This window comes from Pinus tabuliformis, chromosome Q (genome assembly GCF_031772625.1).
Source record: "Pinus tabuliformis cultivar Carrire ecotype Pingquan chromosome Q, CPIR1, whole genome shotgun sequence".
Classification (NCBI taxonomy): domain Eukaryota; kingdom Viridiplantae; phylum Streptophyta; class Pinopsida; order Pinales; family Pinaceae; genus Pinus; species Pinus tabuliformis.
In genome coordinates, this window is record NC_142296.1 from 443,051,642 (window position 1) to 443,123,730 (window position 72,089).

Consider the following 72,089-nt stretch of genomic DNA (forward strand, 5'->3'; position numbering starts at 1 on the left):
CATGCCATGTTTAAATTGTTGTTGTAGAATAGAGAAAGAGTATCTGTCCAAACAGTTTAAGCTTGGCAGATCAGTAGCTAGGTAGAGAACTTAAGGAGCCCAACTGTTTAATCTGGGCCCTTGGAAGAAATAAGGGTAGATTTAGGTAGGAGGGCAGTCAAAAGAAAAGAGAACAATCAGGGTTTGCAAGTCTAAGCGCACCCATTCAAGAGGAAGAAAAAATGCTAGGTCTGATAGGCTGGGTAGGTAATTTGAGGTTGCAGAAGCAAAAATATGATCACTTATGGTACTATCAAGGAGAGCTCATCTCATCAATGATGAAAGTATCAAAGCAGTTGTTTAATGACAGAACTTTGGAAGCATGTCTAACCCCCGTTCACTCCCCTTCAAAACTTTCTTACTAACTCCCCTTGAGGACCTTGGGATCTGCCCAACAAGTCCTGTTTTCATTTCATTTTTGTAAAACATTGAGTCAAGTTTGGCTTTCTCAATGAAAAGAAGCCACATTTCTTGTGTAAAATCATTTCTCCATATCCCATTCAAATCCCATGTCTAAGTTTCAGATCATAAACTTGGCATCATTCCCCTTACATTTCCATTTCACAAAATCATATTAACTTCTAATCCTATTATATAGCTCCCTAACTAAATTTTCCCATCCCTATTGTTACAAAAACTATATAAAATCCCAAAAATATTACATATCCCACCCTATAGCACTATAGCTATGTAAATATTGTTCTGGGAAATAATAGTCCACCTGGGACCATTATCAACCCATCCGCGTCCTAACTCTGGAATTGATCTAACCTCTGGTTAGGTTAATAACCTATGTTTGCCCTTCTTCCCTTGAAAATTCTTCTGTTTTGCCCCTCCCCTCTCATTCTACATGGTTTAATATCTAAAGTTTTATTTAAATGTTAAACTATGGTTCTTCCCCCGCACATAAAACCCCCAAACCCGCATTAACCTAAGGTTTTCAAACCCCATGGCGCATTTTTTGTTTTAATAATACAGGTGGGTCCCGTCCCTAACCCCCTGTCACCTTACCTGTGCCGTCGACCGTCCGATTTCGCGCACCCCAGATCAACGGTGGGTGGTCATTCCTGCTCCCCGATCTGTTGAAGGTTAACGTCCGGGGGATGGGCGGTTTCCCTGCCATACCCTCACCACGTGTCGCCTTCCCGGCGTGTTCGGAGCCCCCTCGGCCGATACCGCCTGTGCTAAAAAGCGGTGCGATAGAAAACCGGATACCGCTCCCCCGCCTGTGACGTCACCACCACGTCCTCGTGACGTCACTTTCGTATCCCCGCCGTTGCTCCACGTCACCGCCACCTCACCCGTTTGCCTCCGCACCTTGCCACCGTGTCCTGTGCCACCTCACCGCCCAGTCAGCTGCCACGTCACCCGTCCGTACCTGGGACCCGCCGATGATGTCATGCTGACGTCATCCCAAAAAAGCACCAAAAGCACCAATATGCCAAAATTTTCATAAAAACACACCATTTCGACCGTTTTGTTTCATTTTCATTGGTTGTGTGCGGGAGCTGTTTGTGCCGTTTTTTCACCCATTGGTGTCAAAATTCGAAATTCGACCAGTTGCGCTGTTGCTGCCTGCAAATTCGCTGACATTGTTCACCATTGTACCGGTCCACTTGTCCTCAGCGCCATTCTTACCAGGTATTTGCCCAATTTCACCAGTTTCACCCTGTTCTTACCATTTTTCTCCATTTTCATGCTGAAACCTGCAAATTGCTGAATTGAAATCACTCATACGCCTAACAAACCTACCCAGATTCACTCACCACTCCCCACTATTAAAAGAAAACCCGGCCAATCCCCGACAATTCGCGAATTCACCGTAGGAAGCTGTTTTTAAGCTCGGGTTTCCATCAAAATTCTGCAATAGCTCAGCATTATCCTTTTCTGCCGCATTCCACTCATAAACCTCTGTAATTTCACTGTAATACTCCCCGTTCCCTTGTAAAAATTTTCCCTCACAGTCTTCTATCCAAAAAATTTGCCAAAAAGACTAAAGCCTTATCCGAACTTTGCGAGGTTTTCCTTTTCCATCATAATTGCAGATATTGAAGGCCATTCCCTCAGTTGAACTCATTCTGCAATCCCTTTTCAAATCCTCAGAGTCAGTTATCATCAATCTGTTACTGCTGCAAAACTTCATTCCAAATATAGCATCAAAGGTTCTACCATGGCTACTCAAACAGCTCTGAACATCACTCCTATGAATCCACCTAACAAGGAGCTTGAAACAATGCCCCCGTGTTATAGATATTTTTGTGCCTTACAGCATGAAGCATGAAATGTCCATAATCTAAGGGATCCAAAGTCCCTAAACATGTTGTTCCTACCCCTAGAGGAACAAGGCCAGCAAACCACAGCACTGAACAAAAGTTCTCCACCTGAAAACACTCAAAAACAAGGCAATTCTGGATCATGTCAACTGCTCCACTGAGCATCTGCACTGAATGTCAACTGCTCCACTGTCTACCTGCGTTGAATGTCAACTGCAAAGAAGGCTACCTGCGTTGGGCGAGTTTGGACATGTGGCAGAATCATTCCTCAAGGTGTCAATGCCCAGGAAGCTTCCAAAATGACACTTGGATCAAGGAATTCGACTGGTGATGAGTAAGAGGTTCTAGATCTCCAAGTGGAAGCAAGAACCTCCAAGTGGACTCAAGAACTGAAGAAGAACTGGAGTGGGAGAGGACACTAGTCACATCTCAGGCTGACTCATCCTCTCTCCAAACTCCTATATATGGATCTCTCTCCCATGAGATCCAGAGGCTAGAATCTTGTGAATGTAAAGAATTGCTGTTGGTTTGAGTTTAGAACTATTGGGTGATTTGCTTTGAAGGAGGTGAAGAGGAGATTTCTTTCTGCTGGGAAGGTGATGCTGGATTGGGCCTCTTATGGTTGTATCACTTCCTGAACCTTACTTCTTCCATTAATAAAGCATTTGAGGTTCTTCTATATGCATGTGTCTCAATGGTGTATTGTTATACTTGTGTATTTGATTTATTCTAATCCTTGAATCAATTATGAATGTATGCTTCTTGTAGTTTCCCTCTCTTGCTATTTTGCAGGATCTTGGTGTAGCTGGGCCAGTGAAAGAGCAAGGAGCTGGGGGCAAGCAGCAAGGAGAGAAGATTGGATCAACCATTAGCGAAAGACATCGGTTAGTGGATCTCTTTCTCCCCTCTTTTACATCTCATAAAGAAGTAATCTTAGATAGCTTTGCTTTGATTGTTGCTAAGGAACTATCACCCTTAGAGTGGGATAGGGTCATTCCGTATTGGATACTTTTCCCAACAACAAATTGGCGACTCCAGTGGGGATCGTATCTTGTTGGTTGTTTGTGTTTTTGCTATTCATTTCCTAAACACAGGGAGTACTGAATCGAACTGTATTTGGATCTTTCAAATGCAAAGTAGAGGGCAGCTACTCTAGCTCAGTTTCTGGGCATGTTTATGATTTGAAGAGCTGATCCACAAGGACTCTGAACAGCTCTTAGTGATAGCTTTTCATCCTCCTTTGAATCATCCTTTAGTGTGTACTTGATTGGTAGCTTTGATTTGGCCAAAAACTGTTGATTTTTGAGGAATCTGTGACCCAGAACCCAAGAGAAACGAGAGTTTCTCTCTTCATTGCAGGCACTGTGAAGGTAGTCTGCATTTCAACGCAGGTCCCGAAGGGGCTACCTGCCCTGAACCAGTGTGGCCTTGTGCAACTGGGGTTCTCTGCTTTCTGTTGCCCTGTTTTCATCCCTGTTTTTGCAGCCTGTTATCAGTCAATGTACCTATCTGAAACCACCTTTCTTTGCCACTATTCTGCCTCCGTTGTATAGAGAAACTGTAGTTCTTCTTTGTGTATTTCTTACATCATTTGCAGTTTCCCATAACGAAAGTGAACTAGTCTTGCTGTGACCTCTTAGATCTAGACCTGTGATAAGTGTCGTTCTGATCTTAAGAGTTAGTTTGTTTGCTGGTCATAGCTGATTGAGCTTTTTCTTTCGTCATATGGTTTGAATTTATGTATTTCTAGTGTTGAAACAAGTAAATCTTAAGGTGTCTTTTGATTTTGGACAAAAGCTTGTTTGCTTTCACTTGAAATTGAATTCAAAGTTATACAATAGCTTTCTTTTTGTAGTACATCAACATTAAGAAAGAGAAAAGAAATACCTGCATTGTGCATGAGCATTTTGACAGCTTGCATGTTGATTTAGGAAAAAGTGCATTAGTGTGTGCTCTATGATCTGTGTGAAAATATGATGTCTTTCTTTTCCCTCAGTAGTTAAGATTTTCATAAGTTGAAAAGATTGAAAAAGCTTGCTTCTCATCTTTAGACTGCATTTAGGAGTTGTACCATACATCTCGTGGTGATCCATAAAGGCAAACTACTAAACAAGATCAACCTAAAATAAATTGAATTTACATAACAACGCTTTGAAACATAACGCAAACACATAGAGGTCTAAGCTAGAGACGTGTTCCGGCGTCGTTAAACGTGATATCTTAGCGTTGAGTGGTTGGGTGATTCCTCCACGGTGAAGCGATAAGTATCAATACGGACTTGTGCTCCCGCGTACCGTCGCGTATATATTGGGAGACCCCTATAGGAATAAAGCCTTTATCCATAGGAAGCCGTGTCGGCCGCCCTACTGATCGCAATGCAGTGAACACAGCATTCACGAAGATCGACCACCCGTACCGTAAAACGTATTCTGTGGTTTTGCGAAAAGTTTGGCACACCCTCTGCCTAGAACTCCAGAGTAGTTTCTTTTGGCCTTTTTCAAACTCTATAACTGAAAAAGTCCATCCGAGCATTTGTCACTTCGGGCTCGTTAAAACATCGAAGGAGACTAGAGTCATCTTTAGCTTTTTCTCGACTCTTAAAAAGTGAAAAAGCAAGTTGTGTCTAAAGCGTCGTTATAAAATTTATTTTAAAACGGAACATAATCACCTCCTATTCCTGCATTGATCTGTAAGTTGAGAACATGGAACGCACCAACCAAGGAATTCCCCATGATGGAAATCCTAGTCCTTTCTCCTTTTGGGGAGAAATTGGTGCACCCCACATGGCCACATTGTCGCTTCTAGGACTGACAATTGGCCTGCCAATCTGGCTATTCTCAACCAATGTAGTTCAGAACACCATGGTTCCTGAACAGTCGAGTCAACAGTTAGATCAGTCTAGAGCTGCCCACCAGCCTTCTACTTCCTATAACTCTTCCTCCAATCCTTCATCTTCGCAAGGTAGAGCTGGCAAAAGCCAAGCTCCCATGGAGAAGAAGGAGAAGAAGAAGAAGGAGCCTAAGGCGACTGGGGGCAAGCAAAAGACATCTGACAAAAATCCACACACAGCACAGACCGGGCCTAAATCGCCATGTGTCATATGTAGAGGAGACCACTTCCATAGAGATTGTCCCTGTATTCCCCGGATACTAAGGGACTGGTCCCCTCGTTTGCACAATTCGGGAGCATCAACCTCTGATAGCCATGTTGAATGCTTACCGTCAACCAGCGAAAGTGAAGGTTCAAGACAAAGAGGGGGAGCAAGATCCCCCTGCAGACTGTGTGAAGGCAATCACGCCATCCACCGTTGTCCCTTCTTAGACGAAGCAAAGAGAGTTTTGGAAGATCGTCCGGTTTCACCATTGAGACTTCCTCCTGGATACAAAAACTCGTGCCAAGTCCTTCATTGGTTGAGAATACAGCTGGCCCGCTCAAGTGGTCAGCTGAAGCGTCAGTCATTGAAAATGAACCTACTGAATCCAGACCGGACGAAAGTCCAAAGGTCGAAACGGCAGTTGACCCGGTTCTCCCTTCAGAAGTTTCATCTTCAAATGACACCGTCACTGAAGATTCATCTTCAAATGACACCCTCACTGAAGAGAATAAGGATGACACCATCCAGATTCTTTTCATCAACACAGACTCTGACGAGCATCAGGGCAATGCGCCCATTCCTTTATCGCAGGAAGGAACATCGTCACGGTCATATCCGGCCGTGTATTCGGTCCCACCACCAAGCAACTTGGTTGTGTCCTTTGATTAGAACCAACTAGGTAGACCTCGGTTGCCAGCCAGTATACCATTCAAAATCATAGTCCAAATATACAGAATAGTAATGGCTGGCACTATCATTGATGAAGGGGCGTCTGTGAGTATCCTTTCCTCTGTTGCTTGGAAAGCACTAGGTTCCCCGGCGCTTTTGCCTGAGATAAGAAGTCTCTCGGGTTTCGATAAAGGAACCAGTCGACCATTAGGGATCCTCCCCAATGTGCCCATTACATTGAAAGGGAAGGCCGTTCAAATGAACGTGATGGTCGTTCAAGGACCCTTGGATTATAACCTACTCCTTAGACGAGACTATATATATTGCATGGGAGCAATAGTCTCCTCACTCTTTAGAGTGATGTGTTTTCCACACGAAGGAAGAATGGTCAAGCTCGTAGACCAACTTTCATTTCCGGGATCACGCATCGCAAATAGTCACATACCAACCCTGAATGGTCTATTCAATCGAGAAATGTCTCCACCCCCGGTCCTTCTTCCCGATGAGTGCGAGTGATTCGGAAAGATGGGACTGGAACCCAGGGGGCATGCGTCCTGGTCTGCTTCGGGCAAAGAAAACCTCAGGTATAGGGTAAGTTTCCGCGGGAGAATATGACTAGTCTGTACCCCGTCCGTCTAGGAAGAGGGGTTGTTCTGGAACAAGATTCTTTTTTCAAAGTTATGTGTTTGATGGAACAGGGTCATTCACCGTTGTCTATTTAGGTAGACATCGCCGAAGAAATGTTTTATTCGTAGCCGCGAACGAGACAATCTTTGGGTAACCAGAAAGAGGTAAGCCTCCCTCAGTAACACAAATGTTTTGTCTTTGAGTAGTGTTCTTCTCTTGTCGCAAGTAGCTGCTCTCTTGTCGCAAGTAGCTGTTCTCTTGCGATCTTGCGAAAAATCTGTTGAAAGTTGGGCTGACGAGAAGACAAGTATCGTATAGACCCGTTAAAATTAACGAGAAGACAAGTATCGTTAAAATTGGACTAGCAAGACGACAAGTAGCTGTGAACACCCAAAGAAAAGCAGAGGTGAGAAGGAGGAGGGGCAACCTTGAAATCTTATTTTATACCTGGGGGCATGCAACCCTTTTGGAGTGCAAGCAAAGAGCGGTTATTTATCTATTTTTTGGATTAGCCGTTTCCGAACTTGCATAAAGAAAGGAGCGGAGCAAAGCTTAGTGAGATGAAGCTCCATAAAAAATAGAATCTCGAGGGGAAATTTCTTATCTTATGACTGGTATTACGAGCAGTTTTAGCAAGGTTCATGCTCGTTAAAAAATAAATGCACAATCGAGCAGTTTTAGCATAAAGTTCATGCTCGTTAAAAAATAAACGCAAGATCCGAGCAGTTTTAACGTGGTCTTCATGCTCGTTAAAAAATAAATATAAGCAGTGAGCAATGTTTCCTCCAGAGTTTAAGCTCATTTTTAACTAAAAAATGAACTTATCCCGGTAAATAACCACTGTGATTGTAAATTTATCAGCCATAAAAGCCTTGGTCGTGTTTGCACCTGCCACCTCCACTTTCATTTGGCCGATCGTTCACCTCCATATGATTGTTTACCCATTTTGAGGAACAGCTGCGAAGGGTGATTTCACCTAGCCATCCTTGTGACACTGCCGTGATTGGAAAATTCCAACCTGTACCTGGAATCAGTTGCTATCCCTGTTTATCACTCGTTCCTCAAAAGACGAGTCTTCTTTAAGCTCTTTTCATCTGACTCGTAAAATATGAAAATATTGCCGAGTTTTGGCCTTCCAGCTCGTTAAAATAACCGGAAGAGTTATCCCTCCTCTAGATTTTAATCTTTTTGGACCTGAGGGATTATTGCACAAAAAGGTCGAGCGCTTGTTTTATTCGGCTCGTTAAAGTTATCGAAAACTCATCCCTTTTGTATTGTTTTATACTTTTTCGGACTTAAGGGATTAGATGACGAAAAAGGACCTTTGGAGTTAACTTTACGTACCTTTTCAGACTCTCTAAAAATGAAAAGGACCGAGTTGTCTTTGTCGCCAGACTCGTTAAAATACATTAAATAGCGACAAACTTGTCTTTAGACGAGAACGAGTTTCCCTATCGCTAGGCTCGTTAAAACATAGCGATGGGCTTGCCCGAAGGGCAGGTTATAGAACAAGCATATGTTATCCTCCTCAAGCTTGACAAAAATAAAGAGGTACTGGTCAGAAATGACTGGGGAAAAATTGGGAGAACCTCAAAGCTTTAATGGTAGCAAGTCGCTCTTGAACATGACACTTTTCCTCCGTACCACATCGGGTTGGGTTGTTTCATTCACCGGTCTCATCACCATGGTCTCGCCAAACCATCCACATTTGGGGTAATGCTACCGATCCATCGCATCAGTGTCGTTATATGTTCAAGAGATGTTGTTCAGAAAGAGTCAACCGTGTCCCATCCACTACCATACATCATCTTTCATCCTTTCATGACTGCCACCCTGAATCATATTTCACAGATCGTTTTCACCTTCATCACAATCATTAGCTCCGTTCCATGTCACTGATGTGGGATTCATTAAGGCCCTCCTTTGACGGATCGCTTCTTGTTGACTTCAGCTCATTATCCAAGAAGTTGATCTAGGAACAACCCCCTCAGTACTTTGAAGCTTGCATGCCTCAATGGCAAGTTTCTCACTTCCGGCGACAGGTATACATCAATGACCTTCGACCGAAAGATTTTGTGTGGTGTTCGATGCCAAGTCCTTTATTCACACCACGTGGATTGTACTGCCGTACCTTGAGGGTCATCATCATTATCGGTGATTCCTCTCGCGCTTGTTAACAGTTTACATCATTGACTGGTAATCAAGCGATGTCTTTCCATGTTCGACTCCAAGAAATTCTCACATGGATCGACTTGTACTCAGAGTGAAGATCGGACGAGTTTGAAGACCCCAGATCTAGTTTCATCCATCTGGGCTGCGATATATATTCAGGAAATAAAGACATTGACATGTACAGCAGATGATCATCCTACTCAAAGGATGATAATTTTAGCAGAGAATTATCAGTCTACCATCAGACGATTGTCTGTTCTATGTACAGAAAAATGTATTTATAAAGCTGAGCATGGGAATGCCCGCCTCAGCTAGATCATGAAAGCAGTATGAAAAATAATGTATTGTATTGTATCTTATTACAGGTCACCTCTCAGCGATTGAATGAACTTCGGATCCTCCTGATAAAGCATTTCACCTGATAAACGACCTCATACTTTAGGGGGCAACTGTTATAGACATTTTTGTGCCTTACAGCATGAAGCATGAAATGTCCATAATCTAAGGGATCCAAAGTCCCTAAACATGTTGTTCCTACCCCTAGAGGAACAAGGCCAGCAAACCACAGCACTAAACAAAAGTTCTCCACCTGAAAACACTCAAAAACAAGGCAATTCTGGATCATGTCAACTGCTCCACTGAGCATCTGTGCTGAATGTCAACTGCTCCACTGTCTACCTGCGCTGGGCGAGTTTGGACATGTGGCAGAATCATTCCTCAAGGTGTCAATGCCCAGGAAGCTTCCAAAATGACACTTGGATCAAGGAATTCGACTAGTGATGAGTAAGAGGTTCTAGATCTCCAAGTGGAAGCAAGAACCTCCAAGTGGACTCAAGAACTGAAGAAGAACTGGAGTGGGAGAGGACACTAGTCACATCTCAGGCTGACTCATCCTCTCTCCAAACTCCTATATATGGATCTCTCTCCCATGAGATCCAAAGGCTGGAATCTTGTGAATGTAAAGAATTGTTGTTGGTTTGAGTTTAGAACTATTGGGTGATTTGCTTTGAAGGAGGTGAAGAGGATATTTCTTTCTGCTGGGAAGGTGATGCTGGATTGGGTCTCTTATGGTTGTATCACTTCCTGAACCTTACTTCTTCCATTAATAAAGCATTTGAGGTTCTTCTATATGCATGTGTCTCAATGGTGTATTGTTATACTTGTGTATTTGATTTATTCTAATCCTTGAATCAATTATGAATGTATGCTTCTTGTAGTTTCCCTCTCTTGCTATTTTGCAGGATCTTGGTGTAGCTGGGCCAGTGAAAGAGCAAGGAGCTGGGGGCAAGCAGCAAGGAGAGAATATTGGATAAACCATTAGCGAAATACATCGGTTAGTGGATCTCTTTCTCCCCTCTTTTACATCTCATAAAGAAGTAATCTTAGATAGCTTTGCTTTGATTGTTGCTAAGGAACTATCACCCTTAGAGTGGGATAGGGTCATTCCGTATTGGATACTTTTCCCAACAACACCCTGGCTGACAGAGATTACCTCATTCAAGACTTAGTTGGGGATAGAAATCACTTGCATACCTTCTGCCAATTAAGAAATAGTTTCTTAAACAACTGTGACATGTATGGCATATGGGAGTCCAATTTTCCTTATTATTTCCTTCCCTCTGTTAACATTTTTCCTGAGATCATCCATTTGTGTGTTGAGAACTATGAACCAAATCAGAGAGCTGTCAAGTCTCCATCTGGGAGCATACTTTTTCATATTACTCCTGACTCCATCAACCAGATGCTTAACTTCAAACAGACTCAGCTATTGTTCCCTTTCTCTATGAACTACTTGCTTGATGAAGGCTCCAAGCTCTCTAGCTCTGAAATTGCAAGAATTGCCAAGACATTCATGAGGGCAGACCGCCAACCTACAGGACCACCTCCATTCCTCTATGTTCATTTCAATGAGGTGGGCAAACTGCTAGTTGACATGATCTCCTATGTGCTGGGCTTCAAAACAAGTGAGCACATTGATGAAACAGCTGGTTCTGCTGTCTGCATACAACCCAGGACAGCCCCCTGCTGTCAAGTATAATTATGCCAAGTTCATAGCCAACAAAATACATGACCAGCTAGTAAAACTAGATAGGGAGGAAGTCTTTAAATATTCAACATATATCTATCATTTGTTCATGTATTACCAGTCTAAAAGCTTCCAATGTCCCATCAAGAAGTTGGATTCAAAGGGTGAAAGACGGTCTGTTATCTTTTGGTCATCAGTTTTTCATGAGGTTCAAAACTCTCCATTTTCCTACTGTGAGTTCATTGACCAATTTGTATACCCAGTCTCTTGTCTCCTAATGAGATCCCCTCCTCCTAGATTATCATATGACATACAGAAGATCTTGCAGCTGTCCAAGAGTTATAAAATAGGTGATTGGTATCTCTATCAAAATCACACTGTCATTAGAATCTATGGCTGTGAGCTCTGTCCTTACAGGCTCCCAAGATATGTACCAATGAGACTGTTTGCCTTGGAGTACTATAGGCAACTCATTAATTCTGATCTCACTCATTTTCATAGTGCCAAGAAGAAAGCTCACCTGAAATTCAAAGACCATCTAGGCCCCTTCATTATGAACAAGAAAGAAGGTTGGCAAGATGCTGATCAAATATTGAGGGACAAATATAAGTTAAAGAGGAGCTTCTGGTGGGTCCCTTATGACCCGGAGGGTTTTATCAGTGCCAGAAGAGTTAAATACAGGCTGCTGGCCTATGACCATTGTAAATTTCCACAAATTGAACAATATGCCAACCAAGATGAGTGGCTGCAAGACACATTAGTTGAGGAATTGACCCAAGAGGAAATAATGGAGAAAAATGTCAAGGATTTAGAAAAAACTCTTGACTTGGATTCTTTGCAGCAGGTAACATTCAAGTTGCCACATCAAATTGGAGAAGGCACATTTGCTGCTGCAGCCACACAAGTTGCCCAGGGACCATCTACATCAGCAACAAGTACAGCAAAAAGGGAAAGAGGTAATGGATGCAGAGCAAGAAGTGATCGCAGAGCAGCCTGCTACTTCAATGGAATAATCTCAAGGACAGGCTCCTCCATAGCAAACAGAGGCACCACAAGTGCCAGCTTTACAGACTCCTGCCCATGAGGAAAGAGGCAGAAAACGAGACCGAGAAGACTCCACACCTGCTAGTGGGTCTACATAGCAGCCTGAAGCTAAAAGGAAAAGAGTTGATCCTCCATTTGAGGAGGAAGTCAGTGAGGAAATCCTTGGAAGTCCAAGGAGAGATAGAGAAGGGAGTCAACAAACACCTACAAGCTCTTTCCAATAAGAGCAAGACAAATAGCATGGCATGGAGGTGTCTTCCTCTACACAGCAAAGTAAGAGGCCAGCTAGCATCAAAGCCACCTTTAAAGAAATTAAGGCTCAAAATGAGCTATTAAGAGTACAATTGTATGACCAATTTCTTAAGGCAACACCTGCCAAGCAGGAAAGGTTGATGGCAGCATATGACATCAAAGAAGAAAAGATGATTCTTAGCCACTTCAAGCCCAAGGTTCAGCAGCCACAGTCAGCTGCAGATTATGTCAAGACAAGCTTAGAGGTCCTCTCTAAGGATATACACCCGATGGATCAGATAGAGCTGCACAAGCAGACAGGGGAAATGGTCTATGCCACACTGGCAGACAAGGCCACACTGGCCCATGAATTGAAGGAATCTTTGAAGAACACAAATACTCAGCTGGATTTGGAAAGAATGTCCTCCTCAGCCAAAGACAACAGAATAAAAACATTGGAGGACATTATTGTGGACCTAGGACATGATCCTAAGAATCCCAAAGCCATCAAGGCCCTAATGAAGAAAAAGGAGGATGATATTGTTGCACTGAAAAAGCAAATGAGGTTGTCCTCAACTATGCACCCACAAACAGCAGAACTTGTGCAAGAGAAAGAAGTTGAGGATACAATGGACCTGCTGATGCAAATGAACCAGAGAATAATTCAGATGGAGGGAGAGTTGGAGAGAGCACTGCAAGGCAAGCAGGGAGAGTCGACCTCCCAGCCACCTCAAACCGCTCCAACTGTTGCTACTATTCCACCTACACAAGCAGCGGTGACCCCTCCTATTATTCCAGCAACTACAACAGCTACAGATGCTACAGCAGCAACAACAACAACTCCTGAATCAAGCATGAGCATGGATGAAATGATGAAAGCTGTCAAGGAGCTAGAGCTTCAGGCAACAGAGATAAAAGAGGCCAAAGAAAAGTTGGCCAATCTAGAAGGAAAATATGATAAGTCCAAAATGACAGTAGCTGAAAAAACAAGGGAAATTAAGGCCTTGAGTGACAGAATAAAAGCCTTGGAAAAAGAGCTGACATTAGACAAAACTCTTGCTGAAATAAAAAAGATTCTGTGGGCCAAGATCAATCAATCAATAACTGGCCAATGGCGGTCAATTCAGGCCATATATGAACAGATAGAGTTAATTGGCCTAGCTCAGTTTGAAAATCAGAGAGCCAGAGCAGCATTGGGAACCATGCCTGAACAGGCCAATAGAATGATTAATTTTTTGAACCATCAAACTAAGGAAGAGCTGGCAGCAATGCAAATTATGAATAGGACAGATGCCATACTCACAGCAAAGAAGGTGCTGACTTTGAGAGGTTTTGTACAGACTCTGGAAAGAAAATGTCAAGAAATGCAGAAGGACATAGATAATTTTGAGTTAAAGCTTGCAGCACTACAGAGCAAAGGATTGCCCAGCTTATTGACCAGTGTTGGGAGACTATTAACACGTGAGAAATATGCCACCAGATTGAACAACTATGTCACAAATCAACTTACTGCATCCTCAAGTTCTCCAGCAGAGGCAGGACCACCTTCTGGGAAGAATCTTTATGATAAGTTGGAAAACTTATTTTTTATTGAACATGAAATTAATCATTTGTTTGAGATGCCACCCAACTATTATAGGTATACAGAGGCTGATGAAACACTCATCAAAATACAAAGGCATCAGTTACCTCCCGAGGATTGGTGGCAGGCAATGCTGGCCATTTTACCCAGGTAATTTCAGTTTTTGCCCCTTTTGTTATTTCAAATTTCGGTCAGCTATGAGTCAGCAAAATGAGGCACAAAAGCACCGGACAGAGCGGTTAAGCAACAGGTGGAGCAGGTCAAATCAATGACAAAGCAAAGAGCTGGGACAGCAAGCCCAAAAGACCGCAGTTTTTAAAAGCGCAGCCCCAGCCGACTCAATTGGACTCAAAAGTCAAATTTCTCTGACAGAATGAACAACTGTTATATTCATCTTTACTACAGCATTTACTTTTTCATCAGCCACTCCTTAGGAGTTGGTAAAAGAAGTTATGAGCTAGTAACTCGTCATCCAGATATTTTATATCTCCTTTTTGTATATATACCTCCCCATAGAATGTAATTGGGGTTGGTTGGCGATTTTCTCTCTGAAGAGCTGTGTTGTAAACTTTCAGACTTTAATGCAAAGAGCTGGTGGAGTTCCTGATTTTTGATTGCCTGGATGTAAAATTGATGAATTGCTTGCTGCTACAGAATTCCTGTGTCGTTTCATGCAACAATAAGTTTTCTTAAACCATGTTTTTCTTTTCTTCGTTTACAGAACTCGCATATGTTACATGATCTTAGTAGTAGAGAAAATGAATAGCTCAGGATTTGTTTAAGTACACCCTAAGCTCAATCTCTGGTACTAATTATGTTTTCTTCAGAATTAGTCATGAATATGAATTTCTTCATTGCTCATGTTTGCACTGATTCTTCCATTGTGAATGATGTTTAGGAATTCTTAAATTGCTCCTAGATAATATTCTCATATTTTCCCTCTGTCAGCATAGTGGAAGATCCTTAACTTCCTTCCACTGCTTGGTTTCATTCCATCACCTTTCATATTTGAAGAATTGTTTCATGGATGCCTATTTGGCTCTATAGTATCTCTATTCTCAACAAACACTTTTAGCAGTGTTATAGACATTTTTGGGCCCTACAACCCCAAGCGTGAAATGTCCATAAACCAAGGGCTCCTAAGTCCCTAAAAGTGTTGTTCTAACCCCTAAAGGAATAAGGTCAACTAATTACAGCTTCTCCCAGAAGTTCTCCATGAAAAACTGCTCAGAATTGGTCAAAACATGATCATTTCCGCTGCTCCACAGGCCAGGTGCATTGCATCTCACCTAAGTACACTGTGAGGGTGTGTTACATTTCAAAAATCCCTTCTATGGGGTGCGATGGGCGAGAAATGACAAATGGTAGTGTCATTCCGCGAGGTGGAGAGGCAATGGAAGCTTCCAGAAACTTCTCCTATGACACTTGCCTCTCTGAATTCGACCAAGGATGAGTAAGAGATCATCAATCTCCAAGTGGAAGCAAGAACTATCATAGAGAAGACACTAATCAAATCATAAGCTGACTCATCTCCATTACAGATATCTATATATGGATCCCTCATCCCAGAGATACAGGGGCTGGAATTTTTCATATTGTAAGGAATTGTTGTTGGTTTCTTGAGACAAACATCAGATTGTTGGGTGATCTAAGCTTTGTATGAGGTGAAGAGGGCTTCCTTGCTGAGAGGTTGATGCTGGGTTAGAACAACTGGTTGTAACTCCTCTTGGTTTTTTCTTGTTTATCAATAAAAGCTATTCAAGTTTTCCTCCATACCCTTGTGTCATTTATGTTTGTTGCATTTGTATGGTCAATTTACATCTGATCCTAGATTGTTTATGATTATAGATCCATGTCTTTGTATAGTGCTATGCTACTGTGATCTTACAGGTACTCTGTGAAGTTGGGCGTGCAAGGGAACAAGTAGCGAAAGACTATGAAAGAAGAGAGGAATCAAACCAGGAGATTAGCGCAAGACAGAGGTTGGTCTTCTTTGTTCCTCTCTATCTATACTTTATAAAGGAAAAAGAAAGTAGCTTTACTGTGTTTGTTTCTAAGGTACTATCACACCTTAGTGGGATAAGCAGTTCTGAGTAGACACTTTTCCCTGTAACAAAATGGTGACTCCGCTGGGGACGAATTAGTTTGTTTGTTTATCTTACTTGTTGTCTATTTCATAAACTTACAGGTAGCATTCCAACTGCATTTTCCATAGCAAATGCAAAGTAGATAAATGCTACTTCAGTCCATCTACGGGATTTGTTTATGATTTAAACAACTGATTCACAAACTCTCTGATTGCCCTTGTGATAGCTCTTAAATCCTCCTTAGATCTACCCCTGATTGTTGAATTACTGATTACCTTTTGCTCGGCCAAAACCCATGAACTGAACTGCAAACTATGACCTGGAACCCAAGCAAAGTCTCGTTTCTGGCACAACGCAGGTATTGTTCTGAGAATTTGAAATTCAGTGCACCTCCCGAGTGTAGAAGGTGCGCTGCATTTCAAATTCCGTGTGTTACAGGTGCACTGATCAGGCTAGGCTTTGTGTAGAGTTGGTTTCTGTGATTCATTCTTTCTAGTTCTATTCCTGAATTTTGCTACCCGTGATCAGTATATGTCTATTTGAAACCCCTTTTCCTTGCTGTTATTCCGCCTCCTTTGTACAAAAGAACTGTAAATGTTTTTGTGTGTTTGTTGAGTCATTTTCAGTTCTCCTTTGCAAAAGTAGCGTAATCGTACTGTCGTCCTTTCATTTGAAACTGTCGCAAGTGTCGATTTCAATCATAGGAAAGAGTTTGATTGCTGTTGATAGTCGATTATCCTATTACTATTGTTTTTGGTCTGAATTTGTAATTTTCTAGTGTGAAAACAAGTATTCATTTCAAAATCGTAAGGTGTTGTGATCGTCTCCATTTTTTATTTCGAAAAGAAACTTGTTGATATTTGTCGCTTGAAATGAAATTCATATTTGTGCATCAACTTTCTTCTTATCATTCATATACTAAGAAAGTCGAAAAACAAATACATGCATGTGCATTTGCATTTAGAGAGTCTGATTGGTTTGATTTAGGAAAGTGAATTTAGAGTGTGATCTTTGCTCTTTGTGAAAGAATTCTGTCTTTCTTTCCTTAGTAGCTAGGATTTTCATTGCACAAAGAAGATAAAAAGATTGTTTATCATCTTAGATTGCATTTTAGGAATTACATCTACATCTCACGGTGAACCTGAAAGGCAAACTTCATAAACAAGATCAACTATAAAATAAATTCAATGAATCTAACAACGCTTTGGAACATAACACACAACATTTAGAAGTCTAGGCTAGAGACGTATTCCGGCGTCGTAAAGCCTGGTAACTCTTGTTCTCACTGATGGTTGGGTGATTCCTCCACTTTGAGATGATAAGTGCCAGTAGGGACTTATGCTCCCACGTACTGTCGAGTATATTTTGGGAGACCCCAATAGGCTTAATCCTTTATCCATAGGAAGTCGTGTCTACCGCCCTATCGATCGCAATGCACTGAACACAGCATTCGGGAAGATTGACTGTCGTACCGTAAAAAGTATTCTGCAGTTTTGCGATTGGTTTGGTAATCCCTCTACCTAGATTTCCAGAGCAGTCCCTTTCGTTCCTTTTCAGACTCTTTAACAGAAAAGGTCCATCTGAGCACTTGTCACTTCAGGCTCATTAAAAATCGAAGGAGACTAGAGTCATCTTTTGTTTTTTCTCGACTCTTAAAAATTGAAAAAACAAGTTGTGTCAAAGCGTCTAAAATTCATTTAATTCGGAAACATACTTCCCCTTTATTTTTAGTTGATCGAGTAATCCGCAATCGTGGAATAAAGTCAATTGAAACCCCATTGTTCACGGAGGCTTACGAGTCAATCGTCTTTGTCTCCAGAATCGAAGCTAGTACAGACAAAGAGAAATCGTTTAATTGGTTCCAAATCTCCTGTTAAAGTTAGAACAAGTGTTCCAACAACATCAGAGACTCCGGTTACTCCAAACATTTCTGGAATCCCTGCCTCTACAGAAGAAGTTCAGCAGCCACAGAAGGACAGTAGTACTGATCCTAGTCTGAGGGTAAACACTTGTGTTACCGAACCAGTTCCATTTACAACCGGTTCGGAGAGTCTTTCTCCTCAAACATCTGTCGCTGCCGATTCCATACCTTCTTCGGCACCAGAAATATTCTACGGACCTGACGGTCTACCCCTTCCACCTGGTTTGATTGCCATAGAAGAGATTGTGGAAGATCCTCCAACTAGTACTCCATCGCAATTTGGAGTCAGGATCACTCTGTATCCTTCTTCGTCAGAAGTTAGTCTACCGCCAGCGGAAGCTCCTGTAGAATCGCTAGGTAATCTTTTGGATAGACTAGAAATGTCTGAACAACCGTCAACATCTAGGACTGTGTCGTCTAACACAACGATGGCAGAACCCCTGCTATCACTCCAACAATGTTCGCCGGTATACCATCTGTCCCAACTAGCTCTCAATCGCTAGAAGGAGCCCACTCAGGGGCCATTTCGACGGTATGGTATGTTCCTGTTTTTTCATCTGGAATAATATCCGGAAACTCTTATGTTGAGTCTCAACAAATTGATCCATTTGGAGGTCAATTTGGGCAGTCCGCCCTCAAGGGAAAACCATTCCCTTTAGTTTTGGATTACCACCGTATGGGGGGCAGTATGCCCTTTCATTATCCCCTCCGGGAGGACAACCATACGGGAGTTCACAACAAAATTTGGGTTATGTTGGAATTACTTCGACCGGTTGGGTACCGATACTACCTCAACAGCCAAGAGTTGTATATTCGATGCAACAATGCTTACCTATGTCAAATATACCAACTACGCCAGCTATTGTGATGGTGTCACAAGTTCAAGCACTGCCTGTTGTATGCCAACCTCAGGTTTCTCAGGTTGTAATGCAACAGCCACTTGATCCTGCGACTCAACCACAATCACCGACTGGTGGAATGACACAGGTTCGGATGGGTACAATTACCCTCATCTTGGTCAAATAGTTAGTATCGGACAACAGCACATGGCTTCATAGCCATGTCTAGTACAATACCAACAACCACAATTCCAACAAGTATACCAAGGTTCTGAGCAACAAATCTTTGCAAATAGTGGGCAGCCGTACATTCAAAATGGTCAAAATCAACCATTTTACAATGATCATGCCCACCAACCTTACCAAAGTTACCAGCATCAAATGCATTATGCCGGTATGCAAAGACCAACTGCTCAGGCAATCCCATCTTATCCTGGGTATGCTTCACCTAACCTGAATCAACAGTTACCCTTCGTGGCAACTTTAGAGTTACCTGATTTAAATCGGTTAACAAACGATCCAATTGCTTACACCCCTTGGTGGCCAGTGATTCCGCATAAACTTCCATCAGATATTCCTAAATTTAATGGAAATCTGGGTGAAGATCCGTCGAATCATGTGATGGCCTTTCATCTGTGGTGTTCATCAAACACCCTAAATGATGATTCGATTAGGCTTCGCCTTTTTCAGAGGACGTTGACTGGTCTGGCAGCAAAATGGTACATCGAATTGCCTAGAGCTTCATTCGACAACTTCAGTACCTTAGCCACAACCTTTTTAGCCCATTTTCAATTACCGATAAGGTACGAAATGGGAACGGAACTCCTTACCAACTTCAAACAGACGACGGCCACTCACATATCTGATCATATACATGAGTGGCGACGTCGTCGTAGAATGGTAAAAACATATGTTCCCGATCAGCTCTTAGCTGAATGGTTTATCAAGTCATTACTACCTTCCATCATGGAAGATGTGGCAAAGGGGGGAGTCGTAACAGAAGAGAAAGTTATCGCTCGTGCGCAATATTTGGACTTGATTTACACTCAGTCCGGCATGCTCTACGATAAAATACCTGACGCCCCTAGATCGGAATTCTCAGTTCCTCCTCCTCCTAAATCAAACAATTACTCTCATGCCGACGATGGCGTGATTGGCGCAACAGACACGAAATCGACAAAGGCTACATCCAAAAAGGCCCGTAAGATTTCAGGTCAAAATGCAAAAGATGAACTTCTTGCCTCGGAAGTAAATGCCGTATCGACAGATAAAGGAAAAGAAACCAAGCAACCATGGGGCAAGAAGAAAGGAAAAGGGAAGAAGAAGAAACAGGAAGAATCGTCTCCTGAAAAATCATCTGCAAACCCTCCTGGAAATAGGAAACAAAAATTTCCATGCATGATATGCAATGAGGATCATCGGACACTAGATTGTCCACACAGAGATGAGCTTAAAAAATTCTTCAAGAATTCAAAAACCTCAGCAGTATTAATTGATCCGTTTCCTAATCCAGGAACAAATTTGGTTGACAGTGGAAATGCTTCACCGTCTCAACTGCTAATGTTGTCGGTTTCAAAACAGCAAAATGATGCTTTGATATCGACGAGGAACAAAGATTATGGGAATCCACAGCTGTCGAACAACAAGGATAAAGATCAACCTAGTAGTTCGACAACAACTTCGACAGAAGTTGCACCGCCCATCATTCCTGAACTGACAATAAAACCGCCAAAGGGATTAGTACACAAATCGACATTTAATCCTCGTGCTAGAGCAGCACAACATTATAATATAGTGGAAGATTTGGCCCAATCGCCATCCGCTATGTCGACTCTTGAAGTACTACAAAATTGCCCATCCCAAAAGCAGGCTTTATTATCGGCCATTGGTGGGATAGACCCAAAGGATTCCAATCTTGTATCCTTCAATCATAAAGGATACGATCCTCAATTACCAACTCAACTAGCTTTCCTTGTTCAAGTGAAATCCCTCAACAAAACTGTTCATCGAACAATTATTAATGAGGGGGCATCTACATGTATTATGTCGATGAGTTGCTGTAAAACTTTAGGATCTCCAACCTTGTCGTGATCTTCGACGACATTAAAAGCATTTGACGGAAGAACATATATCTCATATGGTATTCTAAGTAACTTGAAGGTTGAACTAGGAGGAAAAACAGTAGAAATAGATGTTGAGGTAATCAACAGAAATCTCGATTACAACATCCTACTAGGAAGGCCATGGATATATGCTATGGCTGCCATTGTTTCGACCTATTTTAGGAAGATTGCATTTCCCTCTCAAGGAGGGATTACAATCATCGATCAACAAAACTTCCTCCCCAATGGTTCTCAAGTTACGGGAAGCATTCCTATGATCCATGGAAGCCCCCATTCACTTCAAAATATCGGAGTAGGCCTACTAAAAGACCCTGTATTAATGGGGACTTTTGCCCTTCCACCTCCAATCAATTTGGCGGAAGTAGCGTCAGTAGGAACCTGCAACATGATATCTTCTAAAAAGATCTCAGAAAACGATATCGACATGGATCATGCGATGGTTTTGCCTCCAAGCCCAACGGAAATATTGTAGCAATCAATGTTCCTAGCTTGGGTGGAAAGCTCGAATCAACGCTCATCGAGTGTTTGGATAGATAGGTCTAAGGAATATGGCACCCCTTCAGATCCTTGGTCGAGATTGCATGACACCGATGAAGGAATTGTTCAATCAATGGTAATTGAAGGGGCACCATGGGATGATTACCACCATCGTTCTCTTCTTCCGGATTATGGAGAAGATACTCCTGGTGACCTTTATCATCCTTCAGTTTTTGATTTTCTATCAAATACTATAAATACGGTGGATTCCGAGCGAAACTTGTACAACATTGAAGAGACTATCGCCATAAATATCTCGACCAAAACAGATGTTGTAGAGAATATTTATGTTGGCAAATATTTTTCTCCTTCAGAACTGGAAATATATAACGCTCTTTTTTGTGAATTCAGAGATGTCTTTGCTTGGTCATATAGTGAAATGCCAGGCATTGAATCGAGTATCATTGAACACGAAATTAAGATGTATCCAGATGTCAAACCAGTACGACAACGGCTATGGCAGGTGCACCCCAAGAAAGCCGCTGCAATTAAGGCAGAAGTTGAGAAACTTCTCCATGCTAGTTTCATTTACCCGGTTCCTCTAACCAATTGGGTATCGAATATTGTCCCTGTTATGAAAAAACAAGGAACAATTAGAGTGTGCGTCGATTATAGGGATGTAAATCAAGCTTGTCCAAAAGACAACTACCCTACACCCTTCATCGACCAGATAATTGATGGATGCGCTGGATGCGAAATCTTTTCATTCATGGATGGATTCTCCAGGTATTATCAAATAAATATCCGCCCACAGGACCAGTCAAAGACTGCATTTATTTGTCCATGAGGCACATTCGCATATTGAAAATTACCCTTTGGTTTAAAAAACGCAGGGGCCACATTTCAGAGGGCAATGAATTATTCCTTCCATGACATCTAAAACATCGTTCAACCATACCTTGGCGACCTTCCGGCTCATTCGCGAAAGCGGACTGATCACCCGCAGCATTTAAGAGTGATATTTCTACGTTGCCGACACTACAAGATACGAATCAATCCACACAAATGTGTATTTTGCGTCAGTTCTGGTCGTTTACTTGGCTTTGTAGTCTCAAAGGACGGGATTCGTCTCGACCCATGTAAGGTTCAGGCAATCATAAATTTGCCTCCACCTTCGAATTTGCTTCAGATTCAGAAACTCCAAGGGAAAGCAAACTTTCTGAGGAGGTTCATTCCAAATTACGCCGAACTTGCTAAAGGTTATACGCATCTTTTGAAAAAGGAAGTACCCTTTGTCTAGGATCAGGTTGCGCAAGCTTCCTTTGATGCTTTAAAAGAATCCCTAATGAAAGCATCATTAATGTACGCTCGTGATTATCAAAAAGACTTTAACCTATATCTGGCTGTAGCAGATACAACCATCGCAATGGTTTTAGTTCAAGAAGACAACGGAATTGAACATCCTATATATTATTTAAGTAAGAACTTAAATGATACAGAAAGAAAATATTCTTATGTTGAAAAGCTAGCGCTCGCAGCTATTCAAGCGATACTATGTCCTCTTTCGACACTATGTCCTCTTTCGAAAAACTACCATTCTGTCAGATTGCAACCCCGTGACTTATATATTGTCGCGACAGTTGCTGGGGGGCAAATATTCAAAATGGATAGCAATCCTACAAGAGTTTGATTTGGAATTTGTAAAATCCAAGTCAAAGAAAGCTCTGGTTTTCGCAGAATTATTATGCGATCTCCCATCGTCGTCCAACAATGAAACATCCGAAGAAACGATCGTGGACGAAAGTTTGTTTCTGATATCTTCAAGCAATGAATGGTATGGGGATATAATAATTTATCTCCAAACCCAAAAATATAGGCCAAATACCTCTCGCTTCGAACAAAAACATATTCGATACCAAGCAAAAGACTACATGATCATCGATGATACACTTCACCGTCGCGGTATCGATACAGTTCTGAGAAGGTGCCTCACTCATGAGGAGGCCCAAAAAGTCCTAAATGATTGCCATTCAGGCGCGTGTGGGGGGCATCAATCCGGTTATGCTACAGCGCAAAAAATCTTACGAGCAGGATACTTCTGGCCAACAATGTTTAAAGATTGCATAAACGCAGTCAGAAGTTGCCATGCTTGTCAAATTTTTGATAGAAAAACCAGAAGACCACCCGCACCTCTGCAGCCAATAGTTGCTGTCAAGCCATTCACCAAATCGGGCATCGATTTCATGACATGTAACCCCACCTCGACCGGGGGGCATGGGTATATCATAGTCGCAGTTGACTATTTTACCAAATGGGCCGAGGCGATGCCTACATTAGATAATACTGGTGAAACCACTGCCCTATTCTTTTTCAATCATGTAGTCGCCAGATTCGGCGTACCACAAGCTATAGTCACAGATCATGGATCGCATTTTCACAATCACATGATGGTCAAATTAGTTGCCAAACTAGGGTTGTCTCACGACAGCTCTACTCCATACTATCCTCAAGCCAACGAACAAGTTGAAGCAATCGACAAGGTCCTGAAGCGCATGCTGCAAAGGATGATTGGAGTTCACAAAAGAAGATGGCACCTAATCCTATACTCAGTTTTGTGGGCTTACCGAACATTGGTAAGGAATGCAACCGGGTTTACACCTTTCCAACTGGTATATGGCCTGGAAGCAGTCTTACCAATCCAGTGCGGAATATCGTCCCTCAAACTCGCAATTGATCTCCTCCCCGGAACTTCAGAAGAAGAAGCTCGTTTCTTGGAACTAATCCAATTGGAAGAAACCCGTCGTGATGCCACTTTGGCTAACGAAGCCCATAAGAAATAAGTCAAAGCGCAGTTCGACAAAAATGTCAAACCCCCTGTCTACTCAGAAGGTGACTTGGTCTTGCTTTATGACCAAGAATCCGATAAATTGGGAGCAGGTAAATTTAAGTCTTTATGGATGGGCCCCTATATTGTTAAGCGAGTGTTAGCAAAAGGAGCCTACAAGTTAATGGATTATGACGGAATTCCACTGGCGCAACCTCGTAACAGGTTGTACCTCAAGCGTTACTATGCGTAATTCAGTATGGTAACCTGTATGCTTTTGTTATGTTTTTGTTTTTGCTAAAGTGTTTATTTTGGTCAAGTAATCCACTTTTTATATTTATTGCAGATGTCAAACCTATTAGAGTCATGCGTTGGATATGTTGACGGAGCGAGTCATAGTTCGCGGAACCTATCTTCCGCGGCCTGGGCCATTTTTGATCTAAGTGGCGAGTTAGTAAGTTTCAGAGGGGTATGTATTGGTCGATCAACGAATAACATCGTTGAATATAGCGCGTTGATAGAACTTCTCTCTGATGCCATCACACATGGTATACGTCGACTGATTGTCAGGCTAGACTCACAACTCGTCATACTACAACTCACTGATATCTACTCTGTCTGAAATCTAGCTATTTATCGCATGTTCCTAAGGGTTAAGATTTTGGAAAGGCAATTTGATTTTATTCAATATCAGCATATTTCTAGAAACTTAAACACATTAACTGACTCATTGGCAAATTATGTGTTAGATATACATTTGCAACATTTATAAAAAGAAGCATACCATCAATATTTGCATTTGGATCATGTAACTTAACCAAAATAAGACTTCGAAAATAAAAAATATATATAACTGTTTATGGTTTACACTTAATTTTCTGTAACCAAGACAAAGTTGGTCAAATGACCAAAAAACTCAAAACGCTAGGGGGCACCCTAGTCTAATGATGCTCGTTATAGCAAGTCACAGCCTGTGCGATCATGCGTAAGAGCCGAGTCCATCGTCTTGGCACACCAATAGTATGTCGCTGCAACCTCAAGGGCAGCTCGTCAGTCCTCACATCTAGAATACCAAGAGTGAGGCCCTCAACCTGCTCCTGTAATGCTGTAAGAGTCTCGGCCACATCAAGGTCATGAAGGATAGCCCTTCCAACAGCCTCTCCTGCTGGGGCGGCAGCTGGCACTCTCAGGCGTACTACTGGCCGAACGAGACCAACATCTGCATGAACACATGAGTTTGATTAAGTCTTGATAGAATAAAGCACAAGGACATTATAAGAGAAAAACGATAAACAGGGATATGGTCAAAGAATTTACCAATGGCACCCCACTGTTCGTCGACTGGCAGTACTAAATCTGGGTCACCCCAGAAGTCCATACCAGTGTATGGATACTCGGAATAAACCATCTCCTAACGATCAAACCACCCGAAGAAGGTATCAGAAAATGAAATCTGAGACTGACCAGCATGCCTAGACATATGGTCAACCCATCTCTGCGTACGTGGTTGAGTAGGTGAAGGTAAATCGAGTGCAATATACTGCGGCTGCATCAGTGGTATCTTTTCCAAGGCAAAGGCGGTCAAAATAGAACCATACCCAAAGTTCTTCAACCTCCCACTCTTTACCTTGGTGAACTGTTCTTTCATCACAAGAAGTACTGCGTCGCACCAGTTGAACACCTTCGGTTGGAGGCATTCCAAGGCATACTGCATATAAGATTGGTTGGCTACATGAAAAGCCGCACCACTAGCCATCCTACCAAAAGTAAATAGAATAGTCCTGAGGGACCTGTCAGTGACATCGCGGATGATGATCTTACCGTCTTTACTCGGCTAAGATCCCTCTCTGCAATACCGGCGAACATAATCTCTCACAGATTCACCTCCTCGGGCCGAACCTGATAAAGAGATGGGGGCACCCCGCCTCGACAAGCCAGTCAAGAAATAGATGTCTACGACAGTTAAGGGGATGGATTTGCCCCTGATCTAGAACACCTGGTTGGTAGGATCCCAAGCATCAAGCAAATACTACATTAAGTTGATCTGTTGTCTCATGCTAGAAATGCGGAAAAACTTCAGCAAGCCACAGTTCCGCAATGCGTTTATTGTAACCGGATCATGTAGGGCAAGCATGTCCTCTTCTTCATGCTCATTTTCTCGCCATGTAATAGTCATATTACTCCAAAGATCTCTGAAAAACAAACAAGAGAAGAGTTAGATCCTGATTTTGGTAAGAAACAAGCAAAATTTCCATCAAAAAACTGTGCATAAAATTCCTTCTTTGCGCCCATCGCACCTACAATAGTGCTCTGGGTGCGTTGCATGTCAGATGGCCAGTGGAAAGGCCAACATCTAACGCACTTTTCGATACACAGAGGGTGCGCTGGAAGCAGAACGAGTTTTTCAAACCCCATAGGCTCAGAAAAACCAGGAATCAAGCTCAGAATGCAAAATGGAAAGCATGAAATGAAAGAGATCAAGTTTAGCTCCTACCTGGTCCAGACGGTGCCGAGAATCGTCCACAGAATCTCCCGAAATCAGCTGATGAAAATCAAAGGGGGAAAGCACCTCCAAAGCTCCAACAAACCAAAGTTCAAATGAAATGGTAAAACTAGAGGTAAAAACACTTTTTCATTACTTTTTACATAGTTCAAAGTAAAATATTAGTGTTCTAACTCATTTTTCAAGCATATATTGTTCATTTCTGACTAATTTGATGAAGCAACTGAAAATATAGTACAATATTTGAAAGAACAAAGCTATTTATGGTAAAGTAAAAAAGAGACCATTTAATCGAGCAGTTTTAGCGTGGACTTCATGCTCATAAAAAAATAAACATAAGCAATGAGCACATGTTCCCCCAGAGTTTAAGCTCATTAAAAAATGAACCAATTTCCGGTAAATAACCATCGTGAATGTAATACTTCAGCCGTTAAAGCCTTGGTCGTGTTTGCACCATCACCTCCACTTTTGCATTGGCCGATCATTCACCTCCATTTGATTGTTTACCCATTTTGAGGAACAGTTGCGAAGAGTGATCTCACTAGCCATCCTTGTAACACTGTCGTGATTGGAAAATTCCAAACCTTACCTGGAATCAGTTGCTACCCATTTTATCACTCGTTCCTCAAAAGACGAGTCTCCTTTAAGCTCTTTTCAATTGACTCGTAAAATATGAAAAGATTGCCGAGCCATTGGCCTCTCCAGCTCGTTAAAGGGACTGGAAGTGCTATCCCTCCTCTAAATTTTAATCTTTTTGGACCTGAGGGATTATTACACAAAAAGATCGAGCGCTTGTTTTGTTCGGCTCGTTAAAATTATCGAAAATTCATCCCTTCTGTATTGTTTTATACTTTTTCGGACTTAAGGGATTAGATGACGAAAAAGGAATTTTGGAGTTTCCTTTACATTCCTTTTCAGGCTCTCTAAAATTGAAAAGGACTGAGTTATCTTTGTCGTTAAACTCGTTAAAATTTTAATAGCGAAAAACTTGTCTATAGACGAGAACAAGTTTCACTATCGCTAGGCTCGTTAAAACATAGCGATGGGTTTGCCCAAAGGGAAAATTATAGAACAAGCATATGTTATCCTCCTCAAGCTTGATAAAAATAAAGAGGTACTGGTCAGCAATGACTGGGGAAAAATTGGGAAGAAAACTTGAAGAAACTTTGTTGGTAGCAAGTCGCTCTTGAACATGACACTTTCATTCCGCATCCAAGTCGAGTTGGGTTGTTTCATTCACCGGTCACATCACCATGGTCCCATCATACCATCCACATTCGAGGTTAATGCTACCACTCCATCACATCAGTGTCACCGATATGTTCAACAGAAGTCATTTAGAGAACTCACCTATGTCTCACCCACTACAATACATTTATACTCCATTCTTTCATGACCGCCACCCTGAACCTTATATCACCAGATCGTTTTCACCTCCATTAAAATCATTTGCTCCGTTCTGTGTCATTGATGTGGGATTCATTAAGGCCCTCCTGTGACGGATCACTTCTTGTCGACATCAGCCCATTATCCAAGAAGTTGATCTAGGAACACCCCATTTAGTACTTTGAAGCTTGCATGCCTCAATGGCAAGTTTCTCACTTCCGGCGACAGGTTTACATCAATGACCTTCGAATGAAATATTTTGCATGGTGTTCGACACCAAGTCCTTTATTCACACCACGTGAATTGTACTGCAGTACCTTGAGGGTCATTATCATTATCGGTGATTCCTCTCGCGCTTGTTAACAACTTATATTATTGGCTGGTAATCAAGCGATGTCTTTCCATGTTCGACTTCAGAACATCCCTCACATGGATAGACTTGTACTTCGAGTGAAGATCGAACGAGATTGAAGACCCCGGATCTAGTTTCATCCATTCGGGTTGCGATATATATTCAGGAAAATAAAGACATCAAATGTACATCATTGCTGCACAGATAATCATCCAATCAAAGGGATGATGGCTCTATCAGAATCATCAGTTTACACTCAGACGATTGTCTGTCTTATGTACATGAAAATGAATTTATAAAGCTGAGCATGGGAATGCCCGACTCAGCTAGATCATGAAAATATTATGAAGATAATGTATTGTATTGTATCTTATTACAGGTCTCCTCCCAGCTTGAAAGAACTTCGGATCCTCATAATAAAGCATTTCACCCGACATCAAAAGATTAACGACCTCATGCTTTAGGGGGCAACTGTTATAGACATTTTTGGGCCCTACAACCCCAAGCATGAAATGTCCATAAACCAAGGGCTCCTAAGTCCCTAAAAGTGTTGTTCTAACCCCTAAAGGAACAAGGTCAACTGATTACAGCTTCTCCCAGAAGTTCTCCATGAAAAATTGCTCAGAATTGGTCAAAACAGGATCATTTCAGCTGCTCCACAGGCCAGGTGCGTTGCATCTCACCTAAGTACACTGTGAGGATGCGTTTCATTTCAAAAAGCCCTTATATGGGGTGTGATGGGCGAGAAATGACAAATGGCAATCTCATTCCGCGAGGTGGAGAGGCAATGGAAGCTTCCAGAAACTTCTCCTATGACACTTGCCTCTCTGAATTCGACCAAGGATGAGTAAGAGATCATCAATCTCCAAGTGGAAGCAAGAACTATCAGAGAGAAGACACTAATCAAATCATAAGCTGACTCATCTCCATTACAAACATCTATATATGGATCCCTCATCCCAGAGATCCAGGGGCTGGAATTTTGCATATTGTAAGGAATTGTTGTTGGTTTCTTGAGACAAACATCAAATTGTTGGGTGATCTAAGCTTTGTATGAGGTGAAGAGGGCTTCCTTGCTGAGAGGTTGATGCTGGGTCAGAACAACTGGTTGTAACTCCTCTTGGCTTTTCCTTGTTTATCAATAAAAGCTATTCAAGTTTTCCTGCATACTCTTGTGTCATTTATGTTTGCTGCATTTGTATGGTCAATTTACATCTGATCCTAGATTGTTTATGATTATAGATCCATGTCTTTGTATAATGCTATGCTACTGTGATCTTACAGGTACTCTGTGAAGCTGGGTGTGCAAGGGAACAAGTATCGAAAGACTATCAAAGAAGAGAGGAATCAAACCAGGAGATTAGTGCAAGACAGAGGTTGGTCTTCTTTGTTCCTCTCTATCTATACTTTATAAAGGAAAAACGAAAGTAGCTTTACTGTGTTTGTTTCTAAGGTACTATCACACCTTAGTGGGATAAGCAGTTCTGAGTAGACACTTTTCCTTGTAACAAGTAGCATATAATCATTGACTCCACTACCCAATGGACTAAGACATTCTGAAGATTACGTACCACCTATGCTAGACGACATCACCCAACCAAACCAAAACTCAAAAAAAAAATTTGTACATCATAACTAGCCTAAAAAGTCACAAAACAAAGCTAAATCATAAAGAGAGAGCCCTCTCCAATTGCAGGTAGGCTAGGACCTGCAGTCCAAAGATTGGTTTGTGGTTACCTTGGCCGTATTCCCTTAGGAGTCAAAGGGAACAACCTGAGTGATAACAGCGTGAAAAGATGGTTGGCGCGTTCTTCAAGCCAAACGACATAACAATGTATTGAAAGCATCCCCATTCTATCGCAAAGATCATCTTGCTCCTATCTTCTAGCGTGATTTTGATCTGGTGGTACCCTGAGAACCCATCCATGAAAGAGTAGGCTTCTTGTCCTCCAACATTTTCCTATACTTCATTTGTGAATGGTGTCGAGAATGGGTCATGTACATAGGCATCATTCAACTTCCTAAAGTCCACGCATATTCTTATATCACCCTTCTATTTTTTCTCCTATGCTACCATAGGGCTCACCTAGTCAGATTCTTCCACCGACTCAATAATTTCGGCTGCGATCATCTTGTCTAGTTCTATGTGGACCCTTTCCTTATACTTTGGATTCAAGAAGTAAGGCCTTTGCTTAACCGGCTTTGTGTCGGGTTTTAGGGTGACCTTAATCATCCCTAAGTCACCAATGATCCCTTTTAAGTCCGTAATCTTGGTCGAGAATAAGTCTTGGTACTCGTGGAGTAACTCAATGACCTTATCCATCGTGGCATCATCCCAATAGTCATCGAGCATTGCATACTTTGGTTCCACCTCCATCCCAATTTTTACTTGCTTCGTTTTTAGCGGTGCGATGATGTCAGGATCTTCAATCAAGGGTCCTCGAACCTCGTGGCAGTGTTCAGTTTTTGGAATTTTAATATTCTGTTGATTCTCATCATCCTCCTCAAGATTTACGTTGTAACACTCCAACGCAGCTCAGTTGGGTCTCCCATTCTGGCTAAAGCACTTCTATTGGTTCCTGGGGTGTTTTGAAGATCACTGCTTTTACTGCTTGTAGCGCATCATCAACAGTATCCCACCAATTATATTCAAATGTGAAGGTTAACAAGAATCCTTCACACAAGATATCCCATTCGCTCGTGCCATGGCGGAGCTCCGTCTTAGTATACCAATTCATGGGTATGACATCCAGAGTATGACAGAATAAATGCACCCATTCATGTTGTGGCTCTTCCCCATAGACCTTGGTCCATTTTGCGAGGTGTGCACATGGATCATCCCGTCCGTCATACTTGTCTGTTATCCACATCTGTGGTTTCCCAAAGCATAGGCGCATCATCCTTCTGCATCCCCGCCAGTCCTTAAAATTTTGCTGGTGTGTACCCCACCACCTTGCGGGCGTAGCGCACAATACCCATTTCAAAGCATCGAAATGTTGTTGTTCCGACACCTCTCTTTCAAATTTGGTCAGGAAATCATCCACTTCGCTCAACCCATCATACATAGGTAGATCTCTTACCTCTGTTGTCACATAGTGCAGTGATCTTACCATCACGTTGCAATTGAGTGTGGTTACCTCGTGTAACCGGTTCTGCCATCATTCTATTCCCTCGTCTAAATCTTATGTGCAGGAGCTTTCGCGCTCCCATGAAATCCTGCCATCCACTGTTGGTTCACCTAGTCCTGCTCCCTAGATGTTATCTTGTAGATATAATCTAGATCATCGTCATTCTCATCATCGCACACTGGTTCTATGTAGTGTGATCCTTCCACAGGGTCGAAAGGTACCACTATGCATAGTAACTTTTTCTCAAAAATAATCTTGCGCTTCTTTAGATTTATTACTCCATTCATATCAGTGGCCCAATCTATTCCTAGTAGTGCAGGAAAGGGATTGTTGTCATCGACAATCTCTATCACTTCAAAATCTGCAAGCGCGCTCACACCTTTGATATCTACCGTTATTCCCTACAATCTTCCTATCGGTAGGATCTTTTGCGGGTTCGCCATTCACAATTGAATAAGAGACCATTGCAACGCAGGCCTGCCCATACAATCCCATGTCTGCTTTGGCAGGACATTCGCGTCCGATCCTAAATCCAAAATCACTTGATCCATTTCATATTCCCTGATTTGTGCAGTCAATCTCATCTCCCTTCCCATTTGCATTGTGTGTTTCCCGAGCTTTCGGAATACGCGCAGTTCTCTTGACCCATCGCACCTAGTGATGATTTCTCGCAGTCCCTTCACAACCTTGCTGTCGCGCAACAATTTAATGCATGTCTCTAGAAAGGTAGTGAGCATTGATGGGTCCATCTTTGATTCTAGTGTGTCTTTACTACCTAAAGTGGAGGCCTCTGTGAAGTTCTTCTTAGCTTCCATGAATGTCTCCTTTGTGCACTCCAAATCAAACTCTGGTTCCTTTGTTGGAGCCTTGCGAACCCAGACACTTTCTTCGGGCTACTTTCCCTCGTCATCTCCCATTGTGATATCACTTCGGAGCATAATTTTTACATTTGGGTCCGCTTCGTGCAGCTCATACCTCATCATTTGCAATTTTGGAGTCGGGGGAGGCTGTAGTGTTCCTTTATCATGCAACCTCTATTAGTGTGGAGCAGTCCTCCATCTCATTATCGAACTGGGTACAATATAAACATGATTCTCACGTTAGATTAGTAAAATCACAGGCATAATGCCCCAGACCTCCACAATCGTAACAAATCAACTGTCCACAACCCCTTCCTAGTCCCATTACACCTCGACCTTGTCCGTGCCCCTAAAATCCAATGCGTGCCATTCATGCATTTTGATCGAGGGCTCGCGTTTCGACTTGAACTCTGTAGGTAGGAGTCTGATCCATCATCAGTTCATAACTCCTATAGTTGTGCTCATCATGGCCTACTGATCTACAGAAGTTACAAAACCACTGCTGGGACATCTACTTATACTTATGTAATAGGTGGCAGTTATCTGTAGCATGCTTCCCTCCTATTTGACAAATCATGCACCGTAATGCAAGGGTTGCGCTCGGTCCTACTTGTGCCTCTGGTCTCAATGGCATTGATCCTCCTCCTGCTATATAGTTCACGAAAACTAGACAATGGTCCTTGTCATGTCCCTGGCCTTTGCACTTAATGCACCATACCTCCTCATGCACTTCTGGGCAAGTTTTCCTGTCTTGCTTCAAACTCTACATGTCCAAACATAGATTTTTCAGCTGCACGTGGATCTGTTGCACTCCCAGACTAGGATCTTATATCAAGGTATCGTGTAGTCTCATTGCGATCTCCAAAGCTTCAGCTTGAGTGGATAGCTTCTGTTGTGACAGCGCAGTCCTTAGATGCGGCATTAGTGACGCTACAAACCATGTGCAGTGCTGCCCATCCGTCAAGGTCATGTTGGCTTCATGAATCATACCCTTTAGCCTCTGATCTAGCTCCCAGGGGGTCTCACTTGGAAGCATCGTGATTTCCTTAAACCCGATAATCAATTGTGTCTCCGATTTTGGGCTCTAAATTCCCTGTTTAGCGTAGCTTGGATATCTACGATCCCTGTGTTTGGATTGTCATTGGAATGCTTAATGTACCACGTTAGTGTGCAATCCTGCAACACGCTTACCAGCGTTGCCTTCTTTATGTTGCCATATGTGACTCCTTGCGCTTCCCATACAGCCTTTACCATGAACATCGAAAACTTTATTGCACTCGCCATATTGAACTGTGGTGGTGGCAGAGGTGGTGTGGGTAGAGATGGGGTTGAAGAGGGTGAAATTGGTGGTGGTGTAGGTGGAGGTAGTATGCGCAGAATTCCGTGCATTATCAGATTGATTGCACTTCTTGGTGAAACCTTCACGAGCTCTTCCTCACTTTCTCACTGAGGCGAAATTAGGGGGCTAGTTTCTATCTTTGTGCTACCTTCGTTTCTATAGATCCTCCCACTTTGCATAGCCCCAAACATCAATTTATTCGCATAACCCACTTTTCACACAGTAGAATTTTAATCCAAGTGTTCAAAGATTTAACGTACTTACCTTGAGGTCCTTTGAGGAACCTTCGTTCCACCTCGCTGTAGCTAACTGAAGTATCTACCACGAACTCGGTGATAAACCCTCCTATAATTCGATTGAACCAATGGTCCACAATGCACATGATCTTATCTTCCGATGCTTCTAGTCTGCGCACCAACTCTAGAGTCCACACAATAGGTTTGTCGAGCCTACACCTTCCTTGACTGTCTACTAGCTTCGTGATCCACTTGTACAACTCAGATGGGAAGGATGAAAAGATAATTTCATGGATTTTCGTATATAAGTAGCGCTCTAACCACTGTTCCTTCGATACTCATGGATTCCTATTTTCCTGCGCCATGAACTCGTGAATCTTTCTGTCTAGCCACTCTTCAATTTCTTTCTTTGTCATATTCTAGTGACATGACATCAAACATCTCTTATGCAGATCTCGGTCCCGACAACAGAACCATTTTTTGGCTTGTTGGGTCCTGACCCAGGTTCAGAGGTCATTTAGCCAAACAAATCCCAGTACTACTGGCCCTTTCGGCAACAGTCCGCAGAGTGCGAGCTAAGGTCTCACCCAAAGTAGTATGGGAGGGTGCTAGAACCAAGTTTCCACACCCTGGAGATGTCTGATGAGTTCAAGTGGTCTGCAGTTCGACCCCGCATGCACATTACTACGCGCAACTACTGTACCTCGCAGCCTGAGATGCTGCCTTCGCGCAACCTTACTCAAGGGCCAAACATTGTTATTACCCATGCCTTTACTATTGTTAGTTTGATTAACTTAGCTTACTTGCATGCTTTAAGTTATACATAGAAATAATAATCATTCATACTAGTGCACGCAGTAAATAAACAATATACTTGAAATTTATATCAAACATGTAATAACCCAAGAACAAATACACAAAATTAAGATAAAACTTCTCTTTATTATTTTCTTCCTCGGTTATAGACTCGACTCCACCCTGCACACTTAGCTACAGGGATCCGTGCACTCAGCTACAAATTACTAGGCCTCTGCTCACTCAGCTACAGAGCCTTCTCCTACTCTATGACCTAAGACACACTTAGACTCTTGCTCTATTCCTCTACTTCACTGCCTATTACCTAGTTAGTTATTTTACTCTTAGAGCCTCGCTCTATTTATACAATCCCATGGTCTGTAGACCATGGGTAGGCCGACATTACATTAAAAGACTAGGGCGGACAACCTTGTGACTCTACACACATTTCGCGTTCCATGCCCGCAATTCGCAGTGTCTTTACAACAAGATTAAGCCAAAACTTGGGCTTTGAGCCCCAAAACATGCCTTGAGGGGATTCCATGCCCAATAGCCAAAAACTATCTTCTATGGAAGATGTAAATGGATGATTATTTGTATAAGAAAGATATTTACTTATCATTTAGCGGAAAAGCAATGAAGTTGACAGTATGACAGATATATGGGAAATCGTTTATAGAAAGGCATTGGGTACCGTTTTGTCTAGCAGCGTTGGTGGCATTCAACATATCAAAGGAAACAACAACATAAGGTTTAATGACGACATTGGCCAAATTATATAAAAAACCATCGGCCTCAAATAAGGTTTTTCTTATGAAGCGTTTATTTAATATGAAGATGTCAGAAGGCGGACCTGTTGCTAATCATTTAAATGAATTTAACACAATTACTAGTCATTTAAGTTCTATAGGCGTAAATTTTGATGATTAAGTTAGCGCTCTGTTATTTCCATGCTCATTGCCAAAAAGTTAGAATGGCTTAGTTATGGCTATTAATAACTCTATCTTTGGATCTAGCACTTTAAAGTTTGATGATGTTGTTAGTGTCATCCTTAGCGAGGAAATGTGACGGAAAAGCTCCAGTGAGACACCAGGTAATGTTTCAATTACAGAGACCGGGGGAAGAAAAATGGAAAGAGGAAGGAGCCCAAGAAATCACAGTAAGTCAAGAAAAGGAAGATCCAAATCCAGATCATAGATAATGTGCTGAAAACGCGAGGAGAAAGGGCATCTAAAGAAATACTACAAATCTAGAAAGGGAAAAAGAGGAGATGGACAATAAGAGAACAATTATGAAGCGGATGTGACAGGTGATGTGTTGCAAGATTCTTCGATTCTTTCATTAGAGAATATTATTGATGTCAGTGTGGTAGATTCAAGGGCTTAATTCCATGTCACACCTAATAGGAAACATTTTCATGACTATGATCAAGGAGACTTTGGAAAAGTTCATCTGGGTGATGATAAACCCTATAAAATTGTTGGAATGGGTAAGGTTTATATAAAGAAACAAAATGAAAACCAATGGCTATTAAAGGAGGTACTGAATGTTTCAGCTCTAAAGAAAAATTTAATTTCAACATGGCAATTGGGAGGTGAAGGTTGTGTAACTACTTTTACAGACAAAACCTTGAAGGTCACTAAAGGAGCCCTAGTAATAGAAAAATCAGAAAATGTTGGTACATTGTATTTATGCAATGATATTTCTAATTATGTTAATGATTTAACCTCCACATGAGTAGATAAGACACTTTGGCATCATAGACTTGGGCACATGAATGAGAAGGGGTTATAATATCTTCACTCAAGAAATTTGTTGACAGGTTTGAAGCATGTTGATTTGGATTTCTATGAAAAATGTGTTTATGGAAAATAGAAAAGACTCAGATTTATCAGCGTTGGGAAGGGAAATAAGAGAGAAAAATCAGAGCTTGTGCATATAGATGTATGGGGACCTACTTAGGTATCATCTCTCGGTGGCTCTCGCTATTATGTTACTTTTATTGATCATGCAACCAGGAAACCCTAGATTTATTGTATTCAGAATAAATATGATGCATTTGATACTTTTAATAAATTGACAAAATTGGTTGAGAATGAGACAGGAAAAAGTTGAAGTGTCTCAAATCAAACAATGGAGTTGAATATTGTAATAAAAAGTTTGATAACTACTATTCATAGCATGGAATTTGTAGAGAGAAGACAATTCTAGGAACATCACATGAAAATGATGTGTGAGAAAGGATGAACATGACAATCACAGAGCGCGCCAGGTGCATGAGATTGCATGCATGATTTCCCTTACAATTTTCTGCAGATGTTGTAGATATTGTTGTTTATCTAATAAATAAAGGGCCTTCAAGTTCCTTGGATAGTGGTATTCCTGAGGAGGCATGGATAGGTAAAAGGGTAAACTACTCATTTTAAAATACTTTTGGTTGTGAAGCCTTTGTCCACATTAATTAAGAATATAACAAAGCTTGATGAAAAATCAAATAAATGTACCCTTATTGGATATGGTGTTAATATTTTTTGTTATCACTTATATGATTATGAAAATCACAACATCATCGTAGCAAAGATGCCATATTCAACGAAAAGGCCTTATATAAGGAAAGAAATAGGAAAAGGAAAACAAATAATACAAAGTGCTTGATGAGATCACAGAAAAAGTAAAGGTGACTAAAAATCATAATGATCAACAACCTCAAACACCTGGAAGTGGTGCTAGAAGATCTACTAGGATAAGTAGACCCCCTAAATGATACTCTCCTTCATTATATTATGTATTAATGACTGATTATGGTGAATTGGAAATATATGAAGAAGTGATTCAAGTATAAACTGGGAAGAAGTGGAAGCAGACCACGGAAGAAGAGATGGACTCCTTAATCCATAACTAGGCTTGGGACTTAGTCAAGTTGCTTGTATGTAAAACAACATTGTAGAATAAAAGTGTTTACATGTTGAAGGAAGAAAACGAAATTAAACAAAGGTATAAGGATAGAATTATGGTAAAGGGGTGCACACAAAAGAAAGGTATAGACTTTGATGAAATTCTTTCCCCTGTTGTTAAAATGACTTCAATCAGAACTATTTTAAGTCTAGTGGCAGTAAAAGCTTTTCATCTTGAGCAGTTAGACTTAAATACAACCTTTCTCCATGGGAATTTGGAGGATGCAATAGCCACAAGGGTATGAGGTCAAAGGAAAGGAAAACTTAGTGTGAAAATTGAAGAATAAATTGTACGGATTAAAACAAGCTCCAAGGTAGTGATATCTAAAAATTGACAAATTTATGTCTAAACAAGGTTATACGAGATGTCACTCTGACCATTTTATTTGTCTTAAAAAACAAAATGATCGCAACTATATTATATTGCTATTGTATGTAGATGACATGCTTGTTGTAGGGTCTAACATCTAGGAAATAAATGTGCTCAAAGGAAAATAGAAAAATTCATTCGCAATGAAGGATTTGGGTGCTGCAAAACAAATCCTTGGTATGAGAATAACTAGAGATAGGAAAATTTGCAAATTAACATTGTCTCGAAGTGAGTACATAGAAAAGGTGTTGGAAAGATTTAATATGCAGAATGCAAAACCACTTAGTACACCTTTGGCTAGCCATTTCAAACTAAAGAGAAGTGTTCCAAGACTCAGGAAGAGATTGATTATATGTGTAAAGTTCCATATGCATCAACATTTGGAAGCTTAATGTATGAAATGGTCAACACAAGGTCCGATATTGCGCATGTAGTGGGAGTTGTAAGCAGGTATATGAACAATCCAAGAAAAGAGCATTGGATGGAAGTGAAGTGGATTCTCAGGTATTTGAGAGGTACCAAAATCAATCATTATGCTTTCATGGTTCAAACATTGCTCTGCAGGAATATGTTGATGCAGATATGGTAGGTGATAGAGATAACAGGAGGAGCACCACAGGGTATGTGTTTACTATAGGTGGAACAACTATTAGTTGGGTTTCAAAATTGTAAAACATCGTTGCACTTTCAATAACGAAAGTGGAGTATATTACTGCTACAGAGGCTAGTAAAGAAACGATTTGGTTACAACAATTTATAAATGAATTGGGCACGAAGTAGGAGATGGGTAGGTTATACAGTGATAGCCAGAGTGCCATTCATCTTGCAAAGAACTCAACATTTCATTCCAAGACTAAACATATACAGCTCAAGTACCATTTCACATGAGCAGTGTTGGAATATGGACAATTGAAGCTGGAAAAGATACACACTAGCCAGAATCTTGTATATTTGTTAAGAAAAGTTGTGACCACGAAGAAATTGAGATTCTGCTCAGTTTCAATTGGCCTTCAAGTATGATTATGAAGATAAGAAATAACTTAGTCCAAAGTGGAAGCATTATCCAACAAGTGAAACAATGGTGGAGTTACTATAATCAGTCTCCAAGTGGGAGATTGTTGGTTGTGGAGCCTGATTATCTTCTTGATTCACAGGTATTGTTTTCAGCAGGGTGTATACCCCAAGAATACTGTACAACCCTCCATGTAGGGGGGTGAGGGGTCTGAGGTGACAATCCACGCCGGCTGGGGGGTTCAGAGGCTAGCGAGCCCCCAACGAGGGTTCGAGGATAGTACCCCCAAAGCTAAAAATAGATGAAAAATTATCTTGTAAAATATTGTAATTTCATAGTCAATCTGGGAAGTTCATTAGATAGATGATCTAATGGTAGAAGTTATGTTAATTTAGGGTTTTTTTCCCTAGAAGACAACCCTTGGTTTATATGAGGGAATTGTATTGCGACTGTGTATTATTCATTCTGAGCGAGAAAGAGAGAGGAGACTATGTGAGAGGGAAGAGGAAATTATAGCGGATCTGTTGTAGGTTGTATCTCTTCATTTTGTCGGATGATACAAAAAATAAGGAATGGTTATTTCTCCATGGAGGTAGCCTGAATTGGGTGAAATACATATGTCTAAGTCTCTCTTGTTGTATGCATTTCTTTGTTTTGTTTCCACAATATTTTATGTGTTCCATTGCTTTGTGATTTAATTTTCTAATAAGATTCATCCCCACTTTAACATGGATATTATTAACCTATAAATAGGCTTTGTTACAATTTCATGAGCCAATATTATGGCTTACGAATACCACATGTGCAAAAAAACATAACTCGTATTCATATGACACATGTTCATATGATAATTTTACACTAGTGGGCATGTCTAAATATGGCTTGCACATTTTTCATTTAATTATCAATACTTATTTAATGGATGTAGAGATTTAACCTCAACGAAATATTCTAGAATATTCATAGTAGTATACAAAAATAAAAGGTTGAGATTTATCTCCTAAGTAAATATCTCCATTTTTCCCTTTTAACTAAATTTATTGACTAAAAAAATGTCATATGAATAAGTGTCATATGATGTGAGATAAGTTTTTTTGGGCTCATGGTGTTGATAATCCATGGTATTGGCCCATGGTATTGTAACAAGCCATATTTACATAATAATAATGTATATGGTAAAGTAGAGGAAAATATCCATGGATACTTTTTTAAATGTATATACGTTTAACTTATATATTAAGTATTTTTAATAATAAGAATAACAATAAAGATATGATTTAGTGAGATTTGTGATTTTATTTATTTATTTATTTTTAACAACATTACAAGTATCACGTAGTAAGTGTTAGTAAGTGTTTTGATACTTATTATGGATTCATGCCTATCGAGGTTTACCAGTCATTTAAGTCATATGGTTGCACTAGTCTTTAATTAAAAGGGAAGAAAGGGCATAACTTCTTTTGAAATAAATCTCAACCTTTTATTTGTGAATTCTACTAAGAATATTCTAGAATATTTTATGGAGGATAAATCCCCATCATCCACCCAATAATTATTAATAATTAAATTAAAAGTCTAAAGCCCCATTCCAAATGCACATGTCTATGGACATAATTTTCTTTTAACCAGAAAGAGTGTTTGTATATAGAGATAATTCATCAAAATTTTCCAATTGTTTTCTCCTTTCCAATAGGAATACATGATTTTCCTAAGGATAATATATCTCAGTAACAAAAAGAAAGGTTTTGTAGGTGAATACCTTACAAAACTACCCAAGAAAACACATAATTTACAACATGTAATGCTACTAATTGATTATGAAATATTTCATGACTATGAACATTTTCCTATTATTATGTTTCATTTAATCCAAACAATCAAAAGTTGTTGAAGTTCTTAAGTTGGATGAGTGACTTAAGCTAATATTTAAGTCCTTGATATGATCTTTAAGCTCCACAATGACCCTTTTTAGAGTATCTATTTTGTATTCATGTCATCCTATTCTTGACTTTAATCCTTGCATATAATCTAGATCACTGGCAGTTATGGCTCATTGCTCATTTTGTTTCAATATGATTACCTAGAGGTCTAACTGAATAACATCTAGTCATTAAGAAAGCTAAGTTAAAGGGAATTTTCATTTGCAACCCTTTTCTACTTTATGCAGTGGTCTAAAAGACATAATATGGTCCATTTTGTGGCCAAAGAAAATTATGATTTTGTAGGCTAAGGGTCACAAGGGAAACTCAGCCTCGTACCTCATCAATGGCGTTGAGATCACTCACAAAAAAATTTCAAGACTTATCTAGTCTCCATTTTCCCCAACAATAGATAATTGACTTGGAAAAATGCCCCTTCCAACCACAAAAACTATATTGTAGATGGAAATCCAAAAACCAGAGGTCAAAGTACCAGAGAGATTCTTTCACAACCTAGCAGGAAAGATAGAAAAAATTCCACCATCTGAGCAATTCCCCTTCCATCCACACAAACTACATTGTAGATGGTCTCAAAAATAGAATTCATTGTAGCAAAGGAATTATTTCACAATCTTGTAGGAAGGATAAAAAACATTCCACCATCTTAACAATTCCCATAACACACCAGTAACATAAAATTTATGAATTTCACCTGCGTTCCTTCTTAGAACATAGCCCTTAGAGTATGATTCCCCTTCTAAATTCTCACTAAAAATATCCCTTTAAATAATGTTTCTTGCAAGGATAAGGTCGCAGAGGAGTCCCCTTTGAAGACCAAAAAACACTACTATCGTTAGCAACTTGCCAATCCATTGAAGATGCCCATCTTCCACAACTCAATTTCCAGAAAGGAAGCCTAAAATTCAAGGCTCAGGGGAGGGTGGTAGCGTGACAACCACGGGCCAACTCCACAACAAAGTCACACATTCAATGGGGTCTTATACACCATAACACTTCATAATTGCTTCCTTTTGAATCATAATAACACAATGATGTGGTTGTATCTATAAGGTTGGGTATGTTGTACTTTGAATGCCCATCACCTTGATTTCCATGGTTTGTGAAATATTGTGGGATTTAAGGGTTGGCTTGTCGACATACAAGTGTTTCCTTGGGGTTGCCATGAAGTCACTTGGGCCCCCCAATTTTCCATTTTTATATTTTCTTCTATCAAGCAATTTAGCTAAAGTATTTTAGTGGACTTCATCCACCATTATGGAATTATAGTAGGGTTGATTTGACCATTAATCTTTAATTCACCTATCTTCAATTTACATTTCTCATTAGCGTACTTGTCTTCTTATTTGTTGAAGTCTCTTAAGACATGGAAATATGGTTTAGATGGGATATATTTCGCAAATTTACTAACTCTTTTCATGATGTTTTCCATAGATTTCTTGTTTGGAGGGAGCATTTGATCAAATGATGCTGGATTATGAGTGATTTTTTCATAACCTTAAGTGTGTTCACTAGATGTTATTTTTCTAACAAAATTCCTTGGCATAGACCATATATCTCTACTTGATTATTTGTCATATGACCAAGAAATCATGAGTACCTGAACATTTTTTCCTCCTCGGGGCCATAGAGCATCCCTCCCCCTCCTGACACCCCTATTATCGATGTAATTAGTAAACATATAAAAATTTAATAAAATTAATTAATAAATGATGGAAAAGTGCTATAATGGAAGCTACACACAAACCAAAATCAACATGATGTAGCTACAAACAAAAAAATGAAACAAATAATATTAATATTCAAAAATTCCGATACCAAAAATAATTCCCTACAAACCAACACTCAGACATAAAATCACAAGAAACTACAATTCAGCCTTTAAACCCAAAATTATTCACAATTTTATTCATTAATGAGAATGGGATTTTTTTCTCTTCTTGCTTGGCCAAAAAATTGCATTACATTCCTATTAATACTTAGAGAAGGAAAGATCTAGAATTTCTCAAGTGATAATTCCTCTCCTAGATTTTTGGACAAAATTGAGGAAAATCGTCTTGATTTTAGGAGCCTATTTTCTAAATACAATTAGTTTCCATTCCATATAGTTTCTAGAAATTTACATGATATATAAATTCTAGAGGCTTCCAAAAGTTAGAAATCACATTTTGAGGATACTTGTGAGATGTTCCTACACCAAACTCCTAGGGTACAAAAAGTTCATGGACTCTTATCCATGAGTCTATGTGCTTGTTTCATTTTACAGGTATCCCATACATTAAGTTGTTGTTGTCCACATGCCTTGCTTACATAAGTCCTTTTTTCTAACTACATTTTGTCGATTGTCTTCTTTACCTCATCTTACCTCCACCTAGGGATCTTCAGCATAAGCTTCCATAACTCATCCAACTCATTATCTAGTTATGTTATTTATTGGTTTATATTATTGTCCTGCAATTTTTGCTTTGTTCCTACATAAGAACTCATCGTGGTTGTTTCCATGTCTTCATCCTCTATATCTTTTTTCAATTGCTTCATCATGTTATCTTATTCATCTATTGCATCTTCCCTTATGGTATAATTTTCATCCATGTTGGGTTTTGTATCCACTCTTCCAGAAACTTTAATTCTTCATCATAATCAATTGGTACTACATATGGGTGTTGTCCTTCTACTTCAACATATGCATTTTGTTTCTCTGTCACAAAGTTGTTGCCTTTCATTCCTTATGTTGAGATTTTCTTACCTCTATTCTTTGCACTTTTTCCTACTTAAGAAAATTCTACATTTTCCTCTTCATTTATGATAGCCTTTAGTGGTTGTCCATATTCATAACCTACATAACCTGCATACACATGCAAATCCTTAGTTTCAAAATCATGAGACTACTTGGTCTTTGTTGATGCCTCTAGCATCTCTTCCTTCTGTTGGTCTAAATCCTCCCAACACTTCGTAAGACTTTCATCGAGTACCTCATCTTCTTTGGCATCTTCTTTAGGCATTGCTCCTTGATCTGGTTCACAAATTAGAACTCCTTTCCTTTTCATGGATCTGTGTTCATATGTAGTTCTACTGAGTTTTAATTCCTATGTTTTAACACACATTTTCACTTGGTGTATCACCTTCCTTGCATATAATTACACAATAAGCCACTGGACCTTGTTTTAAGTATATGTCGTTCTATTAAGTTTTTCCTCTGTTTTAACCCACATTTTCACTTGGTGTATCACCTTCTTTGCATATAATTACACAATAGGCCATTTAACTCTTTTTTTAAGCTTCCAACAATGACTCAGGCTCTCTCTTAACAATTCCATCAAAGCACTAATTCTTTCCTTCAAATCAACTATTCCTTTGTGCAATTCTTCATCACTCATCTTATTCCTTTTACTATCCATATGTTTTACAATATTGTGTACCTTCCAATGTGCTTGCCATGTTTTTGCTACACTATACAACATCCACAATGTAAATTCATGTATAATCAACTCCAGGACACAACATTACGCATTTCCGATAATGTTCAATTCCTTTCAACATTAGCTTGTGATAATGACACTTCCAACCTCTATACACAGTTCTACGGTCAAAACTCATCCAAAAAGTGATATGTAGCTTGTCCAAATCCACACATACAACTCAATACAATGCAACAATGATTCAATCTTACACATTGATGCTTTGATATCAAAATGATGGTAGAGCACCACAATGAAATATACACACACAAATCAAAACTAAATGATACAGTAGAAAATAATTTCATTCATAAAAGAGTTTGGGACCTCTGCCCCTTCTTGCTTGGCTTGACAAATACATTACATTCCTATTTATACTTAGAGAAAGAAAAATCTAAAATTCTCAAAAAATAATTACTCTCTTAAACTTTTAAAAACATTTAGAAAAAAATCATTTTTTAGAAAAAATATTATAAAAAAATTCCTAAATAAAATATTTTTTTTTTTTTTTTTCCTTCTCTTTATTTTAAAAACGTCGCCTAAAAATAAGAACACGTTAATTTAAAAAAACCTCTTTCACCTCACCCTTTTCTTTTCCAAAATTTTCAACCAAAAATATTAATTATGTTTTTATACACCATTGCATATGCCATGTATAACTCCAAAAAAGGAAGATTACCAAACGTTTGTGTTCCGTTGGCCTTGCTTCAAAGATTTCAATATAGCTTTGAAATGACTCCATATGCTACTTTCGTTGATACTATTTTACGGCATGTGCAGACAATAATGTGTAAATGTTATTTCCGATAGCCGGCGTTGATTTTCAGATGACAAACATGCCTTGCTTTTCTGGTATGCTGGACATTCAGAAGCATCTAGTATCTCCAATGACCTATAACTTTAAAAAAAAGGAAAATACATAAGAATGCTAGAAAGAGAGATTGGTGGCCATCAACTCAATCTCTTTACCATTAGCAAATTCATGGAAGTTCTAGGGCGTCTTTGTCCTTGTATAGACCATTACCATTTCCAAATTTATGGAAGTTTTAGGGCGTCTTTGTATAGACCATTACCATTTCCAAATTCATGGAAGTTTTAGGGTATCCTTGTCCTTGTATAGACCATTACCATTAGCAAATTCATGGAAGTTATAGGGCACTTTTGTATAAACTATTTGTTTTCATGTTGAGTTCATGAAAATAGGATGGAAATTAATGTGAAAAGAATTTTGAACAACATTAATGTTTGACAATTAGGTGTCCATATTGGTTTGTTGGATAATGATTAGTTTTAAGTCGTCTATCACTTAGAAAGTTTAAACATTTCTTTTCTCATCACTTTTAATTAAACATATAATTCTACATAATATATGATCATATAAATTAAAATATGAGAACTTCTTATAGTCATAATCAAAATTTCATATTTAAATTTAAACAAAGGTTACATAGTAGCTAGTACCTGTAGCTTAGCTTAAATATAGCTTAATTAAACTAGAAGATAATAAAAAAAAGTATTTATCACAAAAATAAAAAACTAATAAAATGTTGTATTGTTGAATACCATCACCAAAAATTAAGAAATATGATTAAATATTATTGTTTATATTCACATATATTTTATGTGCTTTATATATATATATATATATATATATATAATAAGCTATCTTAAATTGAAAATATGGAGAAAAAATTATAATTCATGAAAATGGAAATAATAGAAAAATGAAAAAAATCAAAATAAAAGCGTTAAATAAAAAGGAAATAAATTTAAAAACAAAAAATTAGTAACTAACAGAAATAGAAGTTACTAAAGAACCTATAATAAGACCTCAACCAATCACTTTACAAATAAATAAATTTAAATAATAACAAAAAATGAATTCCTAATATTAAACTATAGATAAACATAATAAATTTTTGGTCAAAGACAAACTAATACACAAGTCAAAGTAAAACATCATAATAACCATATAAAATTCAATATTTTTAGAATTTATATATCTATTATCTATATTAATCATATATATTATCAATAATATACATATTATATTAAAAAATTATAAAACATGTCAAAAAAAATTATATAATAAAATTTTAATAAGATTCAAAATAAATAAATATATATATATGTATATATATATATATATAAGAATTCAGATAAATTTATCTTAATTCTAAATCTATTAATTATAAAAAAATCAAATTTCAAATTATAAATCTCTCTTCAAATTTCACTTTAAAAAAATTATTTTTTTTATATTCCACTATTAAAGTAAAATTTATCTATTAAAATATTATTAATATCATAAGTAACCTGTGCTAAACATTATACATAACATGTGCAGTATACACTATCATTGTATATTATTGTTCACTCAATGTTATTCTGATCTTTAAATAGAAAATCACTAACCACTTTCTTTAGCTACTTCCTTTATCGCTGTTCTACGCTTCTTACATTATTGCAATAATCTTTCAGTAAAGTGGCCTTAGGATGTAGGGTTCTGAACATCATTGCATAAGTCTTCAATAAAGTTTCCTCGGGTGAACTTTGCCTTTAATTCACTTTGATAAAGAAAAGTTAGATATAGATAAAAAAAAATAAAAATTAATTAATAAAAAAAACGTTTTCATATTAATTTTTAATATTAATATCAAATTATAAATTATTCTCTAAGTTAAAATAATAAGAATATTACTTCTTCAACCATTAAGTTAAAATAATATCTATATATATTCTTATATATAATAGTCATTTTTTAAAAGTAATAAAAATAAATAAATTTTATATTATTCACTTACTTCTTCAACCATCAATATGGTCTAAATAACCGAAAAAAATAACATTAAAATCACAAAGCAATATGTTGTTAGTGTTAAATGATATGTTGAAATATAAGAAATAAAAAATACCTATAAAACTTATTAGTCAGGAAGCTTCATAATTAGGGAAGTCTTTCCCATCTCACCACGAGTTTTTATTAGAGATCTAAATTGTCTACCACATGCTTCGACAATCTATTCACCCCTAATGTAGTTTTCATCCAATATGTTGAAGAATGATGCATTAAAAATAATATTTCAAGCATTGTTTGAACAACATCATGGAGGGTAATGGAATTGGAGTCGAAGTCATCGAGGGCAAAAACAAGTAGGGTTCTAACCATTGTCATTCCTCCCTGCTTGTTGCAAATTTGTGTAGTGTTGTAAAAGATCATGACAGGTTTGGTTGCAAATTTGGGGTTTTGTTTTCAACGGTCATGGGTCGATTCATTATTTAAAGTGGTCATATGCAGATTTCTCTAGTATTTGTGGTAGATTAGAAGTTTATGTTGTTGATTCAAGGTTTTAGATATGGTTTTCTACTACCCCGACTTGTTATTGGCATGAATAATCTATTTTCTCAACCAATTATGTTGAGTTGATTGCTTATACAATGGGTGGTCTTTTCGACCCTAGCATGGATGGTCAATGCTCTCCGTCTCCTGGTATATTTGTAAAAGGGGCACATACAATTCCTTCTCTTGATTCAAGGTTTGTTTCCTCTACAAAGAAGAATGTTAATACACTTAAGGAAAGAAGGTTGATTGGTAAGTTCATCGAATTTGGCCCAATTATAGCTTTGTTTTAGAATGGATCTCTAACAATTGGGAAAATAATGGACCCATTGGTACTCTATATTATGGAAATGGTTATTTTTATTTTGTTTTTGAAAGTAAAGAGGAGAATATCAAATCTACATATTTGGGCCCTATTTCACAGTCTCTAAGGGAATGTTTCTCACCCATTAGACTCTAGATTTTAATCCTACCATGGAAATATATTATACGCTTGTCTGGATTAGATTGTCATATTTTTCCCTTATTTTATACGACAATGGTATTTTCAAAGCCATTGGTGACAAATTGGGTTATTACATTACTAATTCTTAGGGCAAGGACAATAAATTCTCATGTGCTAGAATTTTTGTTGAAATGGATTTTGCAAAAGGACTCCATGGGGTGATTTAATTTGGCTTCGAGGGATAATCCCATCTTCAGGATCTAGATTATGAGCATGTTCCGTTTAAATGATTTTTTTTCCATGACTATGGGCACTTTGCAAAACACTATTAAAAATCTCTAGCATCCTAGTCTCCTATCCCTCCACCATCTTCTCAAAAATAATGATGAGAAAGAAGCATCCAAACTAGTTCCAAGGAAGCACAGGAATCATCCCTCTAAAAGGCCTCATTCTAGAAGGCTTGAATCTCATTATCATCTTCCCTCTAGTAATATATATGCATATGTGAAGTCCTCAAAGGAAGAAGTTGAAGAAGGTAAGCTAGATCCATATCAATTTCCTTCAAGAAACATCAATTCACCCACTAAAGAAGATACTACTTTTGAGGATAGTGACAAAACCACTCCTTTAGATAAGAAGGAATAAGAGGCTATTTTGGAGGAAGAGAAGGAATTCAATCTCTTCTCTTCTCCTTCTTATTTAGATGTTCTAAAAATAAATCAACGATCTTCTTCTTCATTACCAAGAAATAGAAAAGATTGAAGCAATAAATCCTCAAAATCTAGTGCCCATAATTCTGTAGCCTCCTATGGTTCTAGTGGGGGTTCGATTTTGATTAAATCTTAGAAATGTTTTGTTTTTGTACCATCCTGTGCAATCAATTTGTAATAATATACTCCTATTCTAAATAAGCAATAGGATCGAGTTTCAAAAGGTCTAGTATTGGATCTCCCCAACTTATTCCTTTGTTGTGAGAGAGAGAGAGAGAGAGAGAGAGAGAGAGAGAGAGTTTGGAGGAGGATGAGGTCTAGTATTGGATATCCCCCACTTCTTCCTTTGTTGGGAGGAGGATGTGTGTGTGTGTTTGTGGGTGTGTGGGTGTGTGTGTATGTGTGCATGTGTGTGTGTGTGTGTGGGTGTGTGGGTGTGTGTGTGTGAGAGAGAGAGAGAGGGAGAGAGAGAGTTTAATGGTTTCCATGAGCCATAGGATTGGTATATTAAAATGTGCAAATATATGAATTTCACCATTCCTTGTTAACAATATATTATTCAAAAGGAAACTGTAATTTTCTTCATATCTTCTAAAAAATTTATTCACAACTTATTTTGTGGATTTTTTCAAAGGGAAGTAGAAGTGCATCAAGAAGAAATTCTTTAAGATGTGTATGGAAAGTTTTAATAATTACATGAATGAGTCAACATTGAATGAATGAAAATAAAATTAAACACATGGCTATAAAAACCTATTAGTAGAACCCTCACTTGAGAACATGTCATTAAATATGTTGAAAATATTAGCGAGAAAAGGGTTCCTTGATTTGTGCCTTAAACATTGGAGCCAAAATGAGTTCCTTCTTGTGCATGAATCGAGTTCCTAAAAATTAGGAGATTCCCTATAAATTAGGACGAGTTCCTATAATTTAGGGATTAGTCACTAAAAATTAGGATGAGTTAGGCTGCAATTAATTCTTGTGTTGAACTTGAAAGTCTAGCTCTTGATTTTCTAGTATGAGTTGATTGAGGAAAAACACAAGTGAGTGAATTTCAAGTGGTTTCCTTGAAGTGTTGGAATTGAAAGTCTAGCTCTTGATTTTCTAGTGTGAGTTGATTGAGGAAAAACACAAGTGAGTGAATTTCAAGTGGTTTCCTTGAAATAGGATGCATTGCATGAGCAGTTAACTCATGCTAACTCAATCAATTATAGAATCATTCCTTAATTAGAAAAATCACTAATTTTAACTATTCGAATTTCCTTTAAAAGGAGGAACGAAGAACAATTTTAATCATTGTTTTGGTGAGCACGAGTTGGAAGGAATGGATTCTTTGACTTGTGCCATAGTGAAAGATGCTAATTCAAATTCAGACTCATAGATACTTCAGTTAGTTTTCAGTTAACATGTATGATATGGCCTATCACTAGTTTATTGTTATTTAATTCAAGTTACATGCCTTTTAGTGAGTTGTGTACTTGTTGATAGCTAAAATTAAGTTGTATAGTAGAGTTAACTAATAGTGTATATTAGTTAATTTATATCTAGTTCTAGAATTGAGATAGACTTGAGTTCTTGAGTTTAGTTGAGTAGTTTGACTTTTGTTAACTCAACCGATTCTAATTTAACTCGTTGTGGCTACTAAATTTAGCCCTAATAGGTCATGTAATTTGAATTTCCTATTGGGATTAGATGAATTTCCTATATTATTTGGAGCTTGAGAAGCAAATAGAGAAAGAGGCTTGGGAATCAAGCAAAGCAATTTCCCTTGGAAATCGCACAAGGAAATAGGAGGATTTCCTATTTTCTAGGGGCCATATTTGCACTAGGAAATAGGAGCTCCTAGCAGGCCTTATTCACCTAAGTGGGTGACAAGTCTTGTCGAGAGTTTATCAATATTGTAAGGAGCTTTAGGATTGAAGCATATTATTTGTAATAGATCAAATTTCTTAGTTGATTTAATACAAGCAAGAAGGGTTTTGCCCAGTTGGGTTCCCCAGATAAATTATTGCGTTCTATGTGAGATTGTGTTTTTATTCATTGTTTTCTTTCCATAGAATTTTGGTAGAGAAATCTTGTTTCTTTTGCAAATAAGTTTTCTCTCATTAGCAGTTGCCAGGTTTCAAGGATTTTCTACATGGTATTAGAGTTGAAAACACAATGGAAATTGAGTTCCTTGATAAGATTCAAAGCACATTGGAGAGAAGATCATTTCATGCAAGAATTCTACAAGTGCAGGAATCATGTCATCCTATGCCTTGAGGACAGAGCATTCAATGAAAGGCACTTCAATTTTTTTTGCATGGAAGGAAAAAATGGAGGTTGTGTTAAATTATAATGGGGTTTTGGAATAAATCAAGACTAATATTCCTAAACTTGATGCTTTAGATGCAAAACAACTAACTCAATGGAAGAAGGATATTGACCAAATCTAGGAGGATGATCCTAGAAGGAGTTAGAGACCATATCATTCCAAAGTTGCATGGAAAGGATACACCATTCTAGATGTGGAAGGCCCTTAATAATCTGTTTGAAAGCAGTAGTTTTTTGAAGAAAAATTGTCTTCTGTGGAAAGAAGTAAACTCCCTAGAACCAGTGGCTTGATATAAAAACAACAGAAACAAAAGTCTTGTGCTTTCCTTAGAGAACTTAGAACATGGAGGAAAAAATACCTTGAGTCCAACACAACTTTTCCTCTTCTCCCTGCTTGTGAACTTTATCTCCAAACGCTATAATTGAAACCTACAAAACAATTATAACAAGCACAAGAAATACAAGATACAAATAACATAGACTAATTTCTCTAAACAATGAGTCAAGAAGGAATTGAAACACATATGCATCAAATAGACATAAGTATAAGAAAACAAATACTTTTGTATTAATGAGATGTAACATTACAACCCTTTTATAGATTTTGACCATGTAGATGTCTCCCACCAAACTTGTCCTTCCTTAGCCACAAAGCAAGCCTTCAATCACAACTTAAGGATGGTAATGGATCCTTAGGTAAAAAGAAGCAACATCAGGGCATAACTAAGAGTCTCGAAAAGAAAACTCAGACTCCATGGGAGGTAGTGAATTTATAGGGTAAATAGGGTAATTTGGGTTTTATCAATCTAGGACTTAGATCCACCTATGAAGGAGGATAAGCTCTAAGGATAAGAGATAATACCTATAGAATACGAATTCAATATCTCAATCAATAGTAAATGGTTAAAGCCACCTTAGAAGCTTATGGAAAGAGAAGATTCGTAATTATTTTTTATTTTTCCTGATATTATAGAACCATTGTACCTGCAGTGAAGGAAACATGCACTGGTCAGTGTAGTTTCTTATTTATGCAGAATGCAACAATGCAGGTTACTAGAAGAGAAAGTGTGATGGGTCCAAAAACTAGGTTTTTGAGTTGATTAACCCAAAAAACTTGGACTCTTTGGAGAGATAATGCTTAAGGATTTGCAAAGGGATGATTTCAAGGTGTCAAGGATGTTGATTGATCCAGTTTCTAGGCCATTTGAGCAGATGTGACAAAATGACCTGTAAGAGTAGTGATGCTAGAAAAATTGCTTTGATGAAAAAATTGATGATCGAAGAAAAAGGGTATGATATAGTATTTAGCAATGGGAAGGCCTACCTCAAGCATTTTTCTCCAGGTAAGGTCAAGAAAAATAGTGTCAGGATCAAGAGCCTCTAAAAATTGGATGTGGATGCATGTGCAACCTTGAGGAGAAAGGAATATATTCCTCAAAGTAGAGATGTGGTGGTTGAGCGAGAGAAGGATAGAGCTCTCAAGATGGAGCCTCATCCGATATCTCAGTTTCAGTCTAATCTAGTTGGTATTTTGGATGACTAGTGAGATGATGATGAGGACCAATCAGAGACTTCCAGTATAAGGAGAGTTCGAGCCAAGTGGGAAAAGGATTTGGTTCAGGGATCCTAGAAGAGAGTTGAGTTTCCTAGCATCAAGAAGCAGACACCCAGATACATAGGGTACATGCCACTATCTAGTTCAGAGGGAGAAATTGTAGCAACAGAGAACTTGGGAGAGGTGAATATAGATCTAGGTGGATGAATTTTTTTGCATGAAGTCCTTCCTTGATAAGAGGGAGTGTTAAAAATGTAGCAAGGATTGGCTTGTTTGACTTATGCCTTAGTCAAAGATGCTAATTCAAATACAGTCCCATAGATAGTTGAGTTAGTTGTCAGTTAAAATGTGTGATGTGGCCTATCACTAGTTCATTGTCAGTTAATCTGAGTTACATGTCTTTCAGTGAGTTGTGTACTAGTTGATAGCTACAATTTAGCTATATAGTGCAGTTAACTACTAGTTTATGTCAATTAACTGATCTCTACTTCTAGAATAATGATAGACTTGAGTTCTTGAGTTTAGTTGAGTAGTTTGACTTTTTTTAACTCAACTAATTCTCAGTTAACTAGTTGTAGCTACTAAATTTAGCCCTAGTAGTTCATGCAATTCGATTTCCTATTGCCACTGGATGAATGCACAAATCTATTTATTCATCGTACACATATTTTTGTTGTGTGGAGCTTGGGAAGCAAGGAGAGCAAGAGGCTTAAGGATCAAGAAGAACAATTTCTCTTAGAAAATGCCTAAGGAAATAGAAGAATTTCTTATTTTTTAGGGGCCATATTTGTGTTAGGAAATAGGAGCTCCTAGCTAGCCTTATTTGCCTAAGTGTTAGGCAAGTCTTGTAGAGAGGTTATCAGTATTATAGGGAGCTTCAGGCTTGAAGAAGATTCATTGTAATAGATCATATTTCTTAGTTGATTTAATATAAGAAAGAAGGATTTTTCTTAGTTGAGTTCCCCAGAAAAATTATTGTGTTCTATGTGAGGTTGTGTTTCTATTCCTTGTTTTCTTTCCATAGAATTTCTAGAGAGAAATATTGTGTCTTTTGCGGATCAGTTCGCTCTCATTAGCAGTTGCAAGGTTTCAAGGATTTTCTACAAAATCGACAACCATGTTACTAGAGTTGGACTAATAAGTAAGAACTTAGACTAAAAGATTATGAATTTAATTTTTTGAAAGTGTAAAAATCAAATTTTCTAAAGTGAAAATTTTGATTTTGAAAGTGTGAATATTGGTTTCTGAAAGTGTGAATTTCTAATAGTTTCAATTCCAAAAATGTGAATTTCAAATAATATCTATTCCAAAGGTATGGATTTTGATTCCAAAAGTGCTAATTCTGATTATAAAAGTGTCAATTTGATTCCAAAATTGTGAAATTCAATTCCAAAAGAGCCAATATTGTTTTTTTTTTAATCATAATCGAGTTATTTTATTGATCAAAATGTAAAACTTAAGCTCATAGGGAAGATACAACATACCAAAATTATTGAACAATGTCCAGAGTCTACAACAATTTGGTCAGAGGCTAGGCTATTTAGAGAACACATAGACACTAAAACTTTTAACTATATAGATTCTAAAGAAAAAAAAAACAATAATTGGAAAACTTTGTGAAACATTCAAATTAGGTCAAAATAGTATCATCATTGATCCAAAAGAAATTTTCCTTCTCTATTGCATTAACTGGTATATTGAAATTTCAGAGCTTAGGTGCAAAAGGTAAGTCATCTAGATTACTAAATTAACTAATGGAGGAGATCGAGGTCCTAGAGGTCCTCCTTATTTTACCTCTTCCAATTGGCTTCACGAACATCTGATTTCATTATCTACCTATTAAAGTTGTTATCAATGCTAGATCAAGATATCCATGATTGTTGCAAGTTGAGCCACCATGTAGGTTTTAACCCTATATAGATAATACCTGGAAACAAATTATTAAACAAAAACAGAAAAGATACAATGGAAATCAAAGAAAATATACAAAGATATTTTTTTACTCGAACACAAAACTAGGAAAACCATATTCGTATTTCATTATATTCCAATACAATGCTACAATGCAATATATACATGTCATAGCATTCATAACCCCCTAACCAATTAACCTAGGATTAGAATATAACCATATTTCCTTTGACTAGATCTACAAAACCATGGGAAAAACCAACATGCACTTGAAAATCACTAACAGTGAAAACACCAAAAATGGAGGCAAAAAACTGCTAAAAAATAAATTGGGTTACTGCCTCGAACCCCATGAAAAGGGGTTATCAACCCCTATTTCTCCCAGTGCATCCACATTTCACATGGAGCTAGTCATGAAAAGAATATAACAGATACCCAAGATTCTCCCACTTGTTGTTTTCTTTACCTATATGGGGGTGCAAGAGTACACAATCACCAATATAGGGTAATAACACCCATTTTTTCTCTACACCGAGAGAAATTCTAGTGCTTACAAACTTTGTCAATGTATTTGCAACATTATTTGAAGTTCCCACCTTTACCAACAACACCTTTCTGTCTTTAATGATATCCATCGCAAAGTGATATTGAACATCAATATGATTTGTCTTCGAATTATAAGCAAGGTTCTTTTCCAAGAAAATTGCATGTTGGTTGTCACAATATATCCTTATATCTTGTTGTACCAACCCCATACTTGGACACAATATATATAACCAAATTTCTTCCTTTATTGCATGAGTGGCTATCATGTATTCAACTTTTGTAGTTGAAAGTGCAACTACAATCTATCTCTTTCTCATCCAACTACTTGCTCCTCAAAATAGTTTAAACACATACCCACTTGTAAATATTTTGTGATCCATATCTCCAACATCAAAAAAGTAACATATGTCTAACACTTTGTCCAATCCTGGACTTCCTTGGTAGCACAAACCATAATCACTAGTGCCATGCAATACCTAAAAACCTGCTTTGACATGAACCTGCTAAATACACCCATTGCATGTGCAATGCTTGTTCTAATATAGATTGTTGCATACATCGAAATTCCGTTTGCACTCGCATTTGGAACATGAGAAATTCCCTCTTCCTCTTCCTTTGACTTGGGACACTATTCTGCAGATAAATTTACACCTACAAGAATAGGAACCTTCACTAGTTTACTATCCTACATATAAAGCCTTTGCAATATTGTCTCAACATACTTCCTTTGATTTAACTAGAGTTCTATCTTTGCCTGATCTCTTTTAATTTCCATTCCCAAAACAAAATTTGCAGCACCGAGATCCTTCATGTCGAATTTAGAGGACAATTGGGTCTTCATATCTTGGATAATTTCTCTATCATTTCCAATCAACAACATATCATCCACATACAAGACCAAATAAATAACACGATCACCAAGTAATTTAAAATACACATAGTGGTCTCTTTTCTCCTTGTGAAGCCAAGTCCATGTACATATGTATCAAAATTTTGATACCACATCCTTGGTGATTGTTTTAATCGATAAAAATATCTTTTTAGCTTGCATACAAATTATTTCTTACCTTTCACTACAAAGCCTTTTGGATGCTTCATGTATATTTCTTCTTCCAAATCCCCATGTAGGAATGTTGTCTCAGTAGCCATATATTCTACCTCAAAATCAAAAGCAACAAAAATAGATAAAAGTAATATAATAGAAGCTATATTTTCAACAAGAGAAAAATTATCATCAAAATCAATTCCTAACACCTAGGAATAACCTTTTCCCACTAATTGAGCTTTGTATTTCTCCAATTTTCCTTTTGCAATCAACTTCTTCTTAAACACCCATTTGTTGCTAATGGATTTTTTTTCTAGCTAGTAACTCCACCAAGTACCAAGCCTCATTCTTGTCCAAGGCTTCCATTTATTCCTATATATGAGATAGATAGGAAGGAGGAACAACTAATCCTCTCTGTACTTTCTAAACTTGGTTCTCAATATGATGTCTTTGTTTCTTCTTTACATACTACTAAACACATTGCTAAGCATTAGAGGACTCCATCTTTGGATGATTCCATTGAGTCCTTGTAAATGAGTAGAATAAGAACATACAAATTGGATTTATTAAGCCTTACACATCCTATGCACTTACAGTGAAGGATGATAACAAAAAAGAAACTAATAAAACAAGGGATCTTGATCATATAGATGGAGAAGCATCTCAATCTAGTGAGACTAATATTCCAAAAGGAGAAAAAAAGTGTAGCTACTTCAATAGGGGGTTCCATATAGAGATTTTTTTATGGTGAAGAAAATTAATCTAATGGTCAAGGCACTTTAGCAACATAATGTAGATGTTTATATTCTAGACAATGTCAAGAAGAAGATTGAAGATAAGCCATTAGAGTATTAAGGTATGGATGATGCTTTTATTACTATTGCTTCATAATCTGATAAATTAATTTTGGACTCATGTTTCTCTGATCATATGGCTACCTCAAAGTTCTTCTTTGATACCTTGCACTAGTCGTACTATAATAGATTCTCCAACATCTCTTTTTGAGGGAGATCTTCAAGATGATTGTGCACACTCTTCAGACTATATTTTTTTATCAAATTTTAGGATATTATTTGGAATTCCATCAAAAACCAATTATCAATATAGATCAAATTCTATAGAGGGCACGTAATATTCTATGGTAAGCTAGTTATCTAGTGGGTCAAACTTCCAAGTCACAAGGAATTAGTTTTCACTTTATTGGTATTCCATGAACTCTCATTGTTATTCTTAGAAAGTACAAAGCTTAATAAAAAACAAAAAAATTATCATATGATGGTATAGGACATATGCAAGGATATATTCATGATGGGGTTGATCATAAACACCATATTTCTTCATAACAACTATATATTTGACACAATATGCATTTTATTTTGACAAGGGGAGTGGTTCTTCCCATTGGGTTTTCCCTCTTTTCCTCACTCTTCTAATATTGTGTCTTCGTTAGTTTTTTCATGAGAAACTAACATGACTACAAATTTCTAGGACCTAATTATTGTTTTTTTGTTGTACATGAGTACCTAACATGGCATAGAAATGTCAAACCTCATTCACTAACATACTCCCCGGTTGGGCTTCAGGGAGGGTTGTTGGGGTACATTACACACAATAGTTTATGAATACCTCATCAATACCTACACTATAGACATAATTATACCATATTCTATACATTATTAGGGGCACAAATGACCACTTTTCATTCACTAATAGACATTCCCTATCATTCAACACATTTTCTATTTTTAGTGTTTCTTATTTTTAGCAAGTCTATTTTTAGCAGGGGTGCCACCTAGGATGACATGTGGTGCTAAATAAACATGGTTGTAGGATTACATGTCTATTTCTACTCCATAAATTCATACTATCTTATGGCTAGGATTTCCTATAGTGAGTTCACACTTCCTTCCTACTTTGTAGTGGTTAATCATCATTTGTGTCTCTCCTCCCCTTGGTAATTGACTTTTAGTCCTATGTTGGATTTTAATTTATTAGTATTTTTCATGTGAGTTTTATTAGTTAGTTCTAACTGATTTCTAACTCCAATTCCATTTCACCTCATTTTAGGATATTTTGCTCATTTTGGGTCTCCCAATGTAATTTTGACTTGTTTGCAACTACGGAAAGCACTTTTGAGTTATACTAAGTGCATGCACATGGAACCCCAAACTAATTTTAAGTGGTTTTCCACAAAGAGAGCCTATATATTGTATTCATGTTTGGAAATAACAAATCATCATATTTTATTAGTAATTCAAATAGTCTTCTTGGTTCACTAGTCAATTTCTTAGAAGTTTTATTCTCTCTTATTTCTTGTTTTGCAAGTAGTTAGTCTAGTATTATTTTATTTTTTCACACTTATACCCTATGATTGTGCTTAAAATCTAACAAATATATGCATACCTCTGATATCTACTAGCAATTAAAAACCATCATGGCTAAATTTTTAATGGAGTGCTTTAAAACTCAATAGAAGAAACCCATTGTGCATGGATAAGATGCAAAGGAATATAAGGAAAATCACTAAAAGGGTCTCCATATTAGCTAATAAGCTTGCAGATATATATTTTTCAAGCTTTGAAGAGGATGATGCATTCCTTGATACCATTCAAGTTGATTCCCCATCCAGGTATATGTTTTATAGGTTCATTTTTGTTACATGTGCTAGCAGTGAGGTTGCATCCGTAGAGAGAGTTAGCTATATGTTTGATAGTAAGATGTTAGATAGAAAAATACTTAATCATCCTTCAATGTCTTTCATCAAATTCAAATTGTTTTCTTACACAAAAGCTTTGTTGGTATGCTGCTGGTCTAGTTTCCCAAGTGGTAGACCAATAGGCACAATTATATATATCTATCTATCTATCTATCTATATATATATATAGATATATATATATATATATATATATATATATATATATATATATATATATATATATATATATATCTATAGTGAAGTAATACAAATGATGTTTGATTTAGAAAAAAAACAATAATTATCATGTCTTAAAAATTAAAATAGTAGTCATAACTCTTCTTAGCTTGGGAATAATTTATTCTAGAAAAATGATTTATTAAAAGGAATTTCTGAACTTCTAAAATGGGATCTAGTTTGAAGGATGAATATCTAAGTTCAAGATTTAACTTAGTAAAAAAAGGGAAAACAAACCCCAACCATAAATTAGTTCCAAGAAGTGAAGATTATAAAAAGATTTGAACATGAGAGAGAGAGAGAGATCATTCCATCCGACATTTATTTTCTATTTTGTGAGGGTATTATATTTTTGAAGAAATTTCCCTTCTTTCATCCCAATCTTTGATCATAGAGGTTTATTAAGATTATTGTTCATTTATAAAGAGAATCCCTTACTACACTCTCCAAGTTTACTTTGAGGTTATTATTATTATTTTATTTGGTCCATGGGAGCCCCATCGTAGTCCATTTGGATTGAAACATTTCATTTTATCATTTAAATACTAGGAACATTGTGTTATGCAATAGGTGCAAACTTCATTCAAACTTGAAATTCAATTTGTGATTTTTTTACTCTTACATATAACTATTCTAGGAGTTCATAACATCTATGGCTCCAAGACTTTATATGAGTGCAGGATCTCATGTATGTTTCTCCTATGCATATTATGATTTTGAATGAATGAAATAATTTAAATCTCTCTAAAATTATGGACTATCAATATTATTTTGTATTTATGAATATTTCTTCAAATATATTTCCATCATTGTTTGAATGGATAGATGTGATGGAATGGATTTAGATATTTTTTTACGAGGTTATCATCTTTTAATTTAAATATGTCTTTTACTTTTCCTTTTCAACAACTTGGTCCACTTGTAGGTGCAAAAATAATGAGAGCTTAATTTTATTGTTTGCAAAAGTAAATTGAAAATATGTGTGAGAAAGAGGAGTACCACCTCTATAAAAACATAGAGGGAATCCTAATACTTCCCTAGGAGGTTGAATCTTGTCCTTGACAAGAAAAGCAATCAACAAGTTTCACCTTCTTTGATTTTCATTCAAGTTAGCTTGGATTTGTAGACCGCACTATTGAGAGGGTTATGATCTTATTCTTCAATGCTGAAGTTGTGAAATGTGTGTGTGTGCAATCTTACCTCAATATTAACACAAATTATGTAATAAAATTATAGCAAAAAAAACCATTATATCACAATAGTGAACAATCACAACATCACATGAACACAAAGAACTAGATTTGGAACCAATGTGCCAAAAAAAAACCACTAAAAATATGTCGCTTTTTGTTTACAATTGATGAAAAAGGAAATGCATGTTACAATACCAAACTCCATACCCACTAAAATTCAATTTATGTGTAATAAGATAAAACTAAAAATGCTAATTTACATTAACAATACAAGAGCTCTCTATAACCTCCATAGTATCACACATAATTGTTGAATTAGCAACCTAATTCATCTTGGATGGAAAAATAAAATGAAAGTAGAATATTGCAAATAAAACAAAAGATACACATTGATAGCATATTATTACAATGCAAATAAAATAAAACACAAGATACACTATTGATAGCCAAATTAAATTTTATTAATTATATGATAGTGAAAAACAATACAATGTACATAGCAATAAAGTGGCTAGAATGACCATATATTCTATTATCTAAGAACATATGTGATGACTATGGTCATTCACAAAAATAGTATAAGACACTCAAACTTCATTTAATAGTAATTCCAAAACCTTAATATGCAAGAACCAGAACCATAACATGAAGTTAGGCATGAACAAGGATACTAAGTTAGATGAATCTATGTTGTCAAAGAAAGGCCTTGCCAATATCAATTTTTTTTATTTTGGTGCTCCATGTTGGATATTCTATAATTAACTATAAATAAAATCAATATATTGGAAAGAGACACTGTGTAAAACCATTGCAAAATGTATGGAAATACCTCTAAAACTTTCAATACTAGGAGCATTTCTAAGATTATCATAGATGGCCACCTAGATCACAATCTAATGGAAAACCAATGACTAAAAATAACATAATGGTTCCATATACCAGAGGGACAATAATTTTTCATGACCTCTTTGTATCATATTATAGACACATGGACTTATAAGTTTACATTAAATATGCATGAATAGTTGGATATTGTCAACTTTTATAATAGGATATAATGCCCATTTCTTGGGAAAAAGGATATAAACGTTCATTATTCTTATTTTTCTCTCCAATAAAATTAATCTATTTTATGCAATATTAATTCAACTACATGATACATATTGTACACAAGGATGCCACCTAATAGGCTATGTTACTATAAATATTCATAACTACTTTAGCAAGTTTAAAATTAATCATATCTTTAAATCCCATACAATACTTATCTAACATTTGAATGTTTTATAACATCTAAACTATTCTATCCTATTCAATGTCTTCAAATTAATTTGTGAATGAAAACCATTCCATTTGTGTGTCATTGGTCAATTTTGTGTCTTCAAAAATTTGTTCATGGCAATCTTAAAAAAAGGTCAAGGGCCTACAAGGGAGTTAAGGGGGTGGTTTATGTTATAATCACTTGTGATGTATTTTATCTTTTCAATGTTTCATGCACTATTTATTTAGGACATATTTGAAGAAAGATTTATCCTCTATCCAATAGGATATCTTTCATATAAATATATTTTCAGATGTATGAAGAAAATACAAATCACAATCATCTTTTTATCTACTATAGTTTTGATCTTATTCCTTTGCACTTATTATTCCCTTTCCAAATTGTGTACACATTTTAATTAGTCTTCAACTACTTATATTCTACTTTTCTATGAATTCTTCTTATCCTCTACAAGCCACACTCAATGCCCAACTTTCTCTATTGCACTACAATTCCAACTTGAATACATCATGAATACCTAGTTTAATGTGGACACTACCCTATGGAAAGAAAATATATACTTGTTAGCAACCCTCCAGGTCATGTCCCACTCAATTACTATATATCATCATTATCCTATTGAGCTTGAAGCTCTAACTATCTGACTTTGACTAGATATCTATTATTTTGTAACCACCCCTCCTACATTTACCCAAATTCACAAGATCACAAGGGTAAGCATGAGACGAGTGTCACTATGACATGACCCAACATCCAATTTCCATTTAAGGAAGTGGATCCTACAATATGACCACAAACTTACATCCTAGAGGACTACAAATCACCCAAGAGTTGAACAACCACCCCAAGTGGTCAATCCCTAAGTTGGAACCTTATTTCGCTAACCTAGACCCACAACCCCACCTTCGACACTACCTCCATGTGGTTATGAGGCTATAATTGTTCTCACGGGCTTGCCTCCTTTCGGTTATGGCCTAAACTCTCCAATTATGAGCATGAAGTCCCATGATTTGTGCCGCCTTTTCAGGATAGCTTCTAGACCACTGCCCATAATTTCCTGAAACTTTCCAAAATGCAAACAAAGTTAATGGTGATGTTATTCAATCAAAACTCAAGCAATAACTTGACCCAAATATTCTTAATCCATAACAAACATTTTTTCAAACATATGGAAAACATGTAAGATACAAGTCATGAATGCATATCTGATCATAAACTGAGAGTCATCTAAGAATCACCGAGAAGGATCTAAACCCTCTCTCTAGCTAGTTTCAATAACACTAATTAGCCCATACATTAATCAACAATTTGATAACTAAGAAAATCATGACAAGAGCTATAGATAACATACATCATGTAACAAACATATAACCAACAAATAACTAGCATGGAAACCATGGAAACTTAGTCATAACATCATCAACATAATCATACACATATTCATAAATCACATTAGGAAGATAATTCTTATTAATATATGAAAATACCAACCAAGTCAGGGACTTCCACGTACCAATAGACCATAGATTGGGCTGAACCAAATCCCTCTTTCAGCCAATAACCCCCACCCCATATTCCCATGAATGTGGGATCATATGGATTAAACCAAAACAGAACCAAACTAGGGATTCTAGAGGCCAAACCACCTCAACACTCAACACTAGTGATTCCACCTCTACAGTCAGACATCACTAACACCAACCAGATCGGTCTCAACCCAAGTGGTCGAGGGATCCATGAACTAGTAACTCAACCCACATCCTTTGAGGTCTCTAGAGCATTTGTCCAACTTGGCTCCAGGGACTATTAACTCAACCCACCAAGGGATACAAAGTGTTTATCCCAACCTAGGATCCAAGACTAGTCACTTAACCCAAGTTGTTGCAGGGCTTCTAGAGTGTTTGTTCCAACCCACCACCATCGAGAACCTATGCACCAATAAGAAAACAACAAGTGAAAAATTCACAACGAAATGGATATCCAGGAAATGGAAAGGAAAGGCTAAAACCATTTTCACTCTAGGTAAATATCCATGCCAATGAAAACACATAACCATAAAATCACATGCATATACCATGCATCCATAAATAAACAAGGAAATCACACATGCAACCTGTTACCTACAAAGAAATCCAGTTGTAGTTGCTGATCCAAATGTTCCCTTGCACTTTCTTTCTTTCCTTTTCCTTCTTTCTCCAAATATAGGTGAATACTAGAGTGCTACAAGCATGCTCCAATAATTCTCTAAGTGTGCAAGAGTGTGAGAGAAGGAGAGAATGAAATGAGAGCTCCAAAACTACATTGACCAAAGCTCTACTTACCAAAATATAAACCAAGAAAAGATTTGAACTGATCCTCATAAGCCTTTTTATTATTGAGGACTATATTTTCTTCATTTTCCTTCAATTTCCTCTAGTTTCCTTAGCATGCAAATGTGTCTCTCTTCACCTTCCTTTTCTCCTATTTTCCTTTATTTTCATAAATAAAATGTTAATTATTGCCTCTTTTCCTTAGCCAATTTCCTTAGTCATTAATTAAATTGAAAGTGATCCTCACTATAATATCTTCCCACCATTCATCTTGAAATACATGTCCCATGACCTTAGTCTTGTATTTTTTACAAAGAAAATCAACCAGGGGCTATTACAAACCCCTCTCCCTTGTGGGAACATCGTCCTTAGTGTTCTATGGCATCTATGACTAGAAAAATGTTGAAAACAAAACATTCTTCCTATGGAGATTTATAACATAGATCAATGTGATATTTACAATGGCATCCTGCTGAAAACATGACAATCATACCATTTACTGGAGCTTTATAACAAATCTCATTATGGTATTTATAGTCGTAACCACATATAGTTATACACAATTTCCTCAATCAAGAAATAATCATACTCTCTATGGAGCTTTATAACCATAGCTCAATATAGTATTTACAATAACATACACATATACATTTGCACATTTTATCTAACCAGCAAAACAAAGGATGCGGTTCCCACATAAATCAACAAGGGAATCCATAGGCTTACACCTCCACCCTAAAAATTAGTATCATGATTCACCTCCTTCCCAGGAAGTCTGGAATCCACTGCCAAAGTCAAACCTGCATAAAATGTCTAGCGCTACTGATTTGTTGTTGAATGTTAGTTTTTCTGTGCTAATTTCAACTTCAGAATTAAAAACAATTGTTTATGTTTTGCTTCATGTGCATAGGTTTCCTTTATTGTGTTCGTGAATGAACAGGTAAATTTATGTTAAATTCATGAGAAAAATAGCATGAAAGTAAAGTGTTGAACAATAGCAAGCAAATGTACAACAAACCATCAAAATGAACACTTAACATAGTGTTTTCATGAAGGAGTTCACCCCTCCTGCGCTACATCTCCTTGGTCTAGCTTCCATGGCTTGGGCCTCTCTATTAGCTCAAAATGGAAAAAAAGTGTTGTTTACAATGCTCTACTTCTCCTGAAACCTACTTCAATGTGCTCAGAACATCAAAATCATATCTAGGGACACCTTTTCTTGATCCCAATTTGGTTGAATTTTGCAAAATTCATGGCAAAAATTGTTTCTCCTAGTAAAACTCCACTAAAACTGGAGGAACTCTAGTTAACTCCACTAAAACTGTAGTTAGCGTCAATTTTGTAGGGACCACCAGATTTTCCTCCATGCTAAACTTGCAGTTTAATTAGTGGATAAGTTAGATTAATTAGGCGTAATCGTAATTACGCTTTAAGTGCGCTTTAATGGCACGATTAGGCTAACCATTAGTCTGCGGTTTAGTGGAGGTGTCATATGGTGGTGGTAAATGCCACGGTCACGATTTTTCGTTGGCCGCCAGTTCTACTAATTGCTGGCTGGCAGTTTTCGAAACTGGTCACATGGAGAGGGCTGGCCCGTAGGCTGGCGCCCTCCTCCCCCCAACCGTCAATGTATATTACCATAACTATAAGTGACAACCATGATATGTTAAGACACATGCAATGGTATAGTGGTAAGTCAAGTGGTTTAATCGGGTGATGTTGCGGGTTCGACTCCGCCGACCTGCCCAATATTTTGTTGTAGTGCACTGATATGCCGACCTTTGGGGAGGGACACGCGGTGGCCTTCGGGCTTGCCACATGTCCCCTCCTCATTGGTCCACCTCAAACCAATTAAATGAATCCAACTTACCATACCATCAACCAAACTTAACGTGCCACTTGGAGTGATGATATTGGACATTGATCAACTTTGAACCTGCCACATCAGTAGTACGGACTGTTGACTGTGCAATGACCATACCTTTTTTTGCAAAAATTCTTATGTTTCACAAAGCGGACAAAATGTGATATCTTCCTCATACACACTCATTTTTCAGTGAAACGAGTTGCGTTGGGATCGTATCAACGACAAAGACGCGATCATTTAGGTTTCGAGCAATTCTGATAAATTTGACAAAATATACTATCAATTGTTCAGCAGGTGAGGGTACAACTTTCTCACCTTCTCAATCTGCAACCATTTGGCTTTAGAAGGATTTTGTCCCTTTAGTCCCACTCAAAGGTATTTGACATTCCCTCTCTTTGAAGTTTTGTTTCTTCTATCAAGTATGAGATCTTACTAAAGTTCATCAAGATATTCTAGTGAGAAATCATCTATTGATGGAAGTTGAACATGCTCTACTTGATCATCAATCAAAGGAGGCTCAAACAATCTCAAATTTTCAACATTAATAACAGAGTATATTTGCATATAAGGAGGCAAATCTAGCTTAAATGCATTGTTTCCAATATTTTCCAGAATTTTAAAAGGACCATAACAGATTGGCTTAAGCTTTTTACCTTCCCCTTGAAGTCTCTCTTTTCTAATATATAACCAAAATTCATCTCCACTTGAGATTTATGATCGACACGGTGTTTTTCATGCATTGCCTTGTAGCTTCTCTGACTCTTTTCAAGTTGTTCTTGCACTGTATGATTTATCAAATCAATTTGCTCAATGAACTTCCTTGCCTTGTCGATGTCGCTATGACCATCGATGGTGACATCTTTCTCAAAGATGAAGTCCAATGGCGATCTTGGCAAGTACCCAAAACATACCTCAAATGGCAATGTGTTTGTGGAAGAATGCTTTGCCCTATTTTATGCATGTTGTATGTAATGCAACTGTTCATCCCACAACTTGGGATGTTTGTTGCAATATCCTCTAAGAAGATGAATGACTGTCCTGTCAACCACCTTGGTTTGTTCATCTATTTGCAGATGAAAGGTTGTACTCTTCTTCAACTTAGTGTCCATCATGTCCCACAAATTTGGCCAAAAATTCCCAACAAATCGAGAATCTCAATTGCTTACATTGGAAGTAGGAAGACCAAAATGAACCCACATATTGAAAGAAAAGATGAGTTGTTTGTTCAACTGTAATTTGCTTTTTACATGGCATTAGAATACACATCTTGCTAAACCTATCTATAACTACATACAAGTAATCATGACCTTTTATTGACAATGGAAGACCTGCTACAAAATCCATTGAGATACTCTCCCATGGACGTGAAGGTACCAGAAGTGGAGTGTACAATCCTAGTTTTCTATTACTAGGCTTAATTAGTGCACACAAAGAACATCCTCTAATGAAACGAAATACATTATCAAACATGCATGGACAATAAAAATACCTTTGGAGATTCACTACTATCTTGCCTACACCAAAGTGTCCAACAATCAATGAAGTGCGCACCTCCCATATGACACTATTTCTTTCTCCCTGTGGAACACGAAACTTGCCCAAGTGATACAACAAACTATTATGTACATGGTAATCTAACTCTTCAATTTTGTTTCCTTGCCTCAAGCTTGCATACAGATCTTGAAAGTCAATATCATATGCATATTTCTCAATGTAACTTTCATGTAAAACATAATTGTGCTTGAGTATAATAGATGAATTTACAATAGGCCTAGAAAGAATCAGCTACCTTATTGTAGATTCCCTTTTTGTACTTGATAACAAAATGAAATTGTTGTAAAAAACCCATCCATCTAAACTGTCATGATTGCTGCAACTTTGACTGTGATTGTAAGTACTGCAATGGTTGATGGTCGTTATGGATAATGGTATCCTTCCCTATCAAGTAGTGTTTCCTTTTTTTAACACTTTGTACCAATGCGTAAAGTTCTTTGTCATAAGTGGGATAGTTAGTCATAGCTACATTAAAAATTTCAGAATGAAATGAAATGGGCTTATCGTGCTGCATAAGAACTTCTCCCATGGCATAATCACTAGTATCCATTTGAATCTCAAATAGCTGTCTAAGATTTGGAAGAGCCAATACCGGTGCTAAACTGATCTTTTGTTTTAAAGCATCAAATGCTTTTCGCTGTACATCTTCCCAATGGAAGACTTTCTTGACACTAGTCAATGCATGTAGTGTAGCTGCAATGGAAGAAAAATTAGCAAAAAATTTCCTCCAATATTGTGTTGCCACTAGAAAGCTTCTTACCTCTGTAACTGTATTAGGCTTGGGCCAATTCATAATGACCTCAACCTTATAGGGGTTTATGTTCAGCTCACCTTCTCCAACAATGTGTCCCAAATACACTAAATAATTCTTGCCAAATTCACACTTAAACATCTTTAAAAACAACTATTCTTTTCTCAAGACATCAAGTACTTTGTTCACATGCATGACATGTTCATCTATGGATTTGCTGAATATGAGAATATCATCTAAGTAAACAATGACAAATTCATCTATAAATGGTCTCAATGCATCATTCGTAACTCACATGAAAGTAGTTGGAGCATTTGTAAGACTGAAAGGCATAATAAGCCACTCAAACAATCCTTATTTAGTTTTAAATGCAGTTTTCCAAATGTCCTCTTCAGCTATTCTAACTTGATGATAACCACTTCACAAGTTTAACTTAGTGAAATAATTTTCATACCTCAATTGATCAAGCAAATAATCAATTCTTGGGAGTGGATAATGATTCTTTACCGTTATTTTGTTCAGTGCACAGAAATCCACACACATGTGCCAAGTCTCGTCCTTCTTTGGCACTAAAATAATTGGTGAACCAGATGGTGAAGTAGATGGGCATATGATACATTTTTTCAGCAATTCTTGAATTTTCTTCTTGATTTCCATGCTCTCCATGATCGACATGTGATACATGCCAATTATGGAAGTGGAACATCCTACTGCAGTTGTATCTCATGCTGAATTCCCCTCTTCGGAGGTAACCCCTTTGGTTCCTGAAACATCTTGCCATGCTTTCTTACCACATAAAACAAATCATATTTTAATTTATCATCACAACCTTCAAAAGATTCATAATAAATATCATTCTTTTTCTTGATCTTTTTCCTCATCTTCCCTGAATTAACCAGAGAAATGTTTAACTTTTTGCGATGGGCTCTCACAATATACTCTACTCTGTCCTTGCAATATAATCTACTCCATCCTTGAGCAATATATATTTTTTCTCATGGTGATAAAATACCTCTTTCCTATCATACAAAATGGGCTTCCCAAAATTATTCCTGAGATGTCAAGAGGAACTACATCAAACTCAACTTCATTAATGAATTTTTCAATAATGGAAAACCTCTTGTAACCTGTAAATTTGCATTATTGACTATCCAAAGAAATGGATATGGCTTGTGATGAGGTACAGTTTCAAGGTTAATATTTTTGACCAAGTCTTCTAAAATTAAGTTTGATTGTGACCCACTATCAAATAATGCATCAAAATTTATATGATTTGAAATTACCCTTACATGGAACGACTCTATTCTCGATTCTTCATTTGGAGTGTTGTTGTGATTGTGTGAGGAACTAGTGCTTGCAATAGCTTTTTTTCCTTTTGTGACCATGGCTGAAATCTTGGTCTCATCACCAGAATCTGATCCAAGATCATGTTGTGTGGTAGCGGTCACATTTTGTTTCCCCTTATTATTTGGTTCCTTAGGCCTTAGTTCAGGATGTAATTTCCAACAATGTGTTTCATCATGCCTCGATTTGGAACAATGTTGGCATATAGTTTTCTCCCCTTCTTTCTTCACACTTGAATTCTTCTTTCCTTTCCATTTTCCACCCTTCTCTTTCTCCTTACCCTTGAATGGTTTCTTCTTACTACCCTCTTCTTGAATGTCCTTTCCTATTGCTTCAAGGTGCATGTCTTACACACATACCTCATCCAAATTGCTTGGATTGAACATAAGGATAGTACGTTTTAAGCAGGAATTTAAACCCCCAATATATTTCAACATTGTATCTTGGGAATTCAAGTTTACTCCTAACAACAAAGCCCTTTTCCTAAACTCCTAGGTAATATAGTCTTGCACTGTTTGGCCCTTGAGTTGCCTAAAATTTTACCAACTCATAATGGATTTTTTCATATAGGCTAAAGGAAAAAAATGTCTTTTAATTACAGAAACAAATTCAACCGAAGAAATGGATATCCTACCATGAACTCACATTTCCTCTTGAGTCTTTTCTTCCCACCAAACTAGTGCTGCTCCTTCTAGCCTTAATGAAGCTAATTGGATCTTTATGTCATATTCTTGAAGGTTATGAATTCTGCAATAAACCTCCAATTGTCGAATCCAATTTTCTAACTTTTTTGCATTCACCTCACCATTGTACATGGGAAGTTCAAACTTAATCTCCAATTTCAGCAAGGGAGTTTTTTCCTTTGGGGTTTTTGAATGAGTATGAACAATTTTTGTGGTGGAAGTGGAAGATGATGTTGTTTGAGATGATGAAGATGATGAAGATGAAGAGGAAGATGATGAATATGGTGGAGATGGAGGAGGCTTTCCTCCATTACCCTTTGAATCATGCTTTTCATCTTTTTTATCTCCTAAGCTCCCCTCTCCATGTGGGGGATTATAACTCTCTCCAGCCATTCTAGTATTCCTCTCTTCATTGAGGACTCTAACCATGTCAGTGAAGTCATGGAAAACTTTCTTGAATGCTTCCTCTTCTGAAATACCTTCAGTCTCTGTTTTCCTAGACATGATGGCTTTAGATTCAAGCTCAGCTTTTGGTATTACTTGTACCTCCTCAATCTCAATTAAAGGTAAAACTTGAGGTGTTTCAAGTGCAGCTGGGATTGGAAATTTGGGTGGAGATTGTGGCGTTGTGGTTCTCCTTCTTCTGGGCATTACCTTAAGAGTTGCAACCAATATTTTTCCTTCTCCTTTCTGCAACTTTAACCTTGTAAGCATCACACATTTGCAACCATTAAAACCCTACTTGCACAAATCTCAAGCAATAAGAAAATAACCTTTGTTGTGATACCAACTTGATCTGTTGTTGAATGTTAGTTTTTTTGTGCTAATTTCAACTTCAGAATTTAAAACAACTGTTTATGATTTGCTTCATGTGCATAGGTTTCCTTTATGGTGTTTTTGAATGAACAAGTAAATTTATGTCAAGTTTTATGTTAAATTCATGAGCACAATAGCATGAAAGTAAAGTGTTGAACAATAGCAAGAAAATGTATAGAAAACCATAAAAAAGAACACTTAACACAATGTTTTGATGAAGGAGTTCACCCCTTCTGGGCTACATCTCCTTGGTCTAGCTTCCATGGCTTGGGCCTCTGTATTAGCTAAAAATGGAAAAAATTGGTGTTTGAAATGCTCTACCTCTCCTGAAACCTACTTCAATGTGCTTAGAACATCAAGATCATCTAGGAACACCTTTTCCTGATCCCAATTTGGTCAAATTTTGCAAAAGTTATGGAAAAACTTGTTTCTCCAAGTAAAACTCCACTAAAACGAGAGGAACTCCAGTTAACTCTGCAAAAACTGGAGCTAGTGCCGATTTTGGAGGGACCGATAGATTTTCCACCATACTAAATTCACAGTTTAATTAGTGGATAAGTCAGATTAATTAGGCATAATTGTAATTAGCGCTTTAAGTATGTTTTAATGGCACAATTAGGCTAACCATTAGTCTGCGGTTTAGTGGTGTCATGTGGTGGCGGTAAATGCCATTGTCACAGTTTTTCATTGACCCCTATTTCTACTAACTACTGGCTGGCAGTTTTCGAAACTAGTCACATGGAGGGGACTAGCCTGCGGGTTGGCTCCCTCCTCCCCCCAACCATCAACATATATCACCATAACTATAAGCGGCAACCATAATATGTTAAGACACATAGCGATGATATAGTGGTAAGTCATGTGGTTTTCTCGGGAGAGGTTGCGGGTTCGACTCCGCCGATCTGCCCAATATTTTGCTGCAGTGCACTGATATGCCGACCTTTGGGGAGGGACATGTGGCGGCCTCTGGGCTTGCCACGTGTCCCCTCCTCATTGGTCCACCTCAAACCAATTAAATGAATCCAACTCACCATACCATCGAACAACCTCAATGCGCCACTTGGTGAGACCATACTAGACATTGACCAACTTTGACCCTACCCAGTCACCTACCACATCAGCAGTACGGACTGT